Source organism: Lepisma saccharinum, chromosome 1, assembly GCF_977018435.1.
Source record: "Lepisma saccharinum chromosome 1, izLepSacc3.1, whole genome shotgun sequence".
In the NCBI taxonomy this organism is placed as follows: domain Eukaryota; kingdom Metazoa; phylum Arthropoda; class Insecta; order Zygentoma; family Lepismatidae; genus Lepisma; species Lepisma saccharinum.
The window spans coordinates 183,963,696-184,024,961 of record NC_139229.1 but is presented as its reverse complement, the minus strand read 5'-3'; the positions used below and the strand labels follow the sequence as shown (position 1 = coordinate 184,024,961).

General features: G+C 36.2%; 1 protein-coding gene across 2 annotated transcripts; it reads left to right on the top strand.

Moving 5' to 3' along the window:
• The first annotated feature begins 11,170 nt into the window (after positions 1-11,170).
• LOC145990598 (protein AMN1 homolog) lies at positions 11,171-37,444 on the top strand. Of its 2 annotated transcripts, none has more exons than XM_083126261.1 (6): positions 11,171-11,255; positions 18,947-19,013; positions 23,848-24,125; positions 26,399-26,616; positions 28,255-28,420; positions 36,450-37,444. In XM_083126261.1, exons 1-6 carry the CDS (start codon positions 11,252-11,254, stop codon positions 36,521-36,523), a joined length of 807 nt encoding a protein of 268 aa, XP_082982387.1. In that variant the 5' UTR covers positions 11,171-11,251; the 3' UTR covers positions 36,524-37,444. The 2 variants fall into 2 exon arrangements, with proteins under 2 accessions (XP_082982387.1, XP_082982388.1); XM_083126262.1 differs by lacking the exon at positions 11,171-11,255 and adding an exon at positions 14,174-14,255.
• The last annotated feature ends 23,822 nt before the right edge of the window (positions 37,445-61,266 follow it).

The window sequence follows — 61,266 nt, the reverse complement described above, 5'->3', positions numbered from 1 at the left end:
ATATTGGAAATGGAATTTTTAAACGTTGAAAACCTTTGTAGAGTATGATTTGTTGATCTGAATAGATTGGACATTCTAGAATTAAATGTTGAGCATCAGGATTATTATTGCCACATTTACAATTTTCTTGAGTTTTAATTTTTATTTTTGCTAAATGTGCTGGTGTACGTACGTGTCCTGTTCTTAATCTATTAATAAAAACTATGACTTGCCGTGGGAGTGTGTATGAATTGAACCAAGGGACTTTAGATTTAAATTCTGCAATCCATCTATATGTGTTGCCCACAAACTTAAATTGATCTTTGCACCATTCATTCCATTGTTCCATAAGTTTGATTTTTCCTCGTGGTAATAAATCAGTATACATTAACCTATTGAAACTATGAGTTGTAAATCTCTGGCCTGTTTAGCGTATATGTCCACTCTATCATTTCCTACATTAATATCATGTGCTTTGACATAACTGAATTGTATGTCAATGTTTCTTTTGCAAGCAAGTTGAATTTGTTGAATAATTAAAATAATAAGATATGATTGGTGACATAATTTGGGATAGGATGTAGATAATGCTTGAAGAACACTCAGCGAATCTGTAAGGAGAAGAATTTTTTTAAAGTCTTCCGCTATTCCATATCGTAAGGCTTTGTATAGGGCGTAACTTTCCGCAGTAAAAATAGATGAATCTATAGGTAATCTAAATTGTTGATAAATGTTTTTCTCTGGGATGTAATAGGCACATCCTACACTATTGTTATTCTTAGAACCATCGGTGTAAATCATTACATGCATTGGCCATTTTTCTCTGTACAATGCATGTAAACCTAGATCTCTGAAGTGGATTGAACATTGAGTATATAATGGAATATCTAGTTGATAGATCAAAGGATGTAAGAGAGTGAAAGTATTAGATCGAAGTTCTGGAAATAAGTAATGACAGTATACAAGGAAATATGAGGTGGTATGAGGATTTATTACATCGGCTTCAGCCCATTGTTTTTGTATTTCAAACAATTTATTAAATGGATGAGGATGATTTTCCCATGATTTAAGGAGGAATTTTATTGTTAATTGAATCCGCCTGTGACTCAAAGAAGTCTCTTTACTCTCCATATAAACACTTACATTGGGGCTTGATTGCATAAGACCTAGACAAATTCTCAATGCTTTTCTTTGTAATATATCTATTTTGTCGAGTAGATTGGATTTTACTCCCCCGTAGCTGAAAGCTGCATAGTTGAAAAATGAGCGAAAGCAATTTCTATAAAAGAGAAGTAAAATTTTTGGGTGGCCTCCCCATTTTGTTGTTGTCATGCTACGAATTATGTTTAAAAACTTTTGACCTTTGTTTAATAAATACAAAATGTGTGTATTCCATGTAAAACGTCTATCAAAATGTACACCTAAATATTTGTGAGAATCTGTCACTGGGATGTCAGAAATTTGTAAAATATTATTGGGATAACTATCTGTGCGTTTGTTATTAAAGCAAATGATTTTGGATTTATTTTCACTAAGGGTTAATCCTGCATTATGAAACCATTCTCTAATGGTGTTAATTAATCTCTGTGTTTTAATTATACCTTGGGTTGCATCATCTGTAGTACAGTAAAAACAGAAATCATCTGCGTATTGTACTAACTGGAACGGATAAAGAGGTAAGGAGTGAATTTCATTTGTGTAAATATTAAATAATAAAGGACTTAAAGGTTCAAATCACAAACCCTGACACCTTCTGTAAACAAAACCACCTGCAAGCAGAAAGCATTGCAAACTCATAGAAGTAAAATAATCCACACGAAAATCCAGCATTGTTACAGGATTCATTACATAAGGTAAAACAATGGCAAATTTGTAGTATGGGATACGCTGCCGCAAATGACGTCTCACTTTAAACCCAATGCTCTTTCTTTTTTTACTTATTGCTTCACCTTTATGGTTAACTCTTTGCACCAGTAATCGTTTCCCATAAATTTGGCTTCTTTCTTTGAATATATTTTACTTGCATTTTTTAGACAAAATGATATAACATGGTAATGTATATTTCTAAGGTTTGATATAGATAGGAGTGTATTTGAAATTTGTTTGTACATTTTATGTAAATTGTATCTTATGTAAATAAAATATATAATGGGCATAAACAGCCATATGCATTGCTGTAAGTCCAATAAATATATTGATGATGATCAAAACAAGACAAAAAGTTCGTAAATTTATTGCGGTTGGAAACTTTGACAAGCATCCTAATAACGATTTTTGTTCCGCCAAATATAGTGCACTTCATAAAATAACTTGGTGACATGGCAAGGCAAGATAAGTGTGAACATTTTGTAGTAATATAACTTTCAATGAGCTTAGAGATTTGTGTACATAATGATATTTTATAACATTGGTTATTTTCTAAAAATAATCATGTGAACAGCAAGGAAGTAGTGCAACTTAGTAATATTGCCTGACTTAGCCTTAGAAAAATAACATGCAGAGTTCTATGCGTGAGGGAAAGTCTCCGTTTACTCCGAGCTTGTTTTCAAAACACCAGCAAGGACAGCCTTTGAAAAGGGGTGAGAAACAGATTCTACTCAATATTTATGTAACGTTCTGTCAGTGGTATCCTGAGAAACCAGTAAATGAAGTGGTTAAGTTGGTATCCCAGTGCAGTGGTGTGTCAGTGCAGTGGTGTGTCAGTGTCTGCAGTTTTAAGGGTTATGAAAGAGAGAATGACCGGGAGAGTAACAATGTATGCGGCTGCATATTCGTCTGATGTTTTGAGAACAAGTTCTCACATTCAGAGACTCATATAAAATGAATAGGTGCGGCGAACTATGAGTGTAACAGCAGATGATTGCGGTCATGGATCAGCTGACTCGGAGTGATACATTGAATCGGTGAGACCGTTTGTTTACAGAAGGTCTCAGGGATGGTGATTTAGACCTTAGCTGTCATGCTACCTTGATGAGCAGCTAGCAAAATCTTTAACAGCCTGGATATATAAACTAATAGCATTAAACTTGACCTGCCTAACTTACTCAACGTAATAATCTAATAGCAGAAAAAAACATATGAACAGGTTAAATTTATTTCTGCTATTGCATGCATTCCTTAGTATGAGTAGCTTTTTCGTTGCTACCTTGCAGTTTAGTTGCCACTTTTCCTGCCATGTTGGCACATTCTTCTAGTCAAAAGAACATGATTTAAATGAAAAGACAAAATAATTAGTTCACATGAAAACTCGCCGCATTCACCTGATGCCTCTCAGGGTATTGGCAATATCTCTGTTTCTTCGTTGGTCAAATAAAATTAAAATCAAGTTTTCACAAAGAAAAAGAAGTCATTTTACGTGGCAAAATAAATATGTATGTGCCTAAATCCATTGCAATCAAAGAGATAGCATCTTCTTGCGATTCACATTGACCATTCTTTAAAACTCCAAAGCCCAAACTAAAGACAAAACACAAGTTATAATTCCCATGCCAACAGCTCTTACAAGACATGTACAGTCACGGACACTTCTGGGTTGTAAAAATTCCATTGAAAGCAAATGAGATTGCTCCAACCCAGAAGTGTCTGTGACTGTACATAAAGGTTAGTCACTATCCTGTGACATCATCAGTGATGATAGGTTTAAATATTGAACTCAACAACTCGACAAAGATTTATTGAACTTGCAGCTTCACAGGTGGCTGTTTATGCTCAGCATACATTATAAGTAGATAAGATACATTTTTAAAATAAATTTAACACACAAAGACATTAACTCATTCAGTAACAAAAATATATTAGAATATTATATCAGCTTTTCTCATAAAAGCAAGTATAACATATCCAATTCTAACATCTGGAGCATAGTCATATTAATGGGAAAAGGAACATTAATTGTTGATAATGTTTTGTATAAAGTCTTTCTTTTCTCTGCGTGAATTGGACATTCCAAAATAATATGATGAGCATCACCCCTTAAATCACCACAGTCACAATTCGGAGATTTTAAAATGTGTATTTCAAATAGACGCTATGTTCACGCGTGACAACTTCTTAATCTATTTATTAAAACAATTGCATTCTTTGAACCTTTACAATTATAAAACTAAGGTTTTTTCCTAGTGTAATCAACATAAGGACGATAGCTTTCACCAACACTTTCTAATGAATTATTACACCATAATTTTCATTCTTCAAAAATTTTCTTTTTAATCCTCGGCAAAAGATCTGTGATTTTACCCACACATAATACACTATTTTTGCATTGCTAATTAAGCTATTAGTTGCACGAATACAATTGATGACATATGGTGATATTTTAAATAAATTTTTAATTAGATTGTATTGCTTGTAAAACACTTTGCGAATCAACTAGTATTAGAAATTTCTGTTCAGGAACTGTACCAATATAAATCAAAGCTTGATATACAGCATATATTTCAGCTGTAAATATGGATATCTCCACTGGTAACCTAAACATTTTTGATATAAATCTTTCAGTATCATAAAGAGCTGGTCCTACTCCACTTTTAGTTTTAGACCCATCTGTATATATCGTCCCAAGATTCTCTAAACTCAGCTGAATGATTATATTTCAGGATATATATATATATTTTGAATTGGTTGTGTGGGAAATTCTAACAAGTACACTGGTAATGTTCTTGCTATGAGTACTTGACTACATTCATGGTGATATTTACTAAATAGTTGTACCCAAAGCATAGCTGATTTATCATTGGTTATTCCTGAATCATGCAGCTCTAAAAGATTTAATAAAACATCATTGAAAGGATGTCATGGTGAATGTTGAATTTTTAATAACATTTTTATTGCGATTAACTTTATCCTAACAGAAACCGAACATTCTATTAACTCCATATATACACCACTATATTAGGAGTACTATTCATTAATCCCAAACATCTTATTAGAATTTTCCGTTGCTGGACTTCTAAGCCCCGCGACAGGTTAAGTTTGCAGCAACTTTACGCATATATAGACCCAGAAGTACGCGCAGAATATAGTTTCGCTGCAATACTGCCGATCTTCTCATTGTCTGCGACATAAACAGCTCGGTGGTTGAGGCGAGACTGGTAGGGAAGATTCTGAACGCCTTCTCGCGCGGATTAATGCATAAAATGTGCTGCAAACTTAACCTGTCGCGGGGCTTAATGGAGCAAGTTTTGTTACTGGAAGATTACACAAGACCATTAATCCATAATCTAATACTGCTCGATAATAATTCTTATAAAACATAAGCATACTGGTAGGATGTGCCCCCCATTTGGTATTCGCCATAGCTTTAAATAAATGAAATATTTTTCGGATCTATTTTTTATCATTTTAATTTGATGCTGCCATGATAATGAAGCATCAAAGTATACACCTAGATATTTTATTTGTGAAACAATTGGAATTTGTATTCTCCTAGGGATTGTTGAAACTAATTGAAGACCCTTATGCTTAACCCTGGAATGGTAACGCGTAGTCTCTCAGAGGATGCTTCTCACAAAAACCTGTTTGGGAGGGGGTGGGGAGGGACGGTAACTCTCCCACCTTCAGCACCTTCTCCTCCCTAGTCAAAGTCATTATCGGTCGGAATTTCAACTTGATTAAACCTCAGTTCCGTCTAGTGACCCACCCTTCGTCTGTCAGACTACACATTACCGTTTGTGTTACTTTTTCAGTTACAATGGATGATATTCTCAAGACTAGTTTTGAGATAAACGAAGTTTTATCGCAACTAGAAAGAAGTGACAGTGATCAACAAGAAAGTGATGTGGATGATGGTGAATTGGTTGGTGTTGGAGAGGGAGAAGATGAAGTTTCTGAGCACAATACACACACTGAAGCAGACGATACTGACATGGACCCGGACTATAACCCCTCTAATGATGAAATGTCAAGTTTACAAGGTAGGTGTGCACCAGCTAGTATGAGTCAAGATAGCGACAGTGATAAATGGTGTTCAGCCTTCCGAACCTGAACGAGCTATTCATCCAAATATTGTTAAACTTCCAAAGACTAATTTGAAAGGCAGAAATGGTCATAAATGGTCTGCTAGACCTCCAGGGCCTTCAAGAACTCGTACACCAGCCCGAAATGTGGTTCATTTCACTCAGAAGCCAAAAAATGAAGCAAATAGAGTAACTAAACCAATTGAAGTATTCTCATTATTTGCAAATGATGAAATGTTTCAAAAAATATTGCAGTTTACGAACCAAGAAATAGTTTTGCAACAGTCTAAATATAGTAACCCAAGTGCAACTGTAAAGGAAACTAACCTAGTTGAGCTAAAAGCTCTTATTGGGCTGATAGTCTTGACTGCAGCTCAAAAAGACAACCATCTAAGTTGTGAAGAGCTGTTTGATCCAACATTTAGTGTATCACGTTACATATCTGTAATGAGTAAGAAAATATTTGACTTTTTAATAAATGAAGCAAATAGAGTAACTAAACCTCGGTACTGGGCAACATTCCCAGGAGCAGAGCTCTATGCTGCCGAGCGCATCCCCAGGTTGCGGATAGGGGAACGGCCTACAGATATGTAGGCTAGCTGCGACAAATAAGCAGTTGCGGACAATGAGCGTCAGTGTCAACAGGATGTGGAGAGAGTTATTTCTGGCAGGATAACTCTCATTTAAAAACCACAAAAATCCAGCGACGACACTGAGACATGGCGAGTAAGTGCCGCCATTAAATAAGCACTGCCCCTGCTGCCTTGCAGGTAAGAGAGGGATCTCTAAAGGCTAAGGGAAGGAAAACCCTGACAGAAAACCAAGGGGTAGGAAGAGCTCTTAGGCATGGTGAAGCCCGTCTTCCTAGGGGTAGGAACCTCGAATACAAATCCCTGGTCCTCCAGGTTGGGGGTTGGGCGTAAGGCCAGCACCCTTACCCCGTAAAACAACCTCCCGCTACGAACTCTCAGACAAGCAAAGCCGGACGGATCTATAAGAGACGACCCACGCAATGTAAAAGGCTAAGGAATGTGGATTTCAACGTGGCAACCTGGAATGTCCGTACCATGCTTCAACCAGGCAAAATGAATGAAATTGCAGATGAACTAATAAAATATAACATGCAAATAACAGCATTACAAGAGATAAGATGGAATGGGGATGGATGGATTAAAAAGAAAGAATTCTCTCTTATGTATAGTGGGCATCCAACAATTAAAGGAAGAAATGGCACAGGTTTTTTAGTTACTGGAAATGTGAGGAAATGTATACTTGGATTTGAACCAATAAATGACCGAATATGTAAATTAAGAATAAAAGGAAAATTCAACAATATGACCTTTGTATCTATATATGCACCAACTGAAGACACAAACAAAGAAGATATTGAACATTTCTATAGCGAACTGTCAGATGTATGTGATAGAGTACCAAAACATGATACACTAATTCTACTAGGCGATTTTAATGCGAAAATAGGTAATGAATCCAGCAGCAGCGGAGTGTCAGGCAGATTTTCCCTACACAAAGAAACAAGTGACAATGGAGAAAAGCTGATACAATTAGCACAATTACAAAATCTTGATATCAGTAGCACTAGATTTAAGCATAAAAAAATCCACAAAGGGACCTGGAAAATACCCGGTGAACAACGATGTAATCAAATTGATCATGTATTGATCAATAAGAGGAGAGCTACATTAATAATTGATGTCAAAACATATAGAGGACCTAGTTGTGATACGGATCATTATCTTGTTAGAACTAAAATAAGACAAAGAATTAGCATGGTTAATGAAGGAATATACAAGAAAACTAAAAAATGGAACATAGAAAAATTGAAGAAATCTTTTATACAAAACACATACAGACAAGAAATACAAACGAAACTTGATGAAATAGGAGAAGAAGATGATGTAGAAGTGGAGTGGGATAATTTAAGAAACATCATAGATAGTACTGCTAATCAGGTTTTAGGAACCAAAGCATATGAAAAAAATGAAGATTGGTATGATGAAGAATGTAAAAAGGTGGTTAAAGCAAAAAATGAAGCTAGAAATAGATGTCTTAATAGAACTACAAGAGCAAATAGAGAAAAATATGAAAATCTGAAAAAGCATGCTAAGAAAATGTGTAGAGAAAAGGAACGTCAAGCAGTAAAAACACAAATAGAAATGTTACAAGAACTAAACACCAAAAAAGAATATAGAAAATTCTATCGAACCCAGAAAGTTATAACACAACAGTATAAACCAAGAACTAGAAACCTAAAATCCAAAGATGGTCAAATCCTAACTGAACAAGCAGAAATAATGAACAGATGGAAAGAACACTTCCAGGGAGTTAAACACAACCAGGATTTAGAAGTGCCCTATAGGAATACGATGAATCAGCAGGATAATGAAAACATATTAGTTGATGCACCAACATACGAGGAAGTGGAGACAGTAATTAAAAACTTTAAAAAGATGAAAGCACCAGGAATTGACAATATGAATAGTGAACTTATACAAGCAGCCGGAAAAGAAATGTATCGTCGAATACATAAACTTATAATTAATATATGGAATCGAGAACAAATGCCAAATGATTGGAACATAGCACTAGTATGCCCTATACTTAAAAAAGGAGATAAAACAGTTTGTGAAAATTATAGAGGCATATCACTATTAAACAACCTATATAAAATACTTGCAGCAATAATTAACATCAGATTAACTGATTATGCTGAAGACATTATAGGAGAGTATCAAAGTGGATTTAGGAACAACAGAAGTACTACAGATAATATCCTGATGATGCGTTTGATTTTTGAGAAATGCTATGAATATGATATAGATTTGCATGTCTTGTTTATTGATTTCAAACAAGCTTTCGATTCAATATATAGACCAACAACACTACAAAGGCTACAAGAAATTGGAATACCAAATAAATTAGTAAGATTAATTCGAATGACAATTCAAAACACTAGAGCCTCAGTTAAAATTGAAAATGCAAGATCGGACTTTTTCGATGTCATGACAGGAGTGCGCCAAGGAGATCCTCTTTCAGCAACATTATTTAATTTAGTTTTGGACTCGGTGATTAAAAAATTAGATGTGAGAGGAGACATCAGTACGAGACTAAAACAAGTCACAGCATATGCTGATGATGTAGCTATTGTAGCAAGAACTAAGAAAGCTCTTTCAGAAACGTTTATAAGCCTAGTAGAGGAAGCTGTAAGAGTAGGACTCCAAATTAATGAAAAGAAAACTAAATACATGAATATTAATAGAACTAACATGAATAATAATAGACCAATATTAATAGATAATTACTCCTTTGAATGTGTTAGTAATTTTACATACCTTGGATCTATACTTAATGAAAACAATAAAATAGAATCTGAAATAGATGAAAGAATAAGGAAAGGTAATAAGGCCTATTATGCAAATGTATCCCTGCTAAAATCGAAACTTCTGAAACGAAATACAAAAATGAAGATATATCTTACTATGATAAGACCAGTGGTTACATATGCTGCTGAAACCTGGACCCTAACACAGAAGGATAGAAACAAACTAAGTATATTTGAGAGACAAATTTTAAGGAAGATCTTTGGCCCGGTACAGATAGAACATGATATATGGAGAATAAGAAATAATGTGGAACTAGAAAAATTAATCAATGGTGCAGACATTATACGACATATTAAAAGTCAAAGAATTAAATGGTTAGGCCACATACAAAGAATGGATAACATGAGAACTATAAAACGTATACTAGAATGGAAACCTATGGGAAGGCGACCAATTGGAAGACCTAGGATGAGATGGATTGAAGATGTATGCGAAGATTTAAAGATTCTCAAAGTTAGAAATTGGAAAGAAATGGCAAAGAAGAGGAAAGATTGGAATGATTTGTCTGAGAAAGCTAAAACCCACAAAGGGTTGTGATGCTAATGGAAGAAGAAGAGTAACTAAACCAATTGAAGTATTCTCATTATTTGCAAATGATGAAATGTTTCAAAAAATATTGCAGTTTACGAACCAAGAAATAGTTTTGCAACAGTCTAAATATAGTAACCCAAGTGCAACTGTAAAGGAAACTAACCTAGTTGAGCTAAAAGCTCTTATTGGGCTGATAGTCTTGACTGCAGCTCAAAAAGACAACCATCTAAGTTGTGAAGAGCTGTTTGATCCAACATTTAGTGTATCACGTTACATATCTGTAATGAGTAAGAAAATATTTGACTTTTTAATAAATTTTCTTTGGTTTGATGATAAAACTACTAGAGCTGAAAGACGTGTCAATGACAAGTTCACCCCGATCAGGGAACTATTTCAAAAGTTTATTGAACTATGCCAAAGATTTTTCACTCCAGGATCATATTTGACGATAGACGAACAATTGTTAGCATTCAGAGGTCGCTGTGCCTTTAGAATGTACATGCCCAACAAACCTTCCAAGTACGGAATCAAAATATTTATGATGTGTGATGTGAAAACAAAATATCTTATAAATGCAATCCCGTATATTGGCAAAACTATGGACACAACCTCCCCTCTGCTATGTATTTTGTCAGGGAACTTTCACTACCAGTGCACAACACTAATAGAAACCTCACTCTTGATAACTGGTTCACATCGTATCTCTAGCAAAAATGATGCTAGAAACTTACAAACTGACAATCGTAGTCACAATGAGGCGAGACAAGCCAGAGATACCTGCAGTAATGCTCAAAAAGGAGAAACCTGACAGTTCAAAATTTTGTTTTGATGGTCAAAAAACAATGGTGACATACCAGGCTAAACAATCGAAACAAGTAGTTCTTCTATCTACAACACACGAAAAGCCAACAGTCGGTGCAAGTGGAAAGCCAGATATCATAGAATTTTATAATTATACTAAAGGTGCTGTAGATAGATTTGACGAAATGTCAACTTTAATGTCATGTTCCCGGAAAACTAGAAGATGGCCCCTATGTGTATTCTATGGGATGTTGAACAGCATTCTTATAAACTCCTATGTTATTTATGTTCATCAAGCAATCTCAAAGAAAGAGAAACCAATGAAAGAAGAGCGTTTGCCAAGGAAATCTGTATGGATCTCACTACTCCTCAAGCCCAGGAACGACAAAAACTGCCAAATTTGTCTAGAAATCTCAAGCAACATATGGAAGATGATGTTGGACCATCAGCTCCCCCTGCTCAAGATGTTCACAGAGAACCAGGAACAAGAAAAATATGAGCAATTTGCCCAGCCAAAAAATAGGAGGATGACCCGGTTCCAGTGTGCAACCTGTGCCAAGCATATTTGCTTAGAGCATCGAGGAGATGTGTGCGTAGAATGTGTTAAAAAAATACTAAATCTCATACAAATATCATAAACCATGTAAAACATTGTAATTTATAATGTGCATGTCTTAATTACAAGTATTTTTAATTTTTAAATTTTTTAAACATTGTTTTGCTAAGAGTAGTCTGAGCGACTACGCGTTACCATTAACGTATGGCATAGAGGCGTTACCATTCCAGGGTTAAATACTACTATTTTGGATTTTTCTAAAGATATTGATATTCTTTTCTATTAATTTATATTCAAACATTGAGATATCTTTTAAGCGATTGTTCGAGTCTAAATATGTACATACATCATCAGTATATTGTAGAAACTGAAATGGGGAATCTATTATTGTTTAATATCTGATAAATAAATATTAAATAATAATGGGCTCAGACAGTAGCGTACGCAGGATTTCATCAAGGGGGGTGTTATTTCTAAAACTTTTTTCCAAATTCACATTACCATTATTTTATTATACTTTAATTAAATAATAATAACCACAATTAATTAATAATACTTATAATTAATTAATTAGCTAAATTAATACTAATAATACTACTAATACCACTACTACTACTATTAAGTAGTAGAGATCTACATAAATATAGTATTTATGAAAACAATACAACGAAATTACTTTCTAGTCATTCGATTTTTATCAAATCCTGGGAGCATTTTTTTGTTTCTTTCTTCCGAAATAATTGTCTGGTCAACGAGGTGAGACATTTCAAAGGTGAAGAAGATCCATAAATACAAGAAAATATATTAAAATAAATTGAAATAATCAAAGTATGGAACTCATCCAAGAAGCTGCGGTGATCTGGTCGGTAGAGCGTCTGACAAGTGACAATCACGTAGGAGATCCAGATTCGATTCCCAAAATGGGTTGGAATTTTTCCGGCTTCTTCCCCGCACAAATGTCCCTGATAATTCACATCTGGATTGTCTCCCTGTTCTTACCAACAAAACATTTTACAATAGTTACAACGAGGTGACACATTTTAAAGAGGGACATTCAAACGTGCTGCGGTAAACAATACAATGGGAAGGCGAATTGGTGAATTTTCAAATAAATATCCGTTAAGAACTAAAAAATCAAAATGTGAAATGCGAAACCTCTTTTAAAGTGAATCCCGATTACCATTTTTGTCTTTGAATACAATTTTAATAGACTGAAAAGCTCCAAAAATACGAAATATTTCATTATGCATCCTGCCCTCCAAAACGAAGCCATGTGCTATCCACATTTACTATTCCAGCCCCTCCCGAAAAAAAATCTGCGTTCGGCAGTGTATTGAACATTGTTGGAACTGAGATACAAAACAACTTTTTTTCTCTTTAAAATCATAGTTACCCTAACTTAACCTCATAAACTCGTGTTTATTTTCAAGGCATCACTCTGAAAGACGCGTATGTTTGGAATGCTGTGCTTTTCTCCATGCTGCATGGAATTAATAATTCAAATTATTATTATTAGTACTAGTAGTAGAAGTAGTAATAGTAATATTATTGTCCCAGATCTTTGTGAAAAATTGGCCATTTAATTTTTTTTCCACAGCATTTTTCATAATATTTCACAAGCTCAAGGGGGGGGTTTAAACCCCGTAACCCCCCCTTGCGTACGCCACTGGGCTCGGAGGACTTCCCTGTGGTAGTCCTTGTCCAATATATTTTGGACCTACCATTTCTGAACCAAAATGAAAATAAAGTTGTCTTTTAGATAACAATTTAAATATTGAATAAACACAGAAATCAAGTTAAAGGGATTAAAAAATAACATAAACATTTGTTCAAGGAGAAAGGTAATTAGGAAAGGACGTGTCAATATGTCAGCTCGAAAGAGGCCGGGACGATTATAATCTACTTGTAATCTCATATTCTTTCACTCTCTTTTATAAATGTGAAATTGAGTACAAAGCTTAAAAAGGGATTTGAGTACCTTGATCATAGAATGCCTTGATCTTTGGTAAGCCAAGGTTACAAAACCGGTGGGGGAAGGGGGCAGGGACAGTTTACTTTCCCTTGATATATAAGATTTAGGATATTGAGGGGCAAAAGTGGGAGCAACCGCCCCCTAATCGCCGTCATTGTTGACATAGATTACTGTGACTGAATTGAAATTATGTGTGAAATAAATAATTTTTAGGTAGACATCCGTTTTCCTGGGGGAGTGTGGGGGCAGTTATCTGTAGTAGGTAGTTGTGATATGTGACATCCCGAAAAGTCGGTAACGGATTGGAAAGATAATGTACCGTCCCGATTTCGACTTCAAGAAAAAAAATTCCCTAATTTCCTGCAGTGTCCGAAAATTGCAAAATATCGTGTTTAAAAGTTGGCCGAGTCTGCTGCCACGCACGTGTCAGCAGCAAGAATAAGCGTCAAATTTGCTGCTGCCACGTAATTCGTCTGCTAAGAGGATGTTACAAATCTTAAGAACAGATTAAGACGAGAGAAATGCAAGTTTATGATTAGTGGGAATGGATGTACAGGTAATTTAGAACCTTATTCTTTAGAAAGCATTTAGCGATATTATTTTAATGCTAACAGAACTTAACCTAACTAGGAGAGCATTTAGGTTTATTATTAGAAGAATGCTGAGGGACCTAATCTTAAAACATTTTTGTGAAAGTAATCGCTACAACTTCACAGTATGTGTTACAGACGTAATTGCATACATAGCATGATGAAATCAAGATAAAACAAAGACCGAGTCTACTGCCACGCGCATCTTTTTTGAGGTTCCAGCAGAAAAAGAACGTGGCAGCAGACACTACCTTAAAAGTTGTTTCGTCTCGATGTTTTCTGCACTATACGTGTCTGAAGTTCCTTCAAAATAGTAGGTTTTATTCCTTCCTCTTGAGGGAGGGAGTGCCGAATCGGGAAATGACGAATATTTCCCGTCCCGAACGCACATATGTCTAAAAAATTGACCTGGCAACACGTTGTCACTGTCACTTACGAAGTTTGTAAACAAATGGTTGATAAGTCTTGTAGGTAAGTTAGTGTATAGAATGTCGTATCAGTTATTCTGAACTATTTTGTATGTATCCATGTAGCCAACCGGTAGCGTAAGTACCTTTGAATAATTAGGGTCATAGAATTCTGATTTTGTACAGTCGTGTAATCGAGCGACACATTGAGCGCTGTAACGTCACCAAGATCTAGTGTTTAACACTAGACAGAGAAAGAGGTATGCTGCGAAAAGGTCAGACAAAGTTAAAACCCTGCGATCTGCTGCTGCTGTTGTGAAATTGTCGATGGTGATATACACACAGCCTTGACATCAGATCGCGCGGGTGAACTCAACTAATCATTCCCCTTCATAACTCAAATTTTTATTCTAAATCTTTCACCGTTTCCACTTTGGAACTCACTGTCCCTGAAAATCCGTAATGCAAGTTCAGAGGCGCAACCAAGATTTTTTGTCGGAGGGGGGGGGGACAAGTACCAAGATAAATATTATTATTATTATTATTATTATTAATAGTGGTAGTAGTAAGAAATACGGGAACGAGTTTACAATACCGGACCACTCTCCAATTTCTATGAAAGTTCGCCTACTCATTAACTGTGAACTCCTAATCACGAATCTGCATGTAATAATTGGCGGTCAAGTATGGAAATCGAGAAAAAAACCGAAATAAACTATGTTTTCTTAACGTAACGTAACCCTACCATAAGAAAAATAGCTCCACGGAAGATGCCATTTTCCCAACAAAGAAATCAACAGGCAAGACAAGGTATAGTTCTCTTAGCTAAAATATTAATTTTTCTTTGTATTTATGCTAATGGAACCTAACCTATCAGGCCTAACCTAACCTCGTAGGCATTCCTCGTCTGACGTCAGCAAGATTGTTGTGCGTAAAGGAAGACCATTAACAAATTGCGAAAGAAGGATGGTTCTGCACGTAAATGTACAATTTTTACAAGTGACCGCCAAATATGAACTACAGATACGTCATCAGGACACCGAAATTAGTAAGTAGGCGAAAATTTATAGAAATTGGAGAGTGGTCCGGTATTGTAAACTCATGCCGAAAAATTAATATTTTAGCTAAGAGAACTATACCTTGTCTTGCCTGTTGATTTCTTTGTTGGGAAAATGGCATCTTCCGTGGAGCTATTGTTCTTATGGTAGGGTTACGTTACGTTAAGAAAACATAGTTTATTTCGTTTTTTTTTTCCTCGATTTCCATACTTGACCGCCAATTATTACATGCAGATTCGTGATTAGGAGTTCACAGTTAATGAGTAGGCGAACTTTCATAGAAATTGGAGAGTGGTCTGGTATTGTAAACTCGTTCCAACTTTTCTTTGTATTTATGCTAATGGAACCTAACCTAACAGGCCTAACCTAACCTCGTAGGCATTCCTCGTCTGACGTCAGCAAGATTGTTGTGCGTAAAGGAAGACCATTAACAAATTGCGAAAGAAGGATGGTTCCGAATTACTGTGTATGGACAATTACCCTGGTAAATCGCAAGGTCATTTTACAAGTTCTGCACGTAAATGTACAATTTTAACAAATGACCGCCAAATATGAACTACAGATACGTCATCAGGACACCGAAATTAGTATACCGGAGACACCTATCAATGATTTATTTCGCAATTTTTTACATTGCTAACGTACTATTCTGTATTGCGGAACATTTCTTTAGGTGAAATAATGAATTTCTAACGAAAATAATGTCTATTTCTTACTTTAACGTACTTACTGTTGTTCCTTATTTCCCACAAACGATCCACGGGTAGCCCCAAAAACCATTGATGTTAGCCCAAAAATTCACGATAGCCTCATGAACCATCACGGGGACGAGGTATGCCTACTAGGTTAGGTTAGGCCTGTTAGGTTAGGTTCCATTAGCACTCCTTTCGTTCAATTTAGCATATACGGACAACATCGGCTTCTAGCAGCAGCAATAGCACGTCGGAAATAGATTTTCGTAGAAAACCACATGCATTCGCATTAAAATGGATCAAAACTACATTCCCGAACATCAAGAACACTACAGAAAATGTTTTGCGTAAGTACTTTCTCCTGTAAATTTGAAGAAATCCGTCTCCGGTATAGTAAAGTGTTACCAAAGCATTTGTTTGGAACAAACGATTTGAAATAATTTTTCAACACGTTCAATTTCACATTAGCTAATAATAGAAAACAAACAGACACACTGTATTTTTGAATGGCAGAAAATGAATGAGAAATGCATTCCGAAGATAATTCTTTTTGGGCATATAACATGTAGGCCTATAACTGGTAAAAATTTACTATCCTTCAGACACCTCTAATTTTTTCGTTTCGTCAATTTTTGGCATTCATACTTAAGTATTTGCTTCTGGGAACAATCCTGAAGGTGTATCAACGTTGTTTTGATGAAATTAATTGCAATTTTTCACATTACCAGTACATCTTTCTGGTAGGCCTTTTCGCTTGCCTGAGACACAATATGGCGAGTACACCTTCCTACATAAATGTGGATGCATGGTGAAATTCAGGTAAATTGTCTGTATCCTGGAAACGTATTTCTTCAAATTTACAAGTTTGGGGCTCATTTGGGGGCAGGTGACTCTGGCCAATTTCTAACATGCCTTTAACAGGGACTCTATAGAAAAAGCCGGAGCAGAGGCGGGGTAGCGGTAGGGGCAGTAGGCCAATTACCCCAGTGGCGGAACCCAGAATTGATGGGAAATTTGGATTCAAAAATTTCAAATGAAAATATTTTTTTTGTTTAAATTTGCCACAGATTCCGGGACGGATAGCCCCAAGAACCATTCACGGATAGTGCCACAAAACATTACAATTTTCTTCGTAAAACAATGCGAAAAAGTTTAAAAAAATTTAGATCAGATGAGCTTTGTTCACGGGTATGTCTTGTGTTCCGAAGGTTGAAACACTTCATAACGAATGAAAATCGACAAAACACAAGCACAACACGCGATTATGTAGGAAATTGTACGCACCATATTGTGTCTCAGGCAAGCGAGAAGACTACGAGAAAGAAGTACTCGTAATGTGAAAAATTGCAATTACTTTGATCAAAAAAACGTCAATACACCTTAAGGAATGTTCCGCGAAACAGATAAATAAGTACGAATGTCAAAAATTGACGAAACGAAGAAGTTATAGGTGTCCGACGGATAATAAATTTTTACCCTAATTTCTCTAAGCTCCATTCATTCTCATCATTCTGATTAGGCTAAAAAGTCAGATGACGTAAAATGAAAATAATAACAAAAGATAGAGGACATGTCGCTGCAGAAACTTACGACAAATAATTCTTAGATATGTATTTACCACTGCATACTAAGAGCCCAATCGAGATGAGTAGCCTACCGTTCTTTTAAATTGTTCCATTATCGACATTTCACTCCACAAAATAAGCATATTTACATTATGATCTTGCTTGTAGCCTTGTTTTTGTACCGGGAAGTAATCATTACTTGAAAAGGAAAGGCTGCGTTGAAGCCCCCATGTATTTGAATTGGCATTTTTGTTGTTTAGCGTCCCTTTTTTGACACATTTGAGTATTATCGACCTTGAGGATGAGCAGTGATTATGAAATTGGTGAATGGACACTCACAAGGAACACCCATGTCCAGCCATGTACTCAAGGGGCAGGGCAATGCGACCATTTTGTCCCTTCGAACTATGATATGTTTTAAGTTGAAGCTATAAAAATCTATGAAACTAACATTGACGATTTTTCAGATTTTGCCTGAAATTTGATTTTGTCCCTGCATAAATGAACGGGTTCTTTGCGGATAGATGCAAGTTCCAGGACTCTGCAGTCTACAATATTTGTTAATTTTAGTTTGATCACTATTGATGCATGTCTTTTAGTTTTACCGAGAAGTTGACCTCATAATTATTCGAACTTAAAAAGGGAATTTGAAGTATTTTTTTTGTTTAAAATTCACATCATGCACCGATAAGCTATTTGGAACTGAACCAACAGTTTAAATTGAGATCTGATCGACTACGTGCCTGTACCAGTTTTTGAACCTGGAAACCATTGAATACAAGGCTAATTTTACACCAAGAGAAACTGTAGTGTGTTTACAGTTTACATTTCCTTTTGTATGAGCTTCACCCCATGAGTACATATATTTTGTTTCCTTTCTTAATACCTAATAAACACCATTAAATGATTACCAGATTAATATGCTTTTACCAAAAGTGATTCTGATATCACAAAATCCTTATGTACATTATTCTATAAATTATTTATTTAAAGTGATTTAAATCAGTGTTATTTTTTAAAAAAATCACCTGATTTAAATTAATGCACCTTGAGTGTAGGTTAGACTTTGTACCTCATTGATTTTTTTTATTGGTATGATTGTGATTTTTTTACAAATATTAATTACTAGGGATTCCTTTACCTTCCCAATGCTGTGACTTCATGCTCCACTACAAGCTTGCATATATCTTTAGCTTTTTTCCACACATTTTATAGAAGACAAATGACAGTCAAACATTTTTAACATGTTGTTTCTCACTATTTGAGAGTAAAATTTATGGTAGATATCGTAGCATTGAGTTATCCAGCCATACAATCAGCACATCTATGTAAAATCTTAACATTAATTTGAGGTCAAATTTCAAGAAAGTTCAATTATCAACATTTTGTGGGAATTATAATAATATCACTGATATTTGTTTCGTATGCTACCTTATGCAGGTGAATCAGCTATGGCGATGACAGACGAATCTGAATGGGGCAGACAAGTTACCAGCCTTCTTCAGTTGTATGTATTTATATTTATTTATGTATAAATAATTATAAACTAAGAAATACTATTTTGTAAAAAAATTGACTTTAGTAATATGAAAAGATAAAATTGTATTTGGTAGCCAACATCAAAAATGTTCAGTCACACATGTGTATAGAGTGACCACAAGGAAAACAACCTTGGACGAAAAGTCCCCGTGCAGCTTTCCCTTCTTCCGTTCAGCTTGGGCCATAAGGAAGCATGGCCCACTCTCCCCCTCCCCTCCATACAGGAGTCGCGGGTCTGCGCAGGTTTCTTTGCTTGTGGTTCCACTATATTTACAGGGGTAGACAAAACTAAAAACAATTCAGGTACCAGCCCCTTTTATGCAAGAGCAAGTATTTTAAAATTATTATTATTATTATTATTTGCAAAAACAGTCCAAATAAGATAAAGCTACATGTTTTGAAATATGACCTTAAAATATCTAATTTATTGACTGACACAACTGAATTGATAGTAAGTAGTTCATTCCTGTGCCAGAATGACCTTCCTAGAGAACACTATATACACATGGCTTTACCTGTAACAGCATGAATAACTATGCAATACATTCTAATATATGGCCATCTCTACCATATTACTGCAGATTTTAAAATTTGTCTAGCAACTGTGCAAAAATCTATAACGGCGTTTATTATTCTGATAGTGATGCAGAAAACACACAAACATTAAGAAACACATACTGTGCTCGTTATTTAAAAAAAAAATGGGGTAATTTAAATGTCCATAAACAAACTTGAAATATTAAAAAGAATTAGGGCTTAGCCAATGCTTGAAATTTGTAACAATGAAAGGTTTTTCAAAATATTGGTTAATATTAGGGGATGTGTATTACTCTCCAATAATAAGTCTCAGTTTGCTTTAAAATATTCAAAAAGTATATCAGAATATTAAAATCTATTATGGAATCACCTAATACAGCTTTTGCACGAAATATTGTTGTAGAATCAAAGGAAACTTCAAATTTTGCATAACTTGCAGGGTAATTAAACTTCCCAAAACTGTCACATGACATTTTTTTGGGCCCTGCAAAAGACGAAAATTGTAGACAATTATTGACAAAGAAAATCCAACCAATACTTTCTGATACCATGGTATGAGCTCAGCCTTAAAAAAAAAATTCTTAGAATTGAATTTGAAAATTCAGGTGCGATTATATATGTCTACCCCTGTGTATTTATATGCAAGGTATTATGAAAATAAAAATGATGGAAATGCTATGCAACCTGAACTTTTAACAATTTGAAAACTTTAGGAGATATTCAAACCTTGGGGGAGCGACATCTTATGGTAATTCTTTACAGCTGAATAGCTGAATGACAATGTACCAACATTATCACAATGGCATAATTTGAAATTTTGTAACTGACACTAGGTGTTGTTATTTTAGTCATTAAATGTCACTCTTTTATCTCTCTTTCATGATGGTGATGATTGGGGTAGGGAAACAGTAATGGATTAAAGATGTCCTCTCGGAGGTGGCAGATGCCATTACCATGCTCCTAACTTTCGGCATCCCAGAATATTCCCCTCTCCCCATAACCTTTGGTCTTGCCATATATGTCATCAAATGCTAAAGTTTTTTGTGCCATTTTTGCCAAACAAGGGTTTTTTCTTTCACCCCTGGTACTTACCCAGGGTCTATGAGCAATGCCCTAGACTACCTTCTTGACACAATGTTGCTAATTTTGCTGTTGTCTTTTTATGCTAAGTTTAAGGTATTGAAATTACCATATATAGTAGGTTAATAAGACAAGATTTTGTAATTAACTAGGATACATCTTTATTTCCAAATTATTTGTAATAATGGTTCGGAAGTTTGCATAGCTATGCTCTGAACACGTGCTCTTTGAAAATTGATAGTGCAAGTGAAACCCATGTGTTCCCTTCCTCTGCGTTCTGCTCACTGCTGGAAGTACTATAACTAGGGTTGCACATTCGACAGGCAGTGCACCTTACATAATTTATTATCTGAGAAGGTACAAGGGCTATTTGTTTTCAACCTCCGATAGGCAGTGATCAGAACGCTACATGTTAAAAGTAGCTTAGCTACAGCTACTCCTCCAAAATGTAGCTTCGCTACAGCTACATTTAACTAATAGTAGCTCGCTACGCTACTCTTGATCAAACACTTTCTGGTGGAATCGTTGAAGAAGGTCTTGGGTTGATGCAGCAACATGCCGTCAGACATTGTCATGAAGCAACACAATGTCTGAAGACAGCATGCCTGTGTGTAGTCTGCGCAATTTCTCACAGTATGCAGCCGCATTGATTGTGCCCCTCTGCCTGTAGAAATCGTATCACACTACGCACCTCGCACTTGGCGGGAGAGTCGATTGTAGCAGTCATCTCTATGTGCCCGTCGCTCAGCTTCAACTCAAGCGTTGGCCTAGGCAGTGGTGGTAGTGGCAGGGGGGATGCCAATCACGCTGCATGATGCCCCGCTTCCTAGCGCTTGACGGGCTACCTGGCGGTGCCATTGGTGGTTTAGAAAAAAATAGCCCTTGTATATTTCTGCAAGGGCTATTTTTTTTTCTCTTATATTTCTGCAAACCCGATGCCTAAGAGGGCATAAGGGAGATATTTCTGCAAGCTTGTTAAGCAAGTGAAACATGCTTGTGCGATCTTTCATATTTAGTTATTTTATTCCTGTTTCTCATGCTATCTTTTGACAGAATCATAACTTTATGTTCGGGTGATGATAATGTCTTACTTTCCTGTAAACAGATTTGAAATACTTCATATAAAATAAAAAAATATTAATGGAATTAAATGTTCAATGCAAGAAAGTTCAATGTAAACCATAATGAACTAATTCTTTCACCAATGTTAAAACTGGGTGGTATTTATAGGGAATTGCCAAAGGCGATCAAAAGATTTTCCCCTAAAACACTGTTTCAGTTTGAAGTTATCATCTCAGAGAATAATATTGTCTAAATTTCTTTAAAATTATCATTAACTGTATTGAAGTAATGAATTCAATTTTGCCACAGACTTCTTAATAAACTTATAAATTTATTTATTTTTACCTTGAAAATTAATGCTCAGTAGGTTTTTAAAGAAATAAAAGTAGTACAAGCAAGAAATTTTAAATGTGTTGTGGACAAAATATACTTCAGTTTGATATGCTTGTTATTGCTGGTAGTTACAGTAGAAATTGTTTATTAAATCTGGCTAATTTTTTGGAACTCTTTATGATGTAGAAATCTACTACAGTACGTGGTTATACCTGGGTGTTTGCATCTAGAGCATCTAGAGCAGTGGTTCTCAAACTGTGGTATGCATACCCCCAGGGGGTACATGAACAACTTAAAGGAGCTACGAGATCAGCTCGGAAGAGAAATGTCGAAAATACCCACATGGAAATATTTTTCAAGCAGACTTCATAGCTTTAACACTCAACAGTGTTAAGGCTCATTTTGACACCGACACTCTTATCTTTGTTTCATATGTTTTGAGATAAAATACTCATTCAAAATCTATAATATACAAAATTTGGAGCCAAATCTTCGCTTGAAAGTTTCAAGTGCACAACCAAACATCAAGAAACTGTGAAGCTCTGCAGGCACAACCTTCTCGCTACAAACTCTGAGTCTTTATATAAAAAAACCTCCAAAATTGAGCTTGACAGTTTGTTTACAAACTTATTTTTGTTCTTTACTTGTTTTTCAATAATTCTGGATAAATATATGAAAAATAAAGTTTTTTTTAATATATTTTTTAGCAAACATGTGTTCCACATTTTTACTTTTGTAATTAATCATGAAGACTGTGAACGTAGGAATACCCTAAAACTAATAAACGTAGAATTCTAATGTTTATTTGTTAACATCTTTCCACATACAACCCAATTGCCAATTTCATTTATTGCAGATACACACCTCCAACATATCAAAAATGCCCAAACAATCCTGAAAACCCACTTTCAGAGAAAACCTATGGTTATTAGATGTTATTAGACGTTTAGTTATGACTAGAGGCTACAATGAGAAAAAAGTTTGAGAATCGCTGATCTAGAGTTATAATTGTATATCACTAAATTTTACTATGTATTTTCTGCACTATAATTGTTCTGGATTCATAGAAAAAATAATTCTTTGTTATTCACTAGTCGATACATTTCAAGCACAAAATAGAAACTCCCTTCCCCTACCGTACAATTAATTACTGTTCAGTTTCTCTTCACATTATTGCCTTTATCTGTGAATAAATACATGTAAGCGAATTACTAACTTATCCACGAGACTTACTTTTCATAGTTCTATTAATTTCGGTGGTCCCTGCCATCATCCACTTGGGAACTTGTTGCTTCACTGCTGGGTGCGCGCGGAGTGGTTAGTACATCGTGCTACGACTCCAGGGGTCCCGGGTTCGAATCCCAGCCTGGGCATGGATCTTTGTGAGTGTCCATTTTATCAATTTCATCATGTCATCACTCATCCCCATCTTCGCAAATTAGCCAAAAGTGGCATAAAAAGCAAAGTAAAATAAAGCAATTCAATTCAATGCTGGGTGCGCTTCCAGTTTCTGTTGTTTAATTGCATGCCACTAGGAGCACTGGTGTAGTCAGTTTGCCCACTGCATTTGTTGCACGTGTTGGGTTTCAGTTGCTGCGGTAGTGGGAGCGAAATGTGATGCTCCTGACCACTGTCAATGTTTAGCTCATGCGAAAAGTGCATAATTGCAGTAAATGCAGTGAAATATTTAAGTAATATCTAATGTTACATGTTGGTGTCTTTGAAAATGTCAAGCATAGGATGTATTTTAGTTAAGTAACTATGAAAGGCTTACTCTTGGTTCATTCTAGATCTGCTCGAGTTTCTGCATCAAGCATAGATTTGTATGGTGATGTGATTCAGACTTTGCCTCCTCACTTGAAGAACAGACTCTTGTTAATGTTGACCCAGAGAGGGAAGCTGACAAACAGCGCTTTGAAGTACTTGGCACACTCCAGGATAAAGAAGTTGGACCTCAGTCTTTCGGACATAAATGATGAGTGTCTCAAGACTATCGCTGTGTGCTCTGACTTGAGGGAGCTGAATGTTAACAGTGGAAATGTTGTGATAGAGAACATCAGCCCAGCAGGTATGATTGTGTTCAATTTTGTAATTTTGTGTGCTGGAAGATGTGGATTTGAATGAGGGTAGAAAATGTATTATTTCAAATAATGGTATCTGAATCGATATGTCTTTCGTCTCTCATTGCTCTCTACATAGGGCTCTTGACAGGATCGGAGTATATTTTAATTTCAGACTTCAGTAAACAATATACAAGCAACCAGCCAATTATTTTCTTTAGGAAACCACAAGTAATCATATCAATTTCATCAGTTGCATCTCTATAAATATAAGGTGCATTCAATAAATAACTGGAAAAGTAGTATAAAAATATGTTTGTTATTTTGTGAAGGCATCTGTAAGCTATTCATAGCTGCGGCTTACACGCCTGTCTTGTGCATGGGATGCTGGGAAACAATTACACAAGATGGCGGCACCCTTAACAGGAGTGCTCCAAGCTGGAGCAGTGAAGGCTTGAAACCGATAGAAATTCATCACCGCATGACAGTTCAGTATGGCGACAACTGTATGAGTCGATCATAAGTGTATGAGTGGGCTGAGAAGACAACAATGGAATGGCAACATCCTTAGTCTTCCAGACTGAAGTAGGTGAGTGCTCAATGGAGTGCGGGAAAGTCATGTTAACTTTGTTGTGGGACCACAAGGGGCCAATTCTTGAACATTACATGCCCAGAGGTCTTAATGTAAACAGTACCACCTACTCCAACCTTTTGCCCGAAAAGCTGAAACCAGCCATTCTGCAGAGACAATGTGGTCTGGTGTCGACTGGTGTGTTTTTGCTCCATGGCAATGTGAGACCACACACTGCCAATATCACATTGTCTACCATCGAGGACCTAAAGTTTGAGTGTTTACCCCACCCACTGTATTTGCCCGATCTTGCACCTTCCAATCTCCACACCTTTGGCCCACTGAAAGATGCACTAAGTGGATTGAGGTTCCAGAATGACGACGAAGTCCAGTCAGCGGTGCGTGAGTGGTTACGCACACATCCAAAATATTTTTTTCCTGTGGAAGCAGTGCCCTTATCAAGCACTGGCATAGTCTTTTGGTGCTTGTAACATATTTCCGTTTACAAGATATTTCTGGTTATATATTGAATGAGCCTTGTATATTAGCAAGGGTAGAAAAACAGGGTGCCCAGTCACCATAGCACCTGAATTTTAAAATTCAATTCTAAAGAAAAATATATATATTTCAAGTTGCTTATGGAAATTTCCATTATATATTTTTTTAAATAACAAGTACAGTATATGTTTATTAATGTTTATGTGTTTTCTGTATCTCACGTATCATTAAATCAAAGCAAAAACATGCCATTATAAATTTTTGCACTGTTCCTAGATGAATTTTAAAATCTGCAGTGATATCGTAGAGTTGGCCATATATTAGAATAGATTGGATATTTATTCATGCTGTTACCAGTTGAGCCTTCTTTAGAAAGATCACTCACTCCAACACAAGAATTAATTACTTTTAATCCAATCTTGCATTAATAAATAAATTAAATGTTTTAAAATCACATTTCATAGCTTATTTTAGTTGGATTCATGGCTTTCTTAGCCAGTATTTACAAAAAGAAAAAAAAATGCTGCCTTCTGATTAAAAGGGACTGGTGCTTAAGTTATTTTTAGTTTTGTCCACCCCTGTATGATAGTATATGATAAACTTGAAAATTTTGATTAAATTGGAGGTATAGAAAAAGAGTCAAGATACCCGTACTAAGTAAGTATACAGGGTGTTTCATAATATTCTTCGGGGTTCAGATATTGAAGTATTACACTTACTGCAATGAAACCAGCAGTGAACTACGGTATGATGGTGTCAGCAAAAAAAAATCTTTGAGTTTTTCATGTTTAGGGGAATAAAAAACACAGTTAATAATTAGAATACATACGTGAGTACTAAAATGATTTCCGCGAAACTTACTTGTAAATGTTCAAATAATTTCTGTGGCCTCTGCCACCATCCACTTGGGAAACTCGATGCTTCACTGTTGGGTTGACTTCCGGTTCCTGTTTCCTCGCTTATCGCTAGGGGCGCTTGTTTCAAATGGTGCTGGTTTCGTTGTGGTAGGTGCAGTACTCTGCTTGTAATAAATTATCCTGAAGAACATTATGAAATGCCCTGTAGAATGGTGAATGGTTGTGCCCCTCTTGGAAATATATGCACGAAACACCACTGGTATCAACAATTTTACTGTTTCTGAATTTGCTTGTGACAGCAACGCAGATTATTTCAAGATAGTTTTAGCAAGACTGGTTATTTTATTATTTACAGTGCTTGTAGATTTGTTTCCCCGTCTTCCACTTCTGAATTCCATCTGTATCCGCCGCTGTCTAGCTGTCACGGATGATGTGATTGAATCGCTGGTGAAGAGTTGTCCAAATCTCACAGCACTGGATGCTGGAGGTTGTACAATGCTTACAGATAGGTCATTGAAAGCAATTGGGAAGTGCTCAACTAAACTAATAGCTCTCAGTGTGTCCAGATCACAGGTATGGAAAAATTGATTTAATATTTTGATGTGAATATTGTTAACTAGCATCCAGACCAGGATGAAAGTGACACTAAGGGAGCTTTCAGACCAAAGTGACAAGTGGTATTGTTGCTTGGAAACAAACCTGCAGTAATCAATGCAATTTTTCGAACCAAAGAGACGCAAGCTGCATGTGCCACTTGTCGCTTGCATATTGCTCGGACTGTGCCATTTTCTCAATACTGTCTGTTGTTCGTGAATGCTTGTTTGCTTATAAACTGAAAGGACTGTGTCGCTTGTCACTTGAGTGTGAACCCTTGCTGTCTTGTGTCAAAAGTCATTTGTAGCTTCGATCTGAAGTCTCCCTAAGTGTACCCTAAAATAGTCTTAACCCTCCCTCAGAATCATTTATAGTAGAACAAGAATCACCCACACGGATAGAGATTGATTTCACTCTTAAATGCCCAAGCTGTTTTCCTGGTATTTGTGCAAGTGCCCAGAAAGCATGTCTTCAGCAGGAAATTTGAAATTCTGTACTGTTTTAAATAAAAGTAAATATCTTGGAAACTAAGATTGGTAGAGTTACAAATTCGTAGCTCCCCATTTTCCTTATGATGGTGGGTGGCCACCTGTCCCATACACTAGCTGAAATCTCAGGAGAAAAGTAGTTACACTTTCCCCAGGAGATTCGAACCTGCATGCGTTCCGCAGCCGAAGCCCTTTGCGCATGACACATTAGACTGCATGGCCACAGTGCAGGACTCATTCACTACAGATTAGATTATAAGTCTCTGGTCATAAAAACAAAATCTTCTGTACAGTTGGAAGAAGAAGCGAAATTTCAATTTCGACCATCTGCCATGGAGACAATTTTCATAACATGGAACCTAATGCCACTCTTGTTACAAAAAATATGCACTTATTGTTGATACTTTTGAGTCGGTATGGGTTAGTATTTTCATTGTGAATTAAGAAACAAACAAATTGATGTGCCAAACGTTAGTAGATCTTCAGCTTTGTTCTGACGATCCCAGGCTCAAATACCTGCAAGGAAAGAATTTTTTTCACTGATGAGCAATTAATGGACTGATCAGAGAAATCAAAGCAGCTTAGAACTAATTAAGTCAGAACATTTTGGTAGCAATTAATTGTGAGTATAGTTGTAGATTTTTTTAAATTTGCACAAGAAGGTAAAAAAATGCTTGGTTCTGCAGCATTAATTGACAAATACATATAGGTTAGGACTAAGGAACATGTAAATTTTTATTCTGGATTGTGACCTGTATATTATATACAATGTAAATTAAATGTTTTGCTTAATATTATCCAGTTAACAAAATTATTATGGATAATTTTTTATTTAATTCTTGGTGTGATTTATTAATGTCATTTAAAAATCTGGATTATCCAGATAATCATTATCCAAATTATCTGCAATTTTCAAAATGGATACCATATAATTTGAAATGCAAATACTCATTATTTGGATTGGTTTGGTCATCCATAGTTGTGAAGGAAACAGTGCAATATGTACTAAAAGTATTATCTATACTCAAATATAAATAACATTTGGATCATATTTGCACATGGAATAAGTTTTGTATGCAGTGTCATAACTAACATTGTTTGAATAACAAATACTTGCTTAACTTTTCAGATTACTGACGAAGGGATTTCTGCCCTTGTTATGAAAGAGTGTGGGAAATCCCTGACAGAACTCAGAATTGATGGTTGCCAGGGAGTTACTGATGAAGCAATCCAAATAATTGTTATGTACTGTGTGAACTTGAACATCTTCATCTTTCACAATTGTCGCATCACAGGTAGTAAAATTTTACTTCTTTTCTTTATTGTACTGTTTGCTTTTTTGAGAGTTTAGTGAGATTTTTTTTAAAAAAATAATGTTTCTGGTTAATTTTTGCTTCTGAGTCTTTTTTTTAATGATCATTCACTACCTTAATATTATACTTGCCTCGTTCTTTGGATCCCCAGGAGGCATCAAAGCGTGCCGGTTTCCTTTGGAAACCAGATCCTCCCACCCTCTAGAACATTGCTATCTTGCGACGCGTGCAGGGTGAGAATGCTGTCAACAAGCTGGACATTGCCAAGTTACTTCCTCCCCCAAGGCCTTCTCTTCACTGCCTCTCACATTCACAAACTCAGCAACAAGAGAGCAGTGTGAGGTGCGTATGTGAGTTCGTATTCTTCAATTGACAAAGTGTATTTTTTAATTTTTTTTTGTAGTTTATCGTTATATCATAGAAATATTAGGGGAAAACAGAGTTTGTATCGACATGTGGCGACCGTGGGACACATCCGAAGTTCCAGATCATTCAACGAACCAAGATAATCCTCAACAAAGCACTTCCGGAGCACCGAACAGAAAAGTATCCAAAACCAAAACGTTGAACAAACAAAGTCAGTTATTTGTGTGTAATGTGCACGAATATGTCGAAAAGAAAAAGCTAGGAAAAGGAGCCATTGCAGAGACAGCCAAAATATTAATTAGACAGAAAAAACGTGCGAAATGTGATTCGGAGAGGTCCAGTCACACCAAAGAAGCCTGGAAATAAAAGAAGAAAATTTAACGAAGTGGACGAGTTTACTTGCGATTTTATTAGACGCGAGATTTACAAGTTCTACAGTAAAGGACAGTCACCGACAGTGAGTGAACTATTGAAACTTTTAAAAAGTGTGTCGGACTTCCCTTATGAAGAAACAACGCTTCGAGAACTAATAAAAAAAACTTGGTTTTCGGTTTGGTCGCTTAAGGAAAAAGAATGTAATAATGGAATCGGCGAGAATTGTTGCTTGGAGATACCGGTACCTGCGGAGACTACAGGACCTGCGTTCAGAAGGCTGCAAACTCATTTACTTGGACGAGACTTGGTACGACACCTACGATGCAGTCAAGAAGGGGTGGGACGATGGTACATGCAATTGTATTTTGAAGTCGCCATCAAGAGGGGGAAACGTATTATGGTGCTGAATTTTACCTGATCGGTTACGTTCTGATCTGTCTGAAGGCTCCACTAAACGTACATTTCCACTGACATCTGGAATTTCTTCTGAATCAATATTACAAAGTACATCTTGAGACTGCCTTAATTGTCCATCATCATCATCTGAATCCGAAGAACCTTGTAGCAAATATTCATTTGAAGTAATTTCAATAAAATATTAAAATTGTCTTTTTTTATATTTTAATTTCTTGTACGTACACTGTCAATTAGTAATCACACATACTAATGTGTCATGTAAATTTATTGAGGAAATAATATGACCTTTTTAGGCCAATGTCCTATATATAGGACAGTACATAAAATATGCAAATGTATTTTATTCAAAGTAACATTCAAGAATATGAAATGTGTTTTTATATTTCAGAGACATACTAAATTACATATTGCAACTCGCCTTCATTATACTGTTAGGTCTATATCGGGGGGGATCCAATATGGCTGACTGTAGGGCACCAAAATTAAGCAATTGAATAAAAATGGTAGAACCTGAAAAATACAGCAAAACAAATTTGTTACATTTATTACATGAAACTAGCTCTATAAACACGGTTTTGAACAAAGGAAACAAACCCAGTCAAGACACATTAACAAATAATGATTTTAGGAAAAGGTGTCCTAAATATACGACACTGGCCTGAAATGGGTTAAGGATGCGTGTTCGAGCCCGAGAGGTTTTTTTATTATTATTATTTTTATTTTGTAGCTACCAATGAAGCTCCAACATGTGTGTTCGAATCTGCATTTTGACAGTGTAACTTTTTTTAAAATCTTGTATAACTATGGATATTCTCGAATACATGGAATGTGGGAAGTGCATACGACATGCATTTTCAATCTATGATTTAACCCACTAATTTCTAAAAACGTCTTATATATTTTCTTCTTCACAAAATGATTTTGCACTTGGGGTCCAAACATGGAGCTGTTAGTCCATACGTACTTTCAGCGTGACTGTACAGTGTTATTACAAATGATCTTTCCGATTACAAGCTTGAATAACTCACGTTTAATAACACTTAGATACATGAAAGTTGTGTCAATGGCAAAGGAAACTCAAAAATTTTCAGTGGTTGGTACAACTGTCGCGCAGTTATCGATTTCGTCGCTAGGGGCGATAGGAGAGACAAAGGCTGCCAGTGAAGACAGGAAGGCTGTTTGTGTGCTGGATTTTCACATCTGCCATTCTGTTATCACTGTGCAACGTAATTTTAGAAGGAAGTTTGGTGAAGATGCACCCAGTGGGCCCAGTATCCGTAAGTGGTATTCTGACTTTAAAACAAGGGAGTGCATCTGCAAGCGAAAGTCAACCGGCCATCCACCAGTAAGCGAGACAACTGTGGAGCGTGTAAGAGAGTTTCATACGAAGTCCACAGAAATCCACCACCACAGCCAGCAGAGAATTAGACATCCCGTAACCAACTATGTGGAAGACTTTACGCGGTTCCATCCTTACCGTCTGCAATTGTTGCAGGTCCTGAGACCGGACGACAAAGCCAAGAGACTGTCTTCTGCAAGGACATGCAAATCGAAATGGAAACTGATGGTTTCACAGAATCATTGGTGTTCAGTGATGAAGCCACCTTCCATCTGTCGGGCAAAGTGCACAAAAATAATGTCAGGATCTGGGGTCGGGAAAATCCTAGAGGTTATGTGGACATGGCTTCTTCCACAAATGGAACAGGATATCGAAAGTTTAATTTTTCAACAGGATGGGGCACCACCCCATTTCCACTTAGATGTCAGACGTGAACTGAATAGGCGACTACCGAAGAGATGGATTGGGTGTTCACCTCCACGTTCCCCCCGACCTTACACCCTGTGACTTTTTTCTCTGGGACTTTGTCAAACAACAAGTGTATCGGTCCACCTTTACCACCTACCATCCAGGATCTTCGTGTTCGCATCACAGAGGCCATTGCATTAGTGGATCGTTCAATGTTACAACATGCATGGCAGGTATTGGACTACAGGCTCGATGTGTGTCGCGTGACACAGGGAGCTCACATTGAGCACATATAATGTGATGTTGTGAACCAAATGTAATACAAAACTTTTTGAGTTTCCCTTTCCATTGATACCATTTTCATGTATCTGAGTGTTATTAAACGTGAGTTATTCAAGTTTGTAATTGGAAAGATCATTTGTAATAACCCTGTATATTACATGTCTCTACCTTTTAAACTAAAGATGATTTTGAGTTTGTTTACACAAGTTTGCGTTGTCAACTATTAATATGTTTAATTTAATCTGTATCTAAGGAGATATTGTTCTGGAATCCTAGCATAAGAATGAAACAGACGTTTTCTACTTTTACACAACTTATGCATCGGGACGATACTGATTGGCCGAAAAACGATGTGCTAAAGGTGGTCGTAAGAACATTCGTTTCGCTATTCTTATACATAGCCAGAGATTTTAAAACAAATTATATTGACGTGGTTGTTTGGGATTTTCAGATTTAGGTTTCCCCACAAAGCAAGAACTATAGTGGATTTAATTTCATACACAACAATATGTTCATATCAACTCTATGTCTTTTTTGCATTTATGGCTCGTCCACATGGCTTTCCACATTTTGTAAGAGATTTAATATCAAGTAGTTACTCTCAAAACCATTACATTTTTATAAAAAATAGCAGTCGTTTCGAAATGTGTAATTAATTCCATTCTAGGCATACACTAGTTGGGATTGCACTGTAAAAAAATCTACCTTTGATGAGAACCGAACCCGGGACCATTTAGCATGTTGGCAACTTATCATACCGACTTGACTAAAGTCATATTTCCACAGCATTTTATTGCCCACTTTGACTTCAGTAGAAAAAAAAAATTATTAAAGGGGGTTGGGGCATGGATGACGTTCTTTCAATTTTTAAGGAATTTTAAGGTATGTGTGTAGTTAGGGACTGATAAATTTAGTGATGCAAGGTCGATATCTTCTCTCACTAGGCATGTACACAACACGTAAAATAACAAAGTTTTTCAAGGTGTAAAACAACGTTTATCATTTTAATAGAAAGAATATAAATGGCAAACTGCAAGAAACCAGTGGTCAGAAGTAGCGACCTACTTGTAGCGTCGCTACTGTAGCGACGCTACATTTTGAAAATTGTAGTTGTAGCGGTAGCAAAACTACAAAATTCCTGTAGTTGTAGCGAAATTTTCGCTACAGCTACATTTTTCTCAGCATTTTGAGGTGAATTTTGAATGTGGCAACAGCGTCAGAAAAAATCGACAATAACCCTTAATTTTGCAGGAGGTTCATAAAGACAGTCTATTACATGGAGATACAGATTATCTAGATTGTAGATTATAGATATCTGCGTAATTTATTTAATTAGTATCTGAATAATTCAGATATCCAGATAACTAACTGACATATATGAATATATTCCTGCTAACAGCTACGTTTTTGTAGCTGCATCGCTATTTTGGGGAAAAAACATGCCTTGTTTGCGTCACCCCCCGGAACAAATACTGTGGATATTCATGGTGTAAGACAGACCAAAATGTCATTAATTGCTGTATAAGACACAACTTGCAGTGCAAAAACGAGCGATGGATTTTCCACTGCACTGACAAGGGAATAGTGCCAGCAATAAATGGCTCAGTACGTTAACAGTATTGATCATCATCAGTATATAGGATCTCACCAGCAAGAAATTATTGTTACAAGAATGAAAGAGTTTCTGGAATTACAATTATTTTTGCGATAGTATTTGTTCACAAATTTTAAAATTACAATATGTTTAGAACACTCAGGTTTACACGACAGTTTCCTCAATAATTTTATCATATTTCAATAAGTATGTACGAGTTATTGACTTTCTGCAGAAATGACAATTTTCTTTAGTTAATATACGTACATAGTTTTCAAATTTATGTATTTCTCCTACTTTTGCGTCACTTTTCTGTAACTTTTGCTAATCACGACATCATCATCATCCTTCGCCATTTCCTGCCTCTGGCTGGGTCTCCATTTTTTCATGGTCTATCACCACTCCTCTCTTTCCACGGTGTTCCAATCTTGTCCTCTCCTCCTAACACTCTCCACTATCTGCTCTTTCCACTGACATCTTGGTCTCCCCCTTGGCCTTATTCCCACTCCTTTTGCATTGTAAGCTCTTACTGGCAGTCTTTTCTACACCCATCCTCTTCATGTGTCCGAACCATCTCATCTGTGCCTGATGTATTCTGTCCTGAAGCTTCACTACACCCACTGTCTGTCGGATCTTCTCATTCCTTATTCTATCCCTTCTAGTCTTCCTCAAAAGACTTAAAAATTTAATCTCCATTGCCTCCATCTTTTTTTTTTGTCTCTCTATGTCATTGTCCACGTCTCTGCTCCATACATAATTATTGGCACATAGTATGTTTTATATATTACCTTCTTGTATTCCATAGGTACATCCCTGTTCCATATTAATCTTCGAATGCTTTGAAATAGTCCCCCACCCATTTGTCCTCTTCTGTTTACCTCCTCATCTATTCTTCCACTTCTCTCAATCATGGCAATGAGGATGAATGGTTTATTTAATTATTCTCTTATCTATAGTCGCTTTCTGCCACTTTCAGCTAATTGTGAGACGAGGAAGAAAGATGAATGATGAGCAGTGTGGGGAATGGAGGAGCAGGAGGATCCCATCCTCCCAACGTGGCGTCTTTCTTAGTTTTTGTTATGAGTCCATTTTATGCATAGATAAGCTGATCGAGACTGGATCCGAACCACTATGTGCCTCTGCTGGGTATCGAACCTGGAGCCCTTTTGTAAACAATGGGCTCCAGGTACTTTTCATTCAAAATGCTGTCTTCATATCAGTCTATAAAAAAATAAATATTTGTTCTCAAGAAAAATATGTTGATGTGAACATAAATACGTAATCCTACAAAATTTTATTTGTGTATAGTTGTAATCATTAACTTGGGTAACACCGTAATTGCAATATTCATATATCAAATTTGAATTGATAAGCCACTTGCATAGGTATGGTATTCTCAAAAACTATAGTAAAAATAAATAACTGAAGTAACACTGCTACCAAAATTATCGAATGACTGGAATCATGATAATAAATAACATAATCTATTTACCAGTAGTAGGGGATCTTTAATATTCATATGGTTGTTTTATTTTTTATGCAGAAGTAGTGCAAAAAGTAGCAAAGTAGCGAGTAGGAGTAGCGTAGCGAGCTACTTTTTGGTAAATGTAGCTGTAGCTGTAGCAAGCTACTTTTTGGTAAATGTAGCTGTAGCGAAGCTACATTTTGGAAGAGTATCTGTAGCTGTAGCGAAGCTACTTTTAAAATGTAGCGTTCTGATCACTGCAAGAAACATCACTTTATAAAATAAGAGCTTGCCACAATTGCTAACAATTCCAACATTAACGTTTGCGTCTGTGTATAGATTTAGAGGCAAGATTTAATAGCATAGCAATAGCCTAATATAAGCAAATAATCTAGTGATGTCAATTCCATGCAAAACATTAGATTCAAATAATAGACTACACTTGGTGTTTATTTTATTTATGTCTCATTTCTTGGCTTCAACTTAATTAAAGTAATTTGGTATTCAGCAGTTTCAAAATTATTTGCAATTTGAATAAAAAATAAAACCATTTGTCATCAAATTTGCAATTAATATTTCACAGACTTACATTAGTTTGCATTTTATCGTTTTAAAAAAAGTGTTGTAGTGGAGATTCGAACTGGAGACCCTTTGTGTAGTGGGCAAATATCATAGTCACTGGACCACACCATGATTCTTGTTCAAATGCTTACATGTCCCTATCCAGTCAAGCACTTGCACTGATCAAGATAAAACGGATCAAAATCATGGCAACAGTGTTTGCTAAAATCTACACCACGGAGTACATTGCGATGAAGCACCACTTCAAAAATCATTAATATAACCACTCCTTTCTGAAGGTACGAAATGTTTTCATTTTTTCACATAGTATTTCAGATTCTTGTGGCTACAGCCTGAATGCGTTGTTTCACAACAAAATCTTCCTTACTAGTCATAAAAAAAAAAAAATCACCGGTATTGACAGAACTACCACTGTGCCATCTGTACACAGCAGTTTGAACATGACGGGACCATATATTTTTTGTTATTTACTTAAATACCTTTAATTGTAACGAAATTATAAGTATTCCAGGTCGTAGTGAATAAAACAACCTTTTATATCGGAAAATTTCTTCCTTACTGAATCTATATGATTTGTATCTTTATCCAAATGAATTTGGGCCTATGCTTTAGTATAGTCCACTTTAAGCACATATAGGCTAATCGGGACTGGACCTACAGTTTCAATTGGGATCTGAAACCACTGTGCAATGTGCCTCCAGCTGGTACTTGGCGAAAATTAATAAAGTAAGACATAATCAACATTGTACAAAAGTACAACTTTTAATAGATAATTTAAAAAAAAACATAATCAATCATATTGTGAGTGTTCATAGGACCATCACAGAGGATATTTATTGCATTTAATGTAAATAATGTGACAATTCTGATTTCACTTTGCTAGTTCACTTTAGCAAATTTTGATGCTCAGATTCATTAGATAAAAATAAAATTGAGAATTGTAAGTTTCTGTACCAATAAAGTGTGGGAAGCTATATTATTGTTTTTCATTGTGAGTAGCTACTTCGAGTTTTAAGTAAATGTTGGATGTGGGTATGGGAGACAGTATCAAGTGCATTACTTTATTCATAAGTTTATTCCTTTATTAGAAACATACTTGTGTCCTATTTTAAATTTATTTGTAATCAAGAACAAATAACAGTTTATTAGCTTCTAATTTGTTTTGTTCCATCTTTATTTGCAGATCAGTCAAGAGATGCTTTGGATATATTTCTTTCTAGGTCATCCTTCAAGCAATTGTCACTCACTGTGCATTAATGAAATCTAGACTGCAACTGGAGATTTCATACTTGAAATTTGTTTTTATACAGTATTACAACATCTCAACTGAGTGCCTTGATGGGAACAAGTCGAATATACATTTTTATTTTTATTATTATTTTTATTAACATGTTAATTATGTCTTGCATCTACTTATTTTCTGTGATATTTTGAAACATGCATGGTGCCATATTTGAATTCAAGAAGAATATGTAATATATTCAATATTAACTGAATGTGTTAACATTCTGCTTTGTGATGAATGCATTTTTTTTTCTGTAGGAGGTATATTCTCAGTATATATAATAGAGTGAAAGTGCATTTTAGATGTGTTGTGAAATTTTTAGTTGTCTTGCTTTATTTGAACAGTTATGAAATTAAAAGTTCAAATGACTTTCAAATTAAAATCATATAAGAAAGTTTCAAATAGATCAACTGAAACTTGTTAACTTTCGGAAACATATCTGGAAGGAAGGCAGTCTCCTAATTTTTTCTTCATTTGTCATATCTGCCTAGTAGATTATATTTTATTCCTATTTAAATAATTGTTATTGTTGAAAATGAAAAGAATTGCAGTATGCTCAGATCTTACAAATTATGACTTCTCGCAACATTCCAGTCTTCCAAATTTTTTAAAAAATCATGCTTTTATTACTATTATTATTATTTTTTTAGATTTCCCAATTCATTCATCCTTTTACTCTCCTTTTTTAAAAGAAAAATAAGTTGCATCACACACGACATAATATCTTGAATGTAAGAATGGATAAATAGTTGTAAATAATGTAAATCATATGGCTGAATATAGGTGTACATTCCTGTAGAATGGTTCTGCTCTAATTCATGAAGTTGACAAAAATGTGAGCTCTTTCACAGGTGTGAAGCTGTTTGCAAATATATTTGCATATGCAATAGGCACATATGTTATCTATATCCTGCTTCTTCTTTTTTTTTGGCTAAAATTGCTGGAAGAACAAACTAACCTTCGTTGAGTTTGAAGATTGAAACTAATTAGTGAAACATTAGAAAGACTGCACATGTAAGGAAGGCCCAGTGATTTTTTCAATTGAGAGGTTTCATCACATGTAAAAGCAACAGTTGGCAGCTCGTAAGTTATTTCTGATATTGTTTCAAAATTCTAGAATGTATTCAATATATATCCAAAGGTATATTAATTTGAATCTCCTTAGATAAGTTACTAAACAATTGTACCTGTAAGAAAAAGCGATGCAAGAAAAATTTAATTTTTTTAACGTATTTGACATATCTATAGAATTTACCAGTTGAGGTGTAGATAAAAATAATGTATTTTTGTAGTCTTTATCACTATATTTGCATAGAATATAGTTTGTTATGCTCATATTGAAGTAGCTGCTCAGGAACATTAACATAAGTTAATGGTGTATACTTTTTTGCACAAGTAATACTCTGACAAGCCTAATCTTGGTCCAAATGAAAATGAACAGCATCAGAGGAAGTTAATTGTTAATGGAGAGGTTAGGTACTACATTTAAGTAAGTTTCTCTGCAAAGATAGGATATTATTGTACTTTTGAAATCAGAGATTTATGTTTATGCAATAAATGTTTTTAAGACTTCATGCAATTGCAAAAGATAGTTACATATATATTTGAGTATGCTTTAATTTGTGTTTTTTTAAATTATTTATTTAAAATTAAGGAGTGTTGCAGGTTTTTTAAATCATTGCCCTTAATAACTGAAATTGCACATTATTTCCTTGTTCAGTTTCTAATGTCAAGATTCCTGTAATTATATGTCTCTTGACAAAGATTTAATATGGTTAATAAACTAGAGCTTTCAGTGTATTTGAAATTGTACTTATCTTTTCTTAAAAGTAATTCTGTCTCTGTGTGTGTGTGTGTGTAATGTATACAGGGTGGACCATTTAAGTTCATAACTTGAAATATCTTGCAAACGAAGTGTTTTCGAAAGAAATGTTTCAAATAAAAATTAATTAACTTTAAGAGTGAAAGATAATGCCATTATGTATGTTTTAGTAGGGAGCCATTTTCAAGGTCATTTGAAGGTCACTCAACATTTTTAAATGGAAACCTTAATTTTTTTGTATATATGTTTTAATTCCTCTTACAAAAATAAACAACCTTTGTATATATTTTTTTATTAAGCGCGTAATTTCCCAGAAATCTGACAAGTAAAATGTGATAACAGAAATTCATACTATTTCATTAGCATCGAAAATATTATTCCAGAAACAAAAGAAATTAATTTTGCAACATTATCAACGTTGTACAAAAGTAATTATTATATACATTTTCAATTTGTTAATAGAAAGTTAATTGTATAACATGAATTGATAATTGTAGAAAACATTTTAATCATATTGTGAGGATATGTGGGACTATTACAATCAGGGTGGATAAAAATCATGATTTTTATTTTGAAGAATCATGTTTGATTTTTTTATTTAAATGGATATTTTAATTTTAAAAAGAATGCTTAAAATTGTTTGCATAGTTTTTGGCACCATAGATGTACATGTATGTTTTTTTTATAGATAGGCTTTTTCTTGTAAACGGCCCTGCAAAATATTTGAACAGTTTGATTATAGCAAATCAAAAATTATATGTACATACATGTACATTTTTCTGTTTCTGATTCTGTATATTTGAATCTGCTTTGGAAATGTTTGTTGAGTGTATTATTGAAACTATAATAATTTCAGTAACTTCTCTTCCAGTGAAAATAAAACATTCTGAATGTACTATATAATTGTAAATTAAAATATTTTTTGTAGTCTTTGTAGGTGAATTTTGACATTTTTTAAAATGATACTTTGCACCATGTTTATAGTTTAATGATAATGAAACGATTTGCAGTTTATTTTGTATATTATTCTGCACAAAATGTTTATTTTTGCCTATAAATATTATTGAATTTTAAATCATGAGAAATTTAAGTGTCTTTGCAGTACATTTTCTTTCATATGAGCTTCACCCCAGCAGTGCATACCAGGTGTATAAGCTTAAATCTTCTGTTTTGTAGTCAGAAAAACACATGGTTTGTTCATAGAAGGCAACAAGAAATTTATTCAAAGTACTTGCCCTCGCGAGCTACACATTTTGCCCACCTCTCGGGCAATTTGTGGATACCATGCCAAAAAAAGTCCTTCTCTTTCGAGGCAAACCAATCATCAAGCCATTTTCGGACGTCTGCATATGAATCGAAGTGCTGCTCAGCGAGGGCGTGGTCCATCGACGAAAACAGATGGTAGTCGGAAGGGGCCAGGTCTGGTGAATAGGCAGGATGGGGTAGCACCTCCCAGTTGCGTGTCTCCAAGTAGTTTTGGACCAGTCTTGACGTGTGCGATGGGGCGTTGTCGTGGAGGAAAATCATCTTGTCATGTCTTTGTTGATAATCCGGCCTTTTGTCACACAGAGCACGGTGCAATTTAATCAGTTGTTGGTGGTAGCGGTGGGCAGTGACAGTTTCACCAGGTTTCAACAGCTCAAAGTAGACGATACCCTGTTGATCCCACCGAACACACAGCATCGTCTTCCGGCCGAAGTGATTTGGTCTCGAGGAAGATGTTGATGGTTGGCCGGGATCAACCCAAGATTTCTTGCGTTTAGGATTCTCGAAATATATCCTCTTTTCATTGCCAGTCACAATTCGATGCAGGAAAGATTTTCTTTTTTGTCTGGCAAGCAAAATTTCGCATGTGTTTTGGTGTCTCTCCAGCTGCCGATCGGTCAATTCATGCAGCACCCACTTTCCGAACTTTTGAACCTTTCCCATGGCACGTAGACGCATGGAAATGGCTGCTTGAGTAACACCCAATTGCTCGGCAAGCATCTTTTGCATTTGGGTATAGTCCTCGTCCAAAAGAGCCTGCAATTGATGGTCCTCAACCTTTCTGGGTCGATTTTCATGCTTCTTGTCGCTCAGGTCAAAATTGCCGTCTTTGAACCGACAAAACCAATCCCTGCACGTTGTTTCCGATACAGCACTGTCACCATAGGCCTCCACAAGCATTCAATGCGATTTGGCAGCCGATTTCTTCAAATGGAAGCAGAAAAGCAGAGCTTCCCACATATGCTCTTTTTCTGGCACAAAACTAGACATGCTCACCACAGGAACACTGTCTGTTGTTGTCTGCACGTGCTGACGATGTGCACTGATTCGTGTTGGCAGATGTCCAACTCATACAAACACCAGGTATGGCATGCCCATGGTAGCTTCATACGCTCACTAACGCCATCTATGAGCAAACAGCAGATTTAAGCTTATACACCTGGTATATTTTTGTTTCCTTTCTTAGAGCCTAATAAACACCATTGAATGATTACAAGATTAATGCACTTTCAACAAAAGTGATTCTGACATCTATAAAATCCTTGTGTACATTATTCTGTAAATTACTTCTTTAAAGTGATTTAAATCAGTGATTTTTTTAAAGAAAAAATCGCCTGATTTAAGTCAATCCACATTGATTACAATAATTAACAAAAACTGTACTTGAAGGCGGCTGGAAGTAGAAAAAATGATGGATGATTGTAGTACACCATCCTCTGTGTCACACACTCTAAGTTAATCTTCCTAGTGGTTCTAAACATGTTACATGACTTAATCGACCAATCACAAGTATGGTGTACTTTTTCCTCATGTAGGCTTATCTGGACTGGGTCTGGAGTTTAAAGTGGGATCCAAACCATTGTGCAATGTGCCTCCACCGGCAACCGAACCTTTTACTTACAAGGTGACAGCATAAGCCACTACAATGTCAGAGATCCCTCATTGTAATGTATAGTAGCGTATTTAGTTTCTTTTGTCTTTGGAATAATAGTTTTGATGCTTATGAAATAGGATGAATTTCTGTTATCACTTTTCACATGTCAAATATCTGTGAAACTACATGCTGAATAGAAAAATGGTTTCCACAAAGGTTGTTTATTTCTGTAAGAGTAATAAATATATTAAACAAAAAAATTAGGTTTCCATTTAAAAAAAAAAACTTACCTTGAAAATGACTCCTACTAAGACCCACATAAGGCATTCTCTTTCCAGAATCCACCGGTGCACGGGCTGGCGTTCTGCTGATGGATGCTTTGGTGTGCCGTATTTCACCGGTATCCCCCACAGCTTTCACCAGGTTACACAGGCTTCCAGAACTGATGTAGCTAATAAATCAAAATGGCATCCTCTGCTTTGAAGCTTGTTCTGGTTCATGATATCCATTCTGTAGGCAATAATACAGAATGTCACGCCGATTTTGTGCACTGAGGGTGAATAAACTGTAACATTTTAAATAGTACTTCTCCTTCACTTGTATGCAAAGTGAAATACAGTATGCTGCTGCATCAAAACATGCATCTGTGTTCCTGCAACATGCAGGAAAGCCTGCATTCACAATATTCAATAGTTTTACAAACAATGCCACTTATATTTGTAGTACACATGCATAATGAGATATTGTTAAGTGAAAATATATTATATTCATAAAATATCTTCTGTGACTTAGTCACCATCAGTGACTTTTTCATAAGAAATGTGAATAAACGTGTTCTTTCTGAATCTATTCTTCATTTGTTTCAGTATGATTTCACGGAATTTGATGTCATTTTTAGTTCACCAGTCTGATACATGCTTGAGAATTCTCGAAAGCGTGGTTTAACTTCATGACTCGGGGAAAGAAAAATGCATTTTGTCATGAGTATTACATTTTTCCTCCATTTTTGAACTGTAAAGTTAGTGTGACTTACTTTTCTGTCCCAATTGTAACAGAAACAGAAGTAGTACATCAATAACTTCCTGCAACCAAACTCTCATGAAGTAAATTAAATAATGTTAGAAATATTGAAGGAAATCTGCTGACATAAGTGTTACCAAATATGTGAACTGCCTTTGCTGGTGGATTGTCTGAAATAAATAATTCTGGTCCCTGAATGAACATTGAAATGAATATTGTGTTATGTATAAAGAACAAAGTAAATCCTGAACAGTTCGTAAATTCAGTAAAAAAAAAAAAATCTTTGTTATGGGCATTACATTTGTTTTGTCATGGGTGTTACGAATCATCTACAAATTGAAGTTCAATACCAAATAGGCATGCCAAAAACAAAAGTGAAACAATATACTTGTTGGAGCCATACAATGTGATATCTTTAAAATCTATTATACCAAAAAAATCTGACATTTTTTCCAATATTCCTACTTTTCAAGGATTTGATCTATACTCTTAGGTAGATAATCAGTTTTCCATGCCTCTACCACTGAAGAACATCAAAAAATAGTTACACAGAAAAGTAAGTACTTGATTCTACGAGGGCTGTTTATAAATTATTTAGGCTACCCTGTATTATGTGATCCTTGAAGGTGGTGGCTCCCAGGTTACGCTTTGGCCCATTCCACGTATTCTCCATGGAGGTTGATGTACTGTTGCCATCTCTCTGGCAATTTCCATATTTCCTGATGAAACCATTTTTTTGGAATGTGTCTGACCTACTTCCTGGCAGCAGCATGTAAGGCTTCACAAACTGGAAATTGGTGACCTTCCGGGGGTTCAAAGAGAACAATATCTAAAAGGTCGGCAAAGAAAGGATGAATGATATGGCATTTATAGTAGATTATATACTATATTACCAACATTTGTTTCACCTACATTTCTGTTTGGAGCCAGTCTCTTGTGTCGATTGAGGCTTGCACTTTTCAAAGTGAGGTTCTATTCATGCTGTTTTCTTCAGTCAGTGAGTTGATAAAGCAGAAGGTTTCTTTTGGCTTGGGTCAGTGGGCTTTCCAAAGACTCTCTTTGCACAAACAATTGTGAGCTCCAGGCATGCACTGAGCACTTGGTATCTTGCCTTGAATCGGAAAGGAAATTTAGGTGAAACAGCTACACAACATCTAACATTGTAACAATGGGCTGCCTTTGATTAGTATAAACAAATAAAGAGATTATCTGCCGATCTGTGTTAGGTCCTTCTGTGAGGGGGATAAAAGTAGTTTTTGGGAAAGAAAACCGATCAAAAGACAGACTTTTAATGTTTTGTGGAACTTTGGAAAGAAAGCAAAGAGGAATTATTTTTCCAGTCTAGTTTATAAGAACGGGATCATAGGTTGCAAATTTCATACGTCTTTGATACATGTCCGTATGTCCATTCATGTCGTGGCATTTCATAAAAATGATTGTACATTTAAATCATTCAAGATGGCATATTGAAAGGGTCGAGGTTAAGAGATTAAGGTTTGTGTGTTTAGTTTGGAGTATGCTTGTGAGGTGATCTACAGAAGAAACATGGTGGCTCTGGATTTCAATTTCCACTCTGGTAGGATGTCATGGTAAGATGTGGTGCTTCCTGGATATGAGAGAGAATCCTGCATATGAATCTGATGCACTTGTCTTTGTGACATATTATAGTACCGTAATGGAGGTAATGTCTCAATTTTCATTATTGGAAATACCATATCCAATGATGCAAGGCTAGGTGCATCAGTGGGGAATACATTGATAAGTCTGCTGGAAAAATACTCTTGGATCTATGAGTTACTTGAAAAAATGTCAGAGATTTGGACTTAAACCCATTCATGCAGGAATGGATGTTATTTAGCAAACAACTTTCCCCACAATTCATTGCACAAAATTATGTCTGCTCCCATATTTCCGGTAAGTGGATCAGATTCTACAATGAAAACATACCTGGTAAGTATTGTGCATGTGGTGTTTGCTGAAGAAATACATGTTATGATTATCATGATCATATGAGGAATGTGTGCATATAAAATATCGAAAATTTTTCTCTCGGTAAGAAGGGTTTTCAAATGCTTTCCTTAACATCCTCGATTCTGTTTGCTGAACTTCATGCTGTTCCTTACCAAAGTGCACTGCATGATGATGTCAAGTTCAATATCATCCATTGGTGTCATTTAGATACTCTGAGTTGTACTTGTTGTTTGGAAGTTCAACGGAAATTTTAAATGATTGTGTTTAACCCTGCATATTTGTCATACAACAGAATCCAATTTGTTGCATATGGCAACCTGTAACTTATATAATATGTGTCACTAATGTGAGATACTATGTGTAAAGTTACTGGCCAGAACTAGTTGAGTTTGATCAGGGTTTAGAGGATTAAATTGAAAATGAAAACATGATAACTGAGATGTAAGCCGAAATGTTTATGTGGCATTCAACTTAGGTTGCCTGATGGATGTGTTTATATTGGAGAAAGATAGTATACATTATTAAAACATGACAATTACACAAATACTATCGATATTATTGTAGCTTACAAAGCATTGAAATTTATTGGTATAGCTAGTGAGTGAAGAAAATTTGAGTATGTGTCAGTATCATTTTATTGAATTTGTTGTGTGCATGTGAATTGGTATTTTGTGAATGGCATCAACAGTGGTACTCATATTTCTATGTTGTTAGTGATTTTGTGAGGTCATCGAATGCTGAATTATCTACACGGCTTGAAAGAGACCAAATAATCCCATGATGGAAAAAATCACCAGACTATTTCAAGTTTGTAATAGCTAAATCATATTTTTTTATAAATTTCATGAAATACAATTCTGTCATAGTTTCATTATACAGGGTGACAAGAAATAACCCGTACTAGTGTTTGTGATCATAAATTTATTAAACCGAAACAATTGAGCAAAACAACACTGAAGAACAATGACATGGGACCTTAGGAACAAGATGTTCAGCCGGTTTTGAAGTGGCCTCCCTGGGCGGCGATACAGAGGTCCAAACGGACTTTGAAATTTTTGGCGATGGGCCGCAGGTCCTCGGGCGACAATCGGTTCCACTCATGACGCAGAGATTGCTTCAGCGACTCCAAACTGTGGTAGCGTTTAGCACATACCCTGGCCTCCAAAATCGACCAGACACTGTAGTCTATTGGGTTGAGATCCGGCGAGTAGGGCGGCCATTCCGTCGATGCCATGAAGTCCGGAAAATGGGTTCTGCACCACGCTTGCGTCATTTTCGCCCTGTGGACCGAGCAGAGTCTTGCTGGAATGTCCATTGTATATCGCCGACATGCTGCTGGGCTCACGAAAGGACAACGTTCTCGAGAATGTCGCGGCGGTAAACTTCCTGGTTGATTTTGACCCCTTGATCCACGAAAACCAGAGGCGTCTTGCCGCTTGCGCAAATTCCGCCCCACACCATGACCGACTGCGGATTTTGGCAGTGTTCGACGATGGCTGAGGTACCGGGAGCCTCTGCAGACCAGGTCCTGTCGTTTTGGTGGTTGTGCGCCTGCTCCACGGTGAATAGCTTCTCGTCTGTGAAGAGAATGCGCTCCCATCGCTGACCTGCGGCCCGGCGCTTCAGAGGGCGGCATCTTTTGAGTCGCAGGCGCTTGTTTTCGTCCGTTAAAAGCTGAACTTTGGTAGCTTGTACGCCTTGAGGTTGAGGTTCTTTCTCGCCATTTGCCGCACCGATTCGCAGTTGATCCCGATCTCACGGGCGACTTTTCTCATGGAGACCCTCGAATTTCGCTGAACTCGCTTTTTGATGATCTTGCGGTTCTGGGACGTGTTGACGGTATGCTTTCTTCCTCTTCCGGGATGGTCGCCTTCATGGCCGAGCTCCTTGAATCGCCGAACTGCGTCTGAGACCAGCAAACGAACAATTCACATTGACGCTTTCTTTGACGCCACAGTTCCAAAATTTCACTGAGTTTGGTTGACATTCTCAAACGCAAAGAAAGTAATCGTTATGAAGCCGAAACAACAGGTACAGTTACAAAAGACTATGGAGAATCCAATAACACAACAATTATTTGGCTACGGTACACTACATTCTTGGCAGGATACGCCAAACTTTGTACGGGTTATTTCTTGTCACCCTGTAAGTGAAAGCTGCATCATAACTTGGAATGTCAATGCAATTAACATCATTGTGTGTGCAAAAAATGGGTGTGAGTACTTACGTGAGGTGATGACACTTTTTAACACAAGACAGGTGTACACCCATAGATCTAAACCACCAGCCATCACTGCTCAGTGCTCTCCCAAACCAAAGTAATTATTATCATTCTGGGAATGACCTAAAATTTTCATTCCTTAATTTCAGAAGTCTAGACAGAGATTTGAAATTGTGGACAGAATTTTGATAGCTCACAAGAGAAAAACCTATTTTTTGTTCAAAAATTTTATTGCAAAATTATGCTTTCAAATTCTTGTACACAAAGTTTTGAAAAACAAAATGCACAGGACGATAAAATGTGTACAACAAAGATCAATTGTTTGCTCGTTTTAAAACATGGTGGATTTCACTTGCAATACTGAACCAGTGTAATGGTTAATAACTGTTACATGAATTTTATCTGATAGGCACTCTAAATTTAGTGTAAATACTGTAGCCAAAAATTTGTAATTTGCACTCCTCTCCCCTAATTTGGTAACAAAATGGCCAAAACTGTAATATATATCAACCTACCTACACACACGTGTACGTGCAAAATACGTATTCGTAATGTAGACATTGAGATCGATGCATGATGATCGTGATGGCCTCCGCGATGGTGATATTTCCTTTAAAAAAATATTGAAAATAAATGCAAGAGACTTTTTTCATTCTGTAGACAGGCATGTATCTATAGGGTGACCAGACGTCCTCTTTTGTCCAGACATGTCCTCCTTTTTATGTGTCTGTCTGGTGTCCGGGCAGATTTTTTAGGAATCTGTAAATGTGCTCCTTTTTTGGAAAGAGTATAGCATCGACCATAGCAAATGTGCTGCCTAGAGAATGTTTCCACATGTAACGATCATCATTTAAGGCATATCACTTAGGGTGCATTAAGTATTCGAGTAATGCTCACCCATCATCTGGGAGCTCAACACGATCACTTTCCCGACTGAGTCATTAATAGGGTGCAGATTTATAGGCATTAAAAACCTCTGAAATAGGCACTTAAAAAGGCACTATAAACTAAGAAAAGGCACGAAAATAGGCATTTAAAAGGCACCCTAAAATTAAAAAGGACATTAAAATAGGAAAAACATGGAAACAAGGCTTAATGGTGTTATAATTAAAATAGGCAATGAATGTAAACTTATTTCAATTCTTTTCTTACTATGCACATACTGTATTAGCACTTCAGTTTATACATAAAAGTGGGATATACGATTAACAAACTATTAATACTCTTTTGATCGAAACCCACATTTGTGGGGAAAAGTAATTCTCACAAAAACAGCTTGTGCGAATTTGAACAAATGATGAAAAAACAATTTGCACCGTTGTAACAGAATATTTTGAAACAATGTTCAATTGAGAACCTCAAATCTGGTAAATAGTAAATACCAGATTTTAGTCATTCATTCAATCTAGGAAAAGCCAAAGGCACGTAAGAAAAAGCTGAAGTATGCAAAAATTGCAGAATAGTGATTTTTGGGCACGATTAATCAAAGTAGGCACTATAAAAAGGCATTTTAGGACTAGAAACACCATTAAGCGAACTTTAAACATTAAAACCTATGTTTTACTACAACGGAATATAAAAGGCAAATAGGCAAAATTCCGCACCCTAATCATTAGTATTATACTAACTCGTTGCTTCGCCCTCTGAGACTGCTGGAACGCATGTAGTCTGTGCAGTTCCTTTTCGGTTGATTGATTTGGTTTATTTTACTTCGCTTTTCTTCCACTTTTGGCTAATTGCGAAGATGGGTATGAGCGATGATATGATGATTTTGATGAAGGGCCACTCACAAAGAACACTTATGCCCAGTCTGGGATTCAAATCGGGAACCGCTGGCATTGTGACGCGGTGTGCTAACCACTCTGCCACGGGAGTCGGCCAGTTCCTTTCCGAGCTATACATACACGATACAGAAATGCGTAGTGAGAATTTTGATTATTAAGTAATATTTAGTTTCATGAAATAACGAAGCGAAAGTGTAAATTCAACAATTATCTTGCAAGAAAATATCCAGCTTTTAAAGGATGGAAGAAACGAATATGGGGTAAAGTGTAAGGTGGCTGTCACTTTTCCCTGCTGTTGAAAGTGTGACAGAAACGTTCGTGCATGGCATTATAATCATATTTCTCTACCAAATCTAAAGAACTTAAAAATTGTAATTCGGTGTTTGGAAATAAGTTAAAGCTAATCTTACTTGTTACATTTGTATTCACTTGTGGGGATATTTCATTCTAATATCTAAGAATTAAAAAAGGAGTAAAAATATGTGCTTCAAATTGTAGATATTCTTTGTCATTGGTTAAGTAACAGAGTAGGAGATTGCTTTATTTGCTTAAAGGTAAGTGGAAGTTATTGAAAGAGATTACCTGAAAAGTCTCTGTAAGCAAAGTGTTGGTAAGATTTTTTTGTATTCATTAAATTATGAGTAATGGCAAATGTGTTACCATTTTTTGCGGTTTCCTCCTTTTTTGTCCGCTCCGTCCTCTTTTTTGAATGTGTGTGTCTGGTCACCCTATGTATCTAGAAATATGTTTCAGGGGGGGTCCAAACCAAGTGTCTTAAAATAATAATAATAATAATCATTAAACAAAAATAATTATTAAATGAATTAAACTATTCAAATTAATTAATATATTTTTATTACATGACTAGGTAAAAGGACGGTATAGGAATAGTGATGTAAAATCACGTATTAATTGTGTAGCTTACGTTTAGTTAAGGTCGGCAAAATTTGTACAAAAGAAACTGCCCTGGCAATGAAATTAATGTCAAATAGATAAATAATGAAGTATTTATTAAGTATATTAAAAATGGTTGTTAGATCAGTTGACGAAAAGTAAAGTTCCTGGTGTTATTTTATGAATGTTACGTTGTAATTAAGTAGTAAAATTAATCTTGTATAAATCTACTTTGCCACTGTCATTCAAAGTAGTATGATTACAATATAATCCTTGCCTTCCAATAAGTTGGGTGGAAATAAATAACCCTTTATTAAAGAACAAGTAGATTTTCATTCTTTAATTTTAGTTATTTTATTACTTCATTATGTTCAATATTTTTTTTGTAATAAGTAAGTCTTTCGGGGGGAAAGACCAGAGTGTCCGGACTCCCCTCCCCCCACCCCAAAATACGTCCTTGTCTGTGGAGCCAATTTAGTTTTAACTACACGAAGAGAAATCAAGCTAAATGGTTGCAAATATTTTTCTATAGAGAGACCACAAGGAAAAGAACCTTCTGTCAAAAGTCTCCACCCACCTTCCCTTCAATTGGCAACTCGGGGTCATAAGGAAGCATGCTCCACTCTGACCCTCTCCTCCACGCGGGAGTACGATCCACAGGAGTTGCGGGCTCTTTGCCTGTGGTTCCATTATAGCAGAAAATTTTTATTAATAGCCTACGGTCAAGATCAAGTTCTTATCATGTCGGGTTCTGTCAATTTCCGCATGTATGAATATTGATATGTAATTGCCGTCATTTCTCGTCAACAGATTTCTTTTAATTCTTAGTGATTTGCTCCACCTGTATGTACTCGCCTTGTCCTGTTTCAAGTTGAGATTTTACCGCAGAAATGATTCTGCTATCTCACTCACTTTTATTTCCATTTATTATTATTATTATTATTATTATTTTACCTGTGGATAAGAAGTGCATAGTGACGGGCTGTTCATTGCCAAATTTTTCCGGTGGCGGCGCCACCCCTGTTTTGTCCCTAAATAATTTCGTTCGTCATTTGGTTGCCCTAAGCTTTACATTGGAGCTCGGTGGGATGGCAATTCAAACGTTATTTTCAATGAAGGTAAGAATTTCTCGTGTATGTCGATAATAAAAATGGGGTTAGTAACGCTTTAAGATTATGTAGCCAGTCATAAGTTTTCTGAAGATTACATTCTCTTGAACCTAGGAATTAATATATTAAAGCGCACGGCGTAGTGCCCACGTAAGGCTTGTAAGTCCACCTTACAAGTTGAAATTATTGAAGAAAACGTATTTCATTCCCGTATTTATCGCTTGAACACACATAGCAATATCAGACTTCAAGTGGAACTTTTAACGAAACAATTGAGGACTTCTTTTGATTCGAGTTGTTTCTCTGTAAGGCTTCTTCAGAGGACTTACATGCGGGTGAATGGAAGAAATGATTTGGACTCGCCCATGGCGGGTGTGTTTGCTTACGTAGTATCTTCTCAACCAATCACAGGGCGCCCCGATTCTCACGCACTGTAAGACGCATTACGAGTGGGTGCTAACTGGCGAGATCTCTGTCCCCGCTGCGTCTGTTTGCCACGGTCGGAAGAGAACCAAGAAAATCGACTCCAGTGTTGTTTCAACAATGCTTGACGCGAGGTGTAGCTAACAAAACGGGTGTAATTTTAAATGTGTGAACTAACTATTAAGTTCACAAAGATATGGTTTAATGTTGGATATTACCTTCATTAGAAGCAGCGAAGTTAAAGATAAAAGAGGAATGTCTGGCAATCCTAGATCCGGCAGCGCTCGCAAAGTTAGGCGCGTGCATCCCAGTTGCCCGTAATGTTAAAAGCATATGCGTAATACTTAGCGTTATGATTTACAGATTTGTTTTACCTTTTCCTTTGACTAAGTTGCTTGATATGCTTTTCAAAATGTGCGCAAATATCGTAACCATGATAATGAGCAATATTCTCGAATGCATTTGCATTTGCAAATTGTATCCTACGCATTTCCCACAAATGGCTTTTTAGTGAAAGAAAAAGAATAATAAGAATAAAGATATGACATGGCCTTTCCAGAAGAAGAGTTTGTGTCCTTAACTAAGCTGTATGCGAAATTTGTCAATTGCTACCAGTTGAAAGTTGAGCCACAGGTAATTTATTCTGAAGCCGAATATCAAGTAAAGAGTGTTTGAACTTGATGAGTACCTGCGTACTACCCATTTGAATGAAGCTGTTGAACAAGTGTACAAACTAACAGAATTCTTCCTCACTGTTCCTGCCTCAAGCTCGTCGGTGGAAAAGTATTCTTCTGCACTGAAGAGGATTCACACATTTCAACGCAGCACACAGACTCAGGCAAGGAAATCTGACTTGGGACTGATATCCATTGAAAAGGAGCTGCCAAAGAAATTGACCAGAAACTCCCGATTCTACGACGACGTGATCGAGGTGTTCAGACTAAAGGATCGTCGGGTCGTCGGAGAATTTTCATTAAGTAATACATATGCTATTATTGTTAACATAGAGTGTGTGCATTTTGCGTTTGAAATTGAGTATGCCCATGCATGACTTACATTCAAATAGATTCAATTTAGTTAAAATATCTTTGGGTTTTCTTTATCCAATATTCAGATCAGGTTTATCTAAGGAAGCCTTACACCTTTCATAGAATCACGCTACGCCACTGAGCGCAACAGAATTATTGCGAAAACGAGCTAAATGTAGCATAGGTAGTACGTTTATGCACAAAGAACACTAAACTTGACGTCATTTGGGTCGTCTCTAGCTGCGATGGGTCAATAATACAAAAAAATAGATTTTTACACTATGCTATGCTTTTTTCCTGGTTGCAAGCATGTGTAATTCAACGGCGGGTAGGAATCGAGACTATGCCCTAGAGGTTGCGAGACATGAAACAAAAGGAAAAATATTTTTTGTAATAATTATTTGTGACGATAAATGCGTGTGTGTATATAACAAATAACCACATTTACTAGCTAGGTAAAAAAGTATGATATCACGTGAAAAAATGTGTTATTAAAAAAAACTATAAAAATAAAAGTACAGTTACGCGGAATTATTATGCACTATTCTTTACCGGATTCACAACAATATATCACTTAAATTGTGAAAATTGTAAGTGACGTAATATAGTGCTGTGTAAATTTTAAGGCTTTTTTGAGTTTTGATATATTTTCTGTTGTTGACGATCGTCTTTTCAAAAATCTTACTTTTACAGCACTGATTATTCAACTATCATATTCAGACATAATTTCTGAGATTAAGATGATATTAAACTTGCAATTTATTGTAATAGCTGCACGTTCGGTATCAAATTCCCCATATATTTAAATGGGAGAACAATTGCCGATCAAAAGCGTGGGGACACAACAGGGCTGCTGTCACCTACAATTCGCGATAAAAATTACCACCCTTCCAACATGGCCGCTCTACGTAGGAAAGATCTTTGTTTACATTCAGTAGTAGTACGTAATAGCAGCGTGTTGTCATTGCTGGTATGGAAGAAACGTTTAAATTACGCGTTATATTTAAATATTGCGAATGCGATGTGAATTCCAGGAACTATAACGAAGGTGAAGCTGTGCTGAGACCGAAGCATTTAATTATGATAAAAAAATAATACGGAAAACGCACACGAAACTAATGTATACGCACGGGTTTTTTAAAGCGGTGCTGTTTCATCTGCACTGCACCTCGGTTATAACTGCCTAACTGGGGCTCTCAGAAATTATTTGAAAACAAAGCAATTCACCTGTATTGCAAAGCTTGGGAGGAAATAAATGAAAACATGCTGTTGCAGTTTTTTCCCCAAAAGGCAGGCTGGTTTAATAACAACACCGGATAATGATAATAATAATAACAATAACAACAATTTCATTGAGGCTATTTTCAGTCTTCACTGAAAATTAACATACTGAATGAAACAGCAACATTAGCATGTCAATTATGTTTTTCTGACTTACCTTTATGATTACGGACATTAATTAATTCTCAAACTATTTTTATCTTTTCACTTAATCGACTTGCACCTGTTCCAAATTACATACATAATACATTGTTTTCGAAAAAATGTTATATTCATATAGAACAATTTAAAACTTACTTTTATGGCAATAAAATCGTTTTTCCGAAAGATTATTTCGGAAAATAGAGTGAACAGACTCGTACATTCTTCGTAATTTCCTTGCCGCATTTCAGTTATGCCAATCTTGTCAATCAGTTGTTTTCTCTGATTTATTTAAATATTTCATTTTGTTGATTCCACGGGGTGGAAAATACATGTAAGCTTTTCACTTGTCCTGAACCACAAAACGATTTAGAGCAAAAAACTGAACAGTATACGCTACTTTTTCGCATGTTCCCCATGCTTTGAACATCAGAGAGATGACCAAAATCGACTTACAGTCGATAAGGTCAGTAAGAAGAAAAAGATCTCACTCGTTATTAAAGCATACTTCTAATAACCTTGATTAAAGCCTTGGTACAAAGTGCGTTTGTTGAAGTTTTTCATTAGGATATGGTCCGAGTATACTTTTTATTTATTATTTTTGTTCTGCTTTATGTGTTGGCCAAACTACGGCAATAATGTCACGAAAAAGATTCTTTGCAAGCAGTCCAACATTTAGTTGATCATTGCACTGTTCGTGAACTGCAGGTTAGGTTTGAAGATTTTCGAAAGGTAAGCCAGCAACTTTTCAAAGACGGGAAATGTTCGAAATTTTCCGAAGCTCTGAAAATCTCGAATTCTACACGTTATTTTCACTTTAAGTGATTGTTTTTGCATTTCTGGAATAAAAAACTAACAATTTCCGATAAGTTCCAGAAATTTATAATGCAGAAAACGTCGAGAATTAACTACTTTTTAAAATGACCATTCGGTATTTCCCGACTTTTCGGGATCCCGCACACCCCTAAATTATATTCTTGAGATTTAAACAGCATATAATCAAGTAGTATTGGCTAGGTAACTGATAGCGAAAAATATCGATAAATTATCTTCTTTATAAAACAGAAAGAGAGATATTTCTTATCAGAAAACTTAAAAGAGTCTTATACAACTTCTTGCCCTGGCAGTGAAAATATGCCTTCTTAACAATTAAGCAACAGCAGCATTGCACACGTTACTGTGCACTCACAGATTGTGCACTTTTATGTTAAATACACAGTTCACAATTACAGCAAACGTATAGCATGCTTATAGGCACATACTTATACAAGATGAGCCTGTCGCTAACAAAGCTTCGGCATTTATTTTACAATAAATTTTTCCAAAGATAAAGGTGAGAAATTGTTTAGACTTGCTTGCTCAATACCGCCAAAGTTTATTTCTTAAATCTTGTTCGTTGGATGCGAACGGTCTGAGTTCCGATTGTGTAACGATTTTTACCTTAACAATTGCACAGAAGGACGAGGAAGGTGTATAGAATACTGGAATTGAAATTGGAAGTACGTTTGAAGTTCGAAGATATTTATTTGCGTATTTCAAAATTGCATAGACATAGAAACAAATATGAACGTTACAGCAAGAATTTGAGAAGGTATAAAACGACCAATAGATGGAAGAAAACAACACTAAAGTAAATTAAAATTATAACGCTCTTATCTGTATTCAGTACTATACTTAGGCAATGTAGATACAGAATTCAAGTCATAAATAATACAAGTACATGATCTTTTACTGCGTATTGTTTGCAAGGACGAAGTATGACGGAACAACTTTCAAGATATTCACTTCCTCAGGAGCGGGTACTCGAGGTGCTAGTAAAGACAACAAAGGAATTTTCTTTCGCGCTTTTTTTTCTTTTTTTGGCAAAGAAACCAAACCGCGTATCAGTTCCTCTTCATCGCATTAACGAGCAAATCATTGGAAGTGACATTTGAACATACATGTCAAACAAATCTCAAACACAAACTGTATCATTAGGTTACTATTGTTTCTTATGTTAACAGCTGGTTATGCTTAATTAATTGATTTTCCGCCTATACGGTTGTGATTTATTACTGTAGAAAAAAGCTCCTACGCATTGCATTAACTTGACGACAGGCGTAAGATAGAGAGAAGTGGTTGGTCAAGACCATACAAGGAACCCGTTGTACTCGTCGTCCGTGAAGGAAACATGCAAACAACACAAAGCCAATATTTCCAAGTAGCATTGAAGATACAGACCTTCCGCGCATTGAAAACACGGAACCACAAAGCGCCTGTCTTATTGTTGGTATTAATGAAGTCAAGTCCTGTCCGACAACTCGAAACCTTCAAGAACATCTTTGTTTTTCCTTCCCGCGAATCATATTTCTTATCTTTAATGCTGTACTATTTCTGGTGTGGCAATTCCATCGGTATTGCTCGCTGAATTTGGTCGCAAAATTAAGAACGACAGTCTTGCTCCACATACACACTAAACGATAAGTAGCATTGTTGTAAACAGGTATTTTTACTTTTAAGTTACCTAATTTTATGGACATTCAATACCTCGTTGCTTATTATTTACACACTTTAGGTAAGAATAAAGATTTATAGAAGAACTTTTTTGTACAGTAAATTTCATTGGCGTCGTTAACTTCGAATTATTGGGGAGGGCGTGGTGAACATAGATATCACACACACGTATATAAAACTAAAATATGTTGCATCATGCAAGGTTACCGAAATGTTTAGTTGCGATTCTCAGACAGAAATTTGAAGAATATGGTGCAATTTTTGTCGTTCTTATTCAGTAACTTACATATTACCGTAATGCTGTGCGTCCACTCAAGGGAAACGCGACGAAGCGAAGAGATTTATTTCTCTTCCGGGCATGCTGGTCCAATGCAATCGATGGAAGGAAAATTCTTCACTCCCGAAGTAAAGGAACTGATGGTAATTCGATGATGAATTCGTTTTATATACTTAGTGTTAGCACAGGAAAATATGAAAATAAGAGAGAGGACAGTAGGTGCGCGAGATAAAAGGGAACAACATGGTCTGTTTCCAGATCGTTTCAGGGATTTAAGAAAGTTCACAACATGCTTGCGTTTGGCTCAAGAATAAATGCATCAGTGATGCCAACTTATATGGGCTTGTGTGGTTTGAGGTCACCCAATAATTTGCCTAAATTTCCAATATGGTACTTTTCATTGTCGCATATTATTTATTTACGCTATCTGTATTCACATCGTTGTTAGGAAAGTAAGGGAGGATAAGGACTTGTAACCAGTATGGGAATCGATAGGACTAAAAACTCTCAAAATGGGCAGGCAAAAGAACACCCAGAAGTACAAAATAGACACTAAAGTTGATAAAAATCGACAGATTTTTCCTAATTTTCCAGGATTATAGACTTAAAAATCAGTTATCTGCGAAATAGATACTTAAAGACTAAAATAGGGAAAATAAGCCACAATAAAATGCATGTATTCCTCTCAGAAATGGCCTGAAACGGCTTTTAAACGTAATAGGTAACCTTCATTTTCTGGTCAAGGAACAAAAAAGGCATTTTAGGCCAAATCCTCAGCCTACTTATGACATATATTATTGCATAAGATTATGAAACAAATCTCAGAGTTCAGTCAACCCAAAGTTTTTTAAAAGTTGACACCACTGCCTGGGATGAAACGGAACAACATAAAGTGAAGCGAACTTATGTCACGAGACTTCCTCCAGAGGGAAAAATTCATCGCTCTTCTGCCTCAGTTAATTTGTTTGCACTTGATTACATGCACTACTTTTGTCAAATGACGCTTCTTTTCTTCCTTGAAGCTTCATTCTACTGGGCAACCAGTTTAAAACCTTTAATCCTTCAAGGAAGAAAGTGGGGGACAACAGTTCATGATCATAACGTCAACGGAAATGTGGATTCATTGAAATTTCTCTTGAACACTCATGGCGCCAGAAAAAATAAGTGAAGAGGCAGTGGGGGCTGGGGATTTTTTGGAGTGGTAGTTACATTTAGCAAACACCTAATACTACACAAATATTTGGGTTAAAAACGCATTTTTTTGTCTAGTTTTTCTTGTGTTCCTTTCCTGGGGGAGGGAATGAACTGATTGACCGAGGGTGTTCGCCTTCATGCCCCATGGCGACGACACTGCCCCTGCAGAAGGGGAATTTTAGTAGTTTGCCTTTAAATTTTCCCCTGTATTTGAATATACCCTTACTTTATCATCATTGAATGTGACAAAATTACTCCACTAATCTCATACTCACCAGGTTCATCAGAAGCGTTTTGTATAAACATCCTGGGGGAATTATCTCCTGTCTAACTACTATAATGCAAAGTCACCGAACTCTTTCGTCAATGTTCGGAATTTGAAATTTTATGTGCAGTTGTGATATCAATTTCCCGGTTATTTATTTATTATATTATAGTGTAGGTGTGTGTACTGTGCACTTTACAAAGAATCGTGAACTGTTTATCTGGTCAATAACGGGCATAGAAATGATTTTAGGTAATATCCCATGCTTTATGTTCTCACACTGAATATCGCGTAAATTTCTTTACGTTATTTCATTGCGATTATTGGTGTGCAATTGCTCTCCTTTGTATTGTATTTCGGTATTTCCTACTTGCAATTTGACTTGTTATCACATATTGCCCCGGAATATTTTCTTCGAAGCTCTCAGCACGTAAATGACTAGGGATAAAAAAATATCATATCCTCACACTTCAATAACATTCAGAACCAGAACAGTGCTCTCTCTCTCTCCCAAAAATAATGAAAACTCGCAATGCATGGTATTTCAAATTAAAATGTTATTTTTAAAAAAAATTCAAGAGAAAGTCAAGACAGAGACATCCATAATTTGCCGTCACACATTTATAGTTATATCAAGAATTGATATTTACAAATTCCTAGCTGTCATAACTATTCGAAATTCAAGCACTGTTCGGGACAGGGCAAGTAAGTTATAAACTCTTATATTACAGTTAGTTGTAGGGATTTATTTAAAGACTTGCCCAAATTCTTACAACTTACATCCTGCCCTGAAATACAATGCATTGTGCATTGTTCCATGAGTTTTACTGTAATTTGACTTTCATGCCAGGATGTTTTAATTTATCCATATCATTATCGGCAATTTTTCATCACTGCATTATAAGCGAAGGGAATACTGATAGCTAGTGGAAAACAATATTTTCATCCAAACAAAGGGATATAATATAAATGAAATAACTACAGAGATTCATCTGGAATTTTTAATGTGGCGGATGTAAGGTTTTTACGGGGTGTAAATATAACTGTAGCACTAAAAACACCATAAATTAGGCATTTATGAGAAATTTTAGGGGAGTATGCAGGAACATTTGAGAGGGTGTTGGGTAGTGGTGGGGAATGTGTGGATAAATACTGATTGAGCATGTGCTGTGGCGCCTTTATCCGGTGATGGCGAATGGTTATTTCTCCCGCCTTTTGTGCTGTAGTTGCCCTTCGATTCTAGTAGAAGCACCAAAGATTTGGTGTTGATTCAGCATCACAAGGACAAATGAGAAGCTACTTGACCAGAAGAGGTCACTGCATCCGGTCTGGGCATGGGTGTTCATTCGTGTTTGTCATCATCATTCCTCCTCATAGTAGTGATTTAACTAAAGAGGCAGATAAGCGACCCAAATAAAGAAAAATAACAAAAAATAACAAAGGATGTATCTAGCATCAGACAACAGCAGCGATGGAACTGAATCCGCTGACCACGAGTCACTTAATGCAAAACCGTTTGGCATGCCCGTAAAGGTCACTTGCATCAAGGAGTAGAATATACCCTGTTCTGGTCGTTTCGTTAAAGTTATGGGATATAAGAAACGTATTCACCCTTCTATTATACCAATAGTTATGAAGAATCCGCAAAGATTCCAATATTTTTTATTCCTATCGACCTGAAACGAATATTCAGTGATTTCTCTACACATACCTACCCCCTACCCACCAATTTTCCTCAACACCAGAAATTTTTTCCCTAAAGACCCAATTTATAGTCATTTTTCACTAAATTTACATTTACACCACCCTGAAAACGCCCTTACACCCTCCCAACCAGATTACAAATTCTGGATGAACCCCTGAGAACATTTTACGTCATCCACATTCAAGCTCAGTTATTTTTAGCCTTGACTTGTTGAAATATGAATGGAGAAACAGGTTCTTCCTTGTATATTAAACGACAATTTGTTACTCTAGTACAATGTTTGGTCCACTGCCAACTTTATGTGGAAGTATAAAATAATACAACGTAAATAATCCTGTTTGGATAGCAACGGCGTTAAACTAACAACGATTTTTGATTTTGCATATTACGTGGGGGAGCCTGAATAAAAAAAGGCCATATGTATTCACGCCTAAACAAATGGCTTGCAAAGCCACGGCACGCAAGCCAACATGTTCTGAAGACTTCATTTAAGAACACAGTAAGAATGTTAATGAAATCTAGTTTAATTTTTTCTTTTGGCACGCGTAGAAAGCTTGTTTTGCAAGAACTTTTACCAAGAAAAGCGATCCGACAGTGGGATGTTCGTTTAGTCATGTTACGGAAGGTCACGATTCATTTCAAGTCGTATATATGACAATCAGGCAAACCTGCTCCACTGAAACCACGAATATATCGCAGCGGCGTGTTTTAAATGCCACCTCATGCGTGTATACATGAGTTTTATTAGGGCTCTGTACCACCAAGTTTGTATAGTCGTATAGTTCAAGGTTTACATACACAATTTACAACTGTAGTATCGCTACTTAACAGCTTATCACTGCAATTGCATTGCGTGAGCGGTTTGGGTAGCTTGCTATTACGACACAGACCAGGACAGATGGAGTATTTAAATGGATAACGTCGAATATTGTAGATAAAGGCCAACGTAGTTGCTCAATATCGTGATATACTCAGAAATAAGAGTTGTTTGACTTTGTGACCGAAAGAGCAATATTGAGTTCACGCTATTCGTTTTAAGAAAACTGTTGCGCAAGCAGCGCAATGAGGACCAAGGCAGCTGCTTTTCGTTATGTGATGTGTGGCCAATGCGTCCCATCGCCGCTATTTTCTTGTTTCCGAGACTGGTTCCGTCACTATTGCATTCAAATAGCTCCCCAACTATCCACACGGTATGCTGCGTCAACGTCGAAATTTTCGAGCTTTCATCGGGAATCGAACCTGGACATGGGCGTATTTTGGGACTTTAACGTTGGGTAAGGCAGGTACGAACTTGAGGCTTAACTTTTGGGGGGGGGGGGCAGAGCCGAAAAGTTTTCCATCCGATAAAAATAGTGTCCTGGTTTATTTGCTAAATAACTGTTACATTTGCTAAATCATTAATATTATTATTTATTACTTAGCTCCTCAGGTCTCAGGATGTTAACAAAAGTAGGTATACTCAACTTCCAAATTTTAACAAACCTGAAATTTTGGCGGGGGGCAAATGCCGCACTTGCTCTCGCTAAGTTACGCCTGTGGCTGTCTATATACTCATATATTCATAAATTATTGTGCCTGATTCACAAAAGAAATTATGAAAGCGATTTGTATAAATCATAAACCATTCTTGCATATGACACAAAATAGAGATACATGTTTAGAGTTCATAATAATTTTTTGAGTTCCTCAGTTCATTACCCTTTAGACAGAGAGCAACAAGAGGAAGGAGAAATTGAAAGGTAAGCAGAGAGCAAAAAGTGAGATAGAAATACAAAAGCAGAAAGGAGCCGAGGAAAACAGGGTAACAGAGAGGGAAAGAGAAACAGGTATAGACAAGGCGGAAAGAGAAATAAAAGCAGAAAAAGCAGAAAGTTACTCAGGAAAGAGAAATAGTAAGAGTGAGAGAGAGAAATATATATACAGGGTGATCGAAAAGTCCCCGAACCCAAACTTCAAATTTTTTTTTCGCCGGTCGTTATTATGATAATGTCAAAATTTCTGTGGAAGCTGGTTTGCGAGGGTCTTGGCTGTACACGACACAAGAGATGGCGCTGGGGAGTGGCACTAGCAGTCGTGGCGAGGAAATGAACTACCAGCAATGCTGGTAACAAAATAATCAGGTGATCTTGCCGGCCAAAGCCCTGATGAAATCAGGCGGTCATCAAAAAATTCACGCAGAACTGCCATGGTGGCATTGGACGTATGGCATGTTGCCCCGTCTTGTTGC

Coding starts and splice junctions, on each gene's coding strand:
- LOC145990598 (XM_083126261.1), top strand. Junction 19,014..23,847: donor GTTACCAGCCTTCTTCAGTT/GTATGTATTTAT, acceptor GGTTCATTCTAG/ATCTGCTCGAGTTTCTGCAT. Junction 28,421..36,449: donor TCACAATTGTCGCATCACAG/GTAGTAAAATTT, acceptor CTTTATTTGCAG/ATCAGTCAAGAGATGCTTTG.